This window comes from Oryctolagus cuniculus, chromosome 6 (assembly GCF_964237555.1).
Source record: "Oryctolagus cuniculus chromosome 6, mOryCun1.1, whole genome shotgun sequence".
Taxonomy (NCBI): Eukaryota; Metazoa; Chordata; class Mammalia; order Lagomorpha; family Leporidae; genus Oryctolagus; species Oryctolagus cuniculus.
In genome coordinates this window covers 31,579,357-31,651,445 of record NC_091437.1, presented here as the reverse complement: position 1 = coordinate 31,651,445, position 72,089 = coordinate 31,579,357, and the positions used below count along the sequence as shown (strand labels likewise).

Genomic DNA, 72,089 nt, shown 5'->3' with positions numbered 1-72,089 from the left:
AATACAATGTGATGAAAATAATACAGCAAAATTTAATGACAAAGTCAACTAGAGAAAGAGACAACTTAATAGAAAAAATACACATCACACTGAACTTAAGATTTCCCTTCCATTCTGTCTCAAGTAAACATTTCTTGGAAACTGAAAATTCATGGGAGGATCATCAAACCAGACATGAGAAGTTTCCTGTGTTAACTTCCACATAGACAGAAGGGGGCAGTGTTATCACAGTCTCTTATATCAACTTGAGGCCTTGAAGAAAAGAAAACGAAAGTTGCCTTGAGTAACTAATTGTCAATTTGCTTAGGAGCCTGAGTGAGCCCCTGTTTCAACTACTAGCTTCCTCTCCTTACGAAGTCTGAAACCCCTACAGTTAGCAGCCAAATCCCTCCATGGTCTACCACCCTGCCAAGACTTCTGAGGACTGATCAATCTTTACCATGGCGTCAAGAAACTAATCTCACTGTTATTTATTAATTATCTTTCCTATTACAGAATAGATGGTGAAAGAAATTCACCTGTGCTGACCATATTAAAAATACTCTATATTTAATGTGCTATCACCAGACAGTCCCTTCTACTGTTATAAAAACATATGTGTGCAGTCATATACCAACCACTTACAAGCCTCCATTGACAGAGTTTTAGATACTGAAAAAGACAAACAGTTCCAGTCCTCGAGACAATTGGGCAAAGTCTACATAGGTCTATGTATGGAGAATCTAGTAAGCATCCTCAAAAGAAAGGCTAAAGTGTTTTTGCTTTATTTTATTTACTTATTTTATATTTAAAATCAGAGAGACGGACTGAGAGAGCTCTTCCACTTGCTGGTTCACTACCCAAATGCCCACAACAGCTGAAGCCACGAACCTGGAATTCAATTCTGGTCTCTCACATGGGTGGCAGGGACCCAAGTACTTGAGCCATCACTTGCTTCCTCAATGGATACACAGCAGCAGAATGCTGGGACTGGAGGCAGAGCCAAGACACAAAGTGAGGCACTCCTACATGGGATGTGGACATCTCATGCAACGTCTTTTTTTTTTAAGATTTACTTATTTAAAAAAAAAAAAGAGTTACAGAAAGAGGGGAAGAGACAGAGAGAGATCATCCACCTGTTGGTTCACTCCCCAAGTGGCTACGGTGGCCAGAGCTAAGCCAGGCAGCAACCAAGAACTTCATCCAGGTCTCCCACTTGGGTGGCAGGGCCTCAAGCACTTGGGCCATCCTCTGCTGCTTTTCCCAGGCCATTACCAGGAGGCTAAATTGGAACTGCATCAGTGGGACATGAACCGGTGCTCACATGGGATGCCAGCCTCACAGGTGGCAAATTTACTATCTAGGTCACAACCCCAGCCCTGCCCCCAAGCAATATATTAACTGCTGCAACAAATGCCTATCCCAGGTAGAAGTTATTAAAGGAATATGGGGGAGAACTCATCTGTGTATGTTCAGGGTTTAAAGTGGCAGGGTGTAAGAAGAGTTAGAGGAAATATTATGACTAAACAGGGTTGCAATGTCACCTTGAAGGATAGGAGGAATCTGGAAAAATAGAAAATAAAGGTTCTACATAGAGGTAAAAAATAGAGAGTTTGTCTGGCACCGCGGCTTACTTGGCTAATCCTCCGCCTGCAGAGCCGGCACCCCAGGTTCTACTCCCGGTTGGGTCACTGGATTCTGTCCCGGTTGCTCCTCTTCTAGCCCAGCTCTCTGCTGTGGCCCAGGAAGGCAGTGGAGGATGGCCCAAGTGCTTGGGCCCTGCACCCGCATGGGAGACCAGGAGGAAGCACCTGTCTCCTGGCTTCGGATTGGTGCAGCGCACCAGCCGTAGTGGCCATTTTGGGGGTGAACCAATGGAAGGAAGACCTTTCTCTCTGTCTCTCTCTCTCACTGTCTAACTCTGCCTGTCAAAAAAAAAAAAAAATAGAAAGTTTGACAAGGTATGTATGTAGTCTGTCAGCAGTGTAGGAATTGGGAAAAAGAACAGTGAATGATTAAATGTGGCTGTATCAAAAGTCACCTGTAAAGGAACACTTCAGTAGGCACTGAAGAGTTTGAACATCATTCTATAAACAACAAGTAGTCATTGTTTTTTACTACAGCCACTTCTGCAAGGCAATGCGGAGTCTGCCCATACTCTCCCCATCACTTCTCTCATTTCTGAGAAGGGTCTTGCATCAGTGATTTCCATTCAACAGCCATAGTAAGAGATATGGCTTTGACACTGAAGTTTAAATCATTTCAGTTTTTACAGGTTTTAAAAAACATTTTCTTGGAGCAGGTGTTGTGTCACAATGGGTTAAGCCACCACTTGGGATGCCTGCATCCCATATTAAAGGGCCAGGTTGAGTCTTGCCTCCTCCACTTTCAATCCAACCTCCTTCTAATGTGCTGAAAGATAGTATGTGATGGATCAAATAGTTGCATCCCTGACACTCACATGGGACACCAGAATGGTTTCAGTTTGGCCAGCCCCAGCTATTGATATTTGAGAATTGAACCAGGGGACCAGGAGATAGAAGATTAGAAGATTCTTTGTTTCTTTGTCTCTCTTTCTTTGCCACTCTGCCTTTCAAAAAATAAATTAAAAAAAATAAACATCTTTCAAAGATTTTCCCTCTCTACTTCAACCATGAAATAAAGGGAAATAAAGGGGGAAATTTGCTTTATCACCATTTGTCAAAATGAAGAGATGCATACAATTAATGTATAACCTGGGGTGACAATCAGTGAGCTTCACTCACAGTAGGGAGTAATGATGTTTTATATATGTTGTGCTGTGTGTGTTGTATGTGTGTGCATTCATTCATTCAATGAATATTTGCTGAGTGTGTTCCATGTGGCAGGCGTTGCTGTCAGACATTAGGGATAAAACAACAAACACAAAACAGCCAACTCCTGCCTATCTGGAGTTTACATACTAAGTAATAAATGAGTAAACATATAAAATGTCAAAGATGATAAAGAAAGTGGAGGGGAGTGAAATAAGGGCAGGAGGATATTAATTACTACATTGCAGGGGAGGCAAACAGCAAGGGAGAAAAAGAGACGTGAAAGAGGGAGGGAGAAAGTGTGATTTTAGTAGTTTAAGCTAAAAAGGCTGTTTTCTATTCAGGTGAGTTATAGAACACAGAGAAATTTGCATTCAGCAATCAATAGTGATAGAAATACGTGTAATAGATAGCAAGTATTGAGTCAATATGCAGAGACTGTAGTGCTAAAAATTTCGTTTCTTTTTCACAATAAGCCAACAAACCTTTTCTGTGAAATATCTTTAAATGCAAAGGAAACCAAGCCATCAAACGAAAGGGACAGAGATAGAGATGAGAGAGAGAAACCAAAGGCCCAGATAAGCACCTTGCCTAAGTGGGTCTATGCATACGTTTAGTGCATGAATTTCAATGCAGACAACCTGGCTCCAATGCCTGCACTCTTAATCCAGACACTGGATTGGGGTACAGAGATAAATATGTCATGGACTCTGCCTTGAAATTGTTCATAGTCTAGTAAGAGAGACAGACTTGTAAACAAATAATTCCAGTGCAGTGATAGGAGCTATAATAGAGTCAGGGAGACAGAGAGGAAAGAGTGACTAAGTGCCTGACTGTGGGTGGGTGAGGGGATCTTCAAGCTGCAGACATATTCATTTGTGTTTATGTAATTCATTGCTCTCTCCGGGCCTGGTTACCCACAACCAATCTGCAGTTCTTCCAAAGCCTCTTTCCGGTGGATTTCCCCAGTCTGTCTTCACAGGTTGCGGTTTATCAGCCTGACTCTGCACGCAAGAATTAGTTCTGATACAGGGACCATATAAAAATCTTTAGAACCACTGTGGAGAAGGCAGAAAAATAACAAGATCAAAATTTATCTTAACTCTGCTCTTAAAAGGATAAAGACTATAATATCTGTGGATTAAAATGAGATGACTATACCAGGTTGGGAGATGATAGAGGAGACATTAGTACTCACTTGATAAAACTCAAGGCCTTGTGTATTGTGACATAATGTGGCTAAGTCACTTGGAAAGCAGGACTGTATTTCCTAGCACAATTGCATTATATATTGAATTTCTAACCTCAGTCCACATAAAGACTTTACAAAGTTCATGAATTCCCTAAAATTGTATGCAGAACTCTATGAAGATGTTGTGCATTTTCTAGTGATTTGAAAGAGTTTATCCAATTTAATACTATCAGTGCTGGCACTGTGGTACAGTAGGTTAATCCGCCACCTGTGGTGTGAGCACCCCATATGGCTGCCAGTTCTATTCTCAGCTGCTCCTCTCTGATCTAGCTCTCTGCTGTGGCCTGAGAAAAGAGTGGAAGACAGTCCACGTGCTTGGGCCCCTACACCTGCGAGGGAGACCTAGAAGAAGCTCCTGGCTCCTGGCTTCAGATTGGACCAGCTCCAACTGTTGTGGCCATTTGGGGAGTGAACCAGCAGATGCAAGACCTTTCTCTCTGTCTCTCCCTCTCACTGTCTGTAACTCTACCTCTCAAATAAGTAAATAAATAAAAACAAAAAAAAACTATCAAGAGCTATGTCTTAAGGCCGGCGCCGCGGCTCACTAGGCTAATCCTCGGCCTAGCGGCGCCGGCACACCGGGTTCTAGTCCCGGTCGGGGCGCCGGATTCTGTCCTGGTTGCCCCTCTTCCAGGCCAGCCCTCTGCTGTGGCCAGGGAGTGCAGTGGAGGATGGCCCAGGTGCTTGGGCCCTGCACCCCATGGGAGACCAGGAAAAGCACCTGGCTCTTGGCTCCTGCCATCGGATCAGCGCGGTGCGCCGGCCGCAGCGCGCCGGCCGCGGCGGCCATTGGAGGGTGAACCAACGGCAAAGGAAGACCTTTCTCTCTGTCTCTCTCTCTCACTGTCCACTCTGCCTGTCAAAAAAAAAAAAAAAAAGAGCTATGTCTTAAATAATTTCTGAACCGTTGTTTCAGATTTAAGCATTTTGTAGAGTCTGTTATAGTTCAGAAGATGCAGAAAGTCTAACTGAATTCTCCATGCTACTGTTATTCCTCATCTTTATCAAAGTGTTAGCAAACTAATGGTGTCACTTGGGTCCCCACAGATACAAACGTGACACAACTTCAGTGCTTGCCTTTGATTCTGGTGTACTTGGTTGGACTTTTATCTTGGGTTTTGAACTTCTGTGCATAATTGGCTCTTCAAAGAAGCTGTCCAGTATCAGTTCTCAACCTGTGTGTATGTGTGTGTGTGTGTGTGTGTAGTGCAGGAGTAATGCATGCTTTATCGGGAAAGAAAGTATCACATCACCCACAAGGTATTTTCAAGTTGTACACATCATCCCACCAGACACTTCACCTCGTCTCCTATCCTAAGCCTTGATATTCATAACTCAGTTATTTATCTGTGGGTATTTCCTCTTCATGTATCATTGGACAACTTCAATTTTACTAAATTAGTTAAATTGTTCTCTAGTCTTTGTAGAGATTCAGAGAGCAGAGGAGACTCGTTTACTACTTTACTGCTGCTTCCCAGTAACAAATTTGCCAAAGGTTGAAAGATCCTACCTCCTTCCTGTCAGCTTGGCCTCTCTTTAGTTAACTACCCTTTAAAAGTTGAAGAAAAGCTTAGGGTTAGAAAGGCTACCTGCAGCTGTATAACTAACTCCCCCTGAAAAGGAACTGTTAAAACTAACTCAGATTTTCTTTGTGCCTTCTATTTATAGGCCTGAGAAAAGAAAAGTCTAAGGTGAGGATTTGGTCCCAGTAAGTCTGAGTTACAGGAAATTATTTATTAGTTTTTCAGAAATACAACCAAAGAATAACTTGCAGAGAAGGATCACATCAAAAGAAAAACCCAGAAGAAGTCTAAGATTTGGAAAAATTTACTCTCAACCAAAACATTAGCCTAGCTTTTTCTGTGTCAAAGAATAGCTTTTTCTGTGTCAAAGAAGCCTTGTTAAGACAAGATCAAAAACAATTTAACCCCTCCCCGCCAAAAAAAAAAAAAAAACTATAATGACTATAGCGCATCAGGGCCTCTTGCGTACCCTCACGAAAAACAACTCTGAGTGATTTCTCAGTCTACCGGTATGCACAAGCTAGACTCAGAGGTAAGAGTGCTGCCTACTAAACCAACCACATCCACTTCCGTTGGGCCTGCAGGAGAGGTTACTGAAGCAATGACTTGTACAAATATCACTTCATGAAATCACAGTATGAAGTAGAACAGCTGCTGGCAAAAGTATTCTAAACAGGGCTGTTTGCTGGCTCAGGAAATACTCCCCTCAAACATACAATGCAACTTAGAAACATCTGGATCTTGTAGAATAGCTCTCACAGGTAGAACAAAAAAATTTACTGATTTAACTAAAAACATGGCTCTGAGGCACATAAAGCAATCCAGAAATCAACTATCAAAGAAGAAACTTAATAAACAAGTAAGCAATTAGAACAACCACCTCCTCTTATCCTTGGGACATTAATGATTCAGTCAGGATATTTCCTTTTCACATCTCTCTCTTTGTGTGCTATATCAATAACATCTCAGTCTGAAGAAAAGGGAAACCACAACAGACATTGTGTTATAGCTATAAGAATAAGCGATCTCTCCTCCTCTTCCTTTCTACCCACTCCCTCTCTCTCTCCCTTCCCCACTTATCAGTCCTTTAAGACTTTGAGTTTTCTTGAAAAACATTAACATCACAATTGCTGTTACAGAATTAGGATAAATTTGTTATTTCCCAATCTGTGCTTGTTACATAAAAGAGGGAAATTCTAACAATGAGAAGAAAGTGAAGACCAAAGTACAACCTGAAATTATGTATTTAGTATGCATTTTAACTATTAGGACTTCAAAGAGCCAAAACAGGGCATTATGTCATTGATAGGTAGAAAATTGTTGTAAGTGGTTTGGAATATCCATGGCTAATAGTCTGGAAAAAGTAAGTCTAAGAAATAAATGAGATGTGTCACATCTCTCAAATACACAAGACTGTGTTCTATGAACTATTCTTTTATGCCTATGTGTATACAAAATTAAAGGCCTGGAAAGTCCTAAGGAGTCCTTTGACTATTTTATGAGTTTTTTTTTTTTTTAAATCACCTATATCTTCCCCAAAGACATTGGGAACTCTGCAAAGGAAGAAATCAGTTCTATTTTTCATGCTCACTGAAGCCCATTCTGAAAATCTCTTACAGTGCTCAGCATGGAATAGGTGTTCAATAAAGAGTCATTGAAGGAGTAGAGGAACTAATAGTCCTCATTCCAGTTTTTTTCCTTCATTTTTTCAGCTGAGGAAATTGAGGCCAAGAAGAGAAAAATGGCTTATATCACACATGTAGTGGAAAAAATGCTTTTGAGCTTAGGTGTCTCCTCTCCCAACCACTCTCTGACATGTCACATGACTCTGGACTTCCTTCAGCTCTTGAGTGACAATTGCCAATCTGTGTGAGTTTTGTTATTACTGCATTAAAGTATGGTGTGTCTGAAAACAAAATATCAGAATCTCTTGACTTGATCGTTTTTGATGAGGTATTAAAACTTTTTTTAATTTTTTTTTTTTTTTTTTTGACAGGCAGAGTGGACAGTGAGAGAGAGAGACAGAGAGAAAGGTCTTCCTTTTGTCGTTGGGTCACCCTCCAATGGCCGCCGCGGCTGATCCGAAGCCAGGAGCCAGGTGCTTCTCCTGGTCTCCCATGCAGGTGCAGGGCCCAAGGACTTGGGCCATCCTCCACTGCACTCCCTGGCCACAGCAGAGAGCTGGCCTGGAAGAGGGGCAACCGGGACAGAATCCGGAGCCCCAACCAGGACTAGAACCTGGAGTGCCGGCGCCACAGGCGGAGGATTAGCCTAGTGAGCCGCGGCACTGGCTGATGAGGTATTAAAACTTTAACACACACCTGTTATAGTGTTTTTGATACTTGTGTCAAAGAGAAAATATGGACACAACTGAGAGCTTTGTTCTTGATTAAGCAAAGTGGGTAAAAACTCATTTTAGGGGGAGGTGTTTAGCACAGAGATCACCAGTCCCAAAAAGACAAGTACCATATGTTCTCCCTGATCTGTGATAACTAGTAGAGTACCTAAAATGTAATCTATGAGTGAAATGTTGACACTTCGAGACGTGATGATTCTGAACAGCCCTTGTCTCGACTGCCGAGGGACAGTGTCCTTCTGCTTCTTCTTAATACTATTTGATGAACTCTTTACTTAGTGTAGGGTTAATCTTATCAGCATAAAGTCAACTTCAAATAGGTTTTTTTAAAAATAAGAATGGGAATAAGAGAGGGAGGAGGAAAAAGGGTGGGAGCGAGGATAGGAGGGAGGGTATAGTGGGAAGAATCACTATGCTCCTAAATTTGTATATATGAAATGCATGAAGTTTGTATGCCTTAAATAAAATTTAAAAATAAAAAATAAATACAAAAACAAGCTTTCAAAAAATATGAAGCTTGAGACCCACAGCCCATATCAGAGTGGGTTGACTACCAATACCTCTGACTTCTGATCCATATCTTGTTAATGCGCAACAGGGCATGGGTCAAGTACTTGAGTCCCTGCCACCCACGTGCCATGCGGGAGACCCAGATTGAATTCCAGGTTCTAGCCTTCAACTTGGCTCAGTCTTGTTGTAGTCTTCAGGGAATGAACAAGGAGATAGAAGATTTCTCTCTCTCTCTCTTTCTTCAAGTAACATGAAAAATAAAAATAAATCAAAATATTTTAAATTCCCTTTGCTTTCCTTTAAGAGGTAGAAGAGTTTTGAGAGAAACCTTGCAGCAGTTAAAGACCATATGACTAGAATATTACTAAAGTGCTTGTAAATAAAATAGTCAATGCCTCTGATGATGAATAGGTTTGACCGTTCACATGGATAATGTTTTATTTAAACTCTCAGTCACATTTTCTTAGGCTCTGAACAGGGACCATGGGCCATTCTTTTTTATCCTTTTTGTTTTAAATAAAGGCATACTACAAACATAGTATAATATATTTCATTGCTATACTTTCCCCTGTGTAACCATAGACTTTAGATTTGGTGGAACCCTAATGATTCGCCAAATGAACATCCGTTGGTGACACAACTGATGGATTCTTCTGTTTCTTTCCCGGCTTCAGTTTCTACACAACAAGTAACCTGCCTATGATGGAGTGAAATAGAGACTCTGGAACTCACCTGCTTGAAGTAGGATCTTCATTGCGACACTTACAAACTGAGGCCATTTTGCCCTCCATGGATACACAGTCACTTTTCAGCTTTTTCATTAGCAAAATATGGGTGATAATAGCTCTTGCCCCACGGAGTTCTTATGAGGATTAATTGAACCAGTACATGTAAAATTGTTTGGAATAAAATAAACACTAAGTAAGTGTTAGCTGTTGTTACTTTTTATTACTCGGGCCATTATAAGAAAAACATTTAATGTAATAACTCCACTTGCATATTTATTCCAAAAATATGAACATACTCCTTCTCCTCCTCAAAAAGAAACCCAATAAAAGGTGAATGAGTATCTAGTAATAACAGTGGGCACCATCCTTCCCCCCACTGCAAGTTTCTGTGGTTCAAGTGGTTTTGAGAGCACGCTTGCTGCAGGTGTGGGTATATGACTCATCCGGGTAAATAGACTTGTGCATCTGGTACTCTTGCCTCCATGGTTACTACAGAAATGAGGATAGGGCTTAGGGAGAGGGAGAGGGAGAGGGGGTGGGGGAGGGGGAGGGGGAAGGATGGTGTTTGCTGGACCAGTTTGGAGACAAGACATTATTGGAGCCACTGGATACACACGTCTATAGCTGGCTGTACCCTGGACTTTACGTTCACATAGGCAATGGATTTCTTCTTCTTTTTTAAATTTATTTATTTGACAGATAGAGTTAGTGAGAGAGTGAGAGACAGAGAGAAAGGTCTTCCTTCCGTTGGTTCACTTCCCAAATGGCCGCTATGGCCGGAGCTACACCCATCCGAAGCCAGGAGCCAGGTGCTTCTTCTGGTCTCCCACAGGGGTGCAGGTGCCCAAGCACTTGGGCCATCCTCCACTGCCTTCCCGGGCCACAGCAGAGAGCTGGACTGGAAGAGGAGCAGCCGGGACTAGAACCCGGCACCCCATATGGAATGCTGGGGCTGCAGGCAGAGGATTAGCCAAGTGAGCCATGGCGCCAGCCCCAGTGGATTTCTATAGTGTTCTGTGATCTGCTTTAAAAACTTATACTGAAATCACATGCAGCAAGATATCATAAGAAAGATGTAGCTGATATTTTAAAAGATTGAGTGGGTGTCAGAGAAGCAAAATAATATGGCTTAACATACTGACTTAGCTCTTACTCCTAGATACCAACCCTGACTTTGCTGCTTAGCAGCCACGTGCCTCTGGACAAGTCATTTACCATTCTTTGCCTCTATGTCCTCCCCTGCAGACTGAGGATAGTAAAAAGTAGGCAGCTTTAGGATGTTTTAAGGATTAAATAAGTTAATATATATTAGGCATTTAGAGCAGTGCCTAGTACATGACAGGTGCAAGTTTTAATTACTATTTTATTATTATTCAACTCTGAAATAAATGATGATACAGTATACCAAAGAATAATGAGAGGCTGGTGCTGTGGCACAGTGAGCTAAGCCTCCACCTGTGGTGCCAGCATCCCAAATGGGTGCTGGTTCGTATACCGGCTGTTCTACTTCCTATCAGGCTCTCTGCTATGGCCTGGGAAAGCAATGGAGGAGGCCGCAAGTGCTTGCGCCCCTGCACCCGTGTGGAAAACCTGGAAGAAGCTCCTGGCTCCGGATCAGCCCAGCTCTAGCCGTTGCGGCAATCTGGGGAGTGAACCAGGGGATGGAAGATTTCCCTCTCTCTGCCTCTGCCTCTCTATAACTCTGCCTTTCAAATACAATCAGAGTAGAAAATGTTTTTAAAAAAAGATTAATGGAGCCAGCGCCGCAGCTCACTAGGCTAATCCTCGGCCTCGCGGCGCCGGCACACTGGATTCTAGTCCCGGTCGGGGTGCCGGATTCTGTCCCGGTTGCCCCTCTTCCAGGCCAGCTCTCTGCTGTGGCCAGGGAGTGCAGTGGAGGATGGCCCAAGTGCTTGGGCCCTGCACCCCATGGGAGGCCAGGAGAAGCACCTGGCTCCTGCCATCGGATCAGCTCAGTGCGCCGGCCGCAGCGCGACGGCCGTGGCGGCCATTGGAGGGTGAACCAACGGCAAAGGAAGACCTTTCTCTCTGTCTCTCTCTCTCACTGTCCATTCTGCCTGTCAAAAAAAAAAAAAAAAAAAAAAAAAAGATTAATGGAAATGGGTCTCAGAATATTGCTGAGATTTTTCTATACACAGAAGAAGGAACTGATGAATTAAAAACATCTTATTTTGCAAAGGACTTGAATAGACACTTCTCCAGCGAGACTATATTTCTCTTAACAAGCAGATAAATACGCACTCAATGGCACTAACAGTTAAGGAAAGGAAAAGGAGAAACATAACAAAATAGCACCTCACAAATGATCAGATGATTACTAATAATATCATTAAATAAATGTTGGCCAGGATGTGGAGAAATTGGAATCTTCGTGCAGTTATTGGTAGGTACATAAAATGGTGCAGCTGCCATGGAAAACAACATGGCAGTTTTTCAAAAGAATTAAAAAATGCTTTAGACTGAGAATATATTTAATCAAACTCTTTTAACAAAAACTCAGTAAAAGTAAACAATCAGAACTTTTTAAACAAATCAGAACTTTAAACAATCAGAACTTAAGGAGAGAGAGAAATAAAGATTACTTCAATAGGATACAAAATTAATATCTCTTTGGTCTGTCACTAAAATGGGAAATAAAAACCTGAAATACGTTACCACATGGAATCATTCAATAACATGGAAGAATTTTTTTAAAGATTTATTTATTTTATTTGAAAGTCAGAGTTACACAGAGAGGAGAGGCAGAGAGAGAGAGAGAAAGAGAGAGAGAGAAAAGAGAGGTCTTCCATCCGATGGTTCACTCCCCAAATGGCCGCAATGGCCATAGCTGTGCTGATCCGAAGCCAGGAGCCAGGAGCCTCTTCCGGGTCTCCCACGTGGGTGCAGGGGCCCAAGGACTTGGACCATAGCAGAGAGCCGGACAGGAAGTGGAGCAACTGGGTCTTGAACTGGGATGCCGGCGATTCAGGTCAGGGCATTAACCCACTGCGCCACAGCACCAGCCCCAACATGGAAGAATTTTAACAGAGTCAGAACTAGGAAAGAGAACTAGCTAGGAAGCTGAAAGAGAGTCACCAATTGAACAAAAACTATTAAAAGGAGATACTGTCATTTTAAAACAGATTTTAAAGATTATTTTAAAATATTTATTAACATACATGTATTACAAAAACCTCACTGTTTTATTTATTTACTTTTACTTTAAATTTATTTTTAAGGAATACAAATGTCATAAGTACCACTTTAGGAATAGAGTTATTCTTCCCACCATATCCACCCTCCCATCCACACTCCCACCCCTCCTCCTCCCTCTCCCCTTGCCAGTCCCATTCTCCATTAAGATTCATTTTCAATTAACTTTATATACAGAAGACCAACTCTATACTAAGTAAAAAATCAACAATTTGCACACCATACACACACACACACAACTGTTTGAGAACTAGTTTTACAGTTAACTCTCATAATACAACTCATTGAGGACATAAAAATCTCACTGTTTTAACAGAGGATCAGGTTTTACTTAATAGCTTTTGTATCTAGAAAATTTTCCATAACCTTTCGTGACTTTCTCACGCCTCCTGCAACTTACACCTTTTTAAAAATCGCTTTCCTTCTTAACATTTCTTACCAAGAACACAGTTTTATACTTGTGACCCTTTTTATCTGCTGATTTCCTGATTTATATTGAAATAACACTTTAAAAATCTCTAAATTGGGGCTGGTGCCATGGCGCAGTAGGTTAATCCTCCACCTGCAGCGCCTGCATCCCATATGGGCTCTGGTTCTAGTCCCGACTGCTCCTCTTCCAATCCAGCTCTCTGCTATGGCCTGGGAAAGCAGTAAAAGATGACACAAATACCTGGTCCTCTGCACCCACATGGGAGACCAAAAAGAAGATCCTGGCTCCTAGCTTCAGATGGGAGCAGCTTCGGTTGTTGTGGCCACTTGGGGAGTGAACCAACGGAGGGAAGACCTTTCTCTGTCTTTCCCTCTCACTTTCTGTAATTCTTCCTTTCAAATAAATAAATAAAATCTTTAAAAAATATATCTAAATTAAGACAAAAATTTTTTTAAAAAATTTTTAATTTATTTTTCTCCCCAAAAGAAACCTTTTATTTAAGGAATACAGACTCCATGCATTTCATAAGTACAACCATACCTGCACTCCCACCCACTCTCCCACCCCTCCTCATCCTCCCTCTCCCATTCCTAGTTCCATTCTCCACTAAGATTTTTGGATTAATAACTATACTAAATAAAGAGCTAAAAAATTTGCACGGAAAATAAAATAAAATACAAAACAAAATAAAAAAAATTGTTTCTCAATAGTCAAGACAAGGGCTGTTCAAAGTAACTGCATTCATACACTTCATAATTACAACTTTAGGAACACGGTGATTCTTCCCACCATGTCCACCCTCCCACCCATACTCCCAACACCACTTCCTCCTTCCTCTCTTATTTCCACTCTTATTTTATACTGAGATCTATTTTCAATTGACTTTATACACATATGTTTATCTCTAGTCAACATTTTTAAAATAAAATAACACATCTAAATTTAACCTTAGTTACTGTTAAGTGGTCTTGAATTATTTTTTATATATGGACTGCTTATGAAAACATTTCTGTTTTCATAACATTTACCTTTACCCAATTTACATTTAGCAATTACCCCTAGGTGAGTTAAGATGCTGATTTTATACCATACCTTTATCTGAATTAAGGTCCATCAAAATTTTATGGAATTCAACTCTTTTTATAAAACTCTAGCTGGAAATCAATGACATAAACCAGAGATTGTAAAATCTACCTTAGGACTGATTACCCATCATTATTTTTTTTTATCACTAAACAAGTTTGGCAAGATACAAGGCAATTTTTAAGGCAGCGATCTTTCTAGTGAACATATACTGAAAAGGTGTCACTTAGACTGAACAGAGCCCATGTTCAATGGAAGGGACACAGAGACCCTGGAGACAAGGGAATAAAGGAGACAGGCAGGCAGGACAAGGAAAATAACTTACCTCCCAGGATTATGGATGCCAGAAAGTAGCCATGAAACAGGAACAGAAACCAGTATATCCAGGAAAGGTTAATAAGCCTTTCTTTAACCAGACCAGAGTTTTGTATCCCAATGTTTCAAGTAGGAGACAGAAACAAGAATAACAGTATGACAAATGGCACACTGACAGAAAACAAAATATATCAAGGAATGGCCTTTCTTTAACCAAACCATAGTCTCCCATCCTAACTCTCGTGCTCAAATAGAACGAAGACTGCATTGGTGTCTCATCAGACCTCCAATACTCAGAAGGCGCCACCAAAAAACAGGAGTCGACTTACCAGAGGACCTAAGGCCAATTGGTCAGTGAAGAGGTCGAGCTGAGCCTCCCAGATTGGTGAGTCAGGAAATGGGGCCCTGGAACATCATCAAGGGGTGCCTCCCCTATGGCCAGAGCACCAACCTGGAAGGATCGGAGAGAGGTCTTCCCAGGGGTGGTCTCCGAATCTCACTGGGACCCCCAAAATGTTGTGCCTGAATGACTGCAAACAAAGGAGCACCACATATTGATAAGATATGATGGTCCTTTATTGCTAGCGGTAGAGAGCGGGCTTATGCCCCAAAGAACTCTCAACCCTGAAACTCAAAGCAATAGTGTTTATAAAGGCTAAAACGGCAAGGAGGGGAGGGGTAATATATGGTTGCTAGGATGGGGGGTGGGGAATATATAGTTTCTGGATTGCAAGGAATATGTGGTTACTAAGGTCAAGCTGAGCTAAGGCCTAGGTGGAACAAATATCAGTTATAATCTTGAATAGACAAATTACAATCCTAACATTAATCCAGGCGCAGACTATCTGTTTTAAGGGTGAGCAATCATGCTATGGAGTTTCTATGTTCCTCCAAGTGAGATGCAGTGTTATGTTATTGTCTGGGTTTTAAACCATAGCTTGTTTCAGCCCAGAGTCTCATGGTGGGGGGTGTTTTGTTTTCAAGATGGAGTCTCGGGTGCTCTAAAATGGAGTCCCTACTGTCAAGGTGTCACTTCAATACAGCCTTGGGAAGAAAGGGAAATCTGAAATGTTTTTGAGGATCAAAATGGAATTAAGCATCAAGTGCTACAAGAGTGACGTGATGAGATCATGAGACAGATGACACAGTATAATTAATGTAAAGCAGTGGAATTTATAGATACATGTTGTAGTCTTCATTCACCTATACATTTATTTATAATAAATATTTTCTGGGCACCTCTCATTTGCATCCCATCATTAGATAATACTGTGCTTCCCTCTCACGGCTCATTTCTGGCAAGGTAGGAGAGAGCAGTACTGTATGACTTTTACTTCTGAGTAGATGTGTGACGTCAGACAAGCCCCACAAGTTTCCTGGGACTTGTTTTCCTCATGTGCAAAATGAGGTGCTTGTGGCAGGGAAAACAAAATGGTACTTTTACTTCTTACATTCTGAAAAAAAAAAATCATATGCAAATATGGAACAAGGACACAAGAAGCCACTAGGGGGCAAAAGGAGCACGCCATAAACATTCTAATGATGTAACAAACAGAAAGGAGTCATCTTTTCCTGTAGCATGAAAAAAAAAAAAAAAAAAAAGAACAAGCAAACAGCAAACGCTGGCTGCCATCCCCGATAGGGAAAAGGCGCTAGTGAATAGTTACCTAAACATGCTTCATTCTCTGAGTAAAGGTTTGGTTTAGAGATCATGCTTTTAGGAGGGGTAGTAGTGTGCCAGAAGCAGAACACTGTACGTCATTAGTAACTGAATTGCAACTCTAAATGTGAATAACTGTAAGACAGTGTCTACAGAGCTGCAAAGCACCAATTAAAAAACATTTAAAGATGAAGCAGCCCTTTACTCACATGTCTAACTAATGCATAGAAGTCTTTCACTTTTTGGGGGGTGTAGATGGGGCTTGGGTCCTAACCTACCCTTTTACTTTTCTTTTTAATTCTCTTTCTTTTTACTATATAAAATCATGCTTTGATACATTTATACTGGTCCACAGTGAAATGGTTACTACAGGGAAGCAGCTTATTCAACATTTTCATCTTCTCACTTAGCTACTTTGTGTGTGTGTGTATGTGTGTGTGTGATAAGAGCAGCTAAAATCTGTTAGAAAATTTTCATCTCTCTTTCCCTCTGTGTGTGTGTGTCTCCCCCTCTATATATAATTTTGCCTTTCAAAGAAATACATAAATCTTTTTTAAAAAAAGAGAAAATTTTCAGTATACAACATGATTAACTGTAGCCCTTATGCTGTATTTTAGATTTCTAGATTTATTCATTACAAGTAGTTGCTATTTTGTATCCTTTGATCAACTTATCCGAAACCATCCCATCTCTTGTCTGCTGATCACCACTACAGCCTGTTTCTTTATATTCCGATTTTTTTTATTCTTTTTTAAGATTTATTTTATTTATTTGAAAGAGTTACAGAGGGAAGTAGAGACAGAGAGAGGTCTTCCATACGCTGGTTCACTACCCAGATGGCCACAATGGTTGGAGCTACACCCCAAAGCCAGGAGCCAGGAGCCAGGAGCTTCTTCCAGGTCTCCCATGTGGGTGCAGGTGCCCAAGGACTTGGGCCATCTTCTAATGCTTTCCCAGGCCATAGCAGAGAGCTGGACTGGAAGAGGAGCCAGGATTAGAACTGGCGCCCATATGGGATGCCGGCACTTCAGGCCAGGGCTTTAACCCGCTGCACCACAGTGCCAGCCCCAAAATATTCCAATTATTTTAAGATTCCACATGCAAAAGAAATAATGCAACATTTTTCTTTCTGTGTCTGACTTATTTCATTTAACATAATGCTTTCCACTCCATTCATGTGGTCACAAATGACAAACTTTCCTTCTTCTTTAAGGCTGAATTATACTCCATAGTGTGTATGTGTATTTTGAGTATTCCATGTGTGAATTCTTGGAACCAGGTTACAGTTTTTTTTTTCTTTCAGTTTTGGAATATCTGTTTGTATATAACAAGATATCTTGGGGATGGAACTCAAGTCTAAATACAAAACTCATTTTTATTTCACAGATACCATAACTTTTACATACCCTGAGCATAATTTCTTACAATAGTTTAAATAATTCTGTGCATGAAACAAGACTTCATGATGTGAAATTTTCCATTTTATATTGTTGGTGCTCAAATGTTTTAGATTTTGGAGGATTTCAGGTTTCAGATTATGGATGCTCAATCTATTAAAAAAATTCCTTTATTCAGTAAGCCATTGATAAACAGTTAAGCTGTTTCCATATTTTGGCTATTGTGAATAATGCTGCAAGGAACATGAGAGTTTAGATATCTCTACCAAGTGTCTGTATATATCCTTTGGATATATGTCTAAAATAGAGTTGCCTGAGTAGGACATGCCTCTCTGATGACAAAACATGTTACAAGGATGTTTTCTTCCCATAGGGAAATGGTCGTTTCAAGTAAAACATTTTTGGCAGTCTTCTCATCAGAAATTGAAGTCAAATTTCCTTTTCCTTAAATATAGGCTAGCTTTATTTTTTAAACTATTTATTTATTTGAAACACCAAACGACACAGAAAGATGGAGATCTTCCAGTCCACTGGTTCCCTCCCCAGACGGCCATATCAGCCAGTTCTGGGTCAGGCAGAAGCCAGGAGACAGGAACTCTATCCTGCTCTCTCCACGTGAGTTGCAGTGGTCCCAGTACTTGGGACACCAGCAGGAAGTTGGATTGGAAGTAGAGTAGCCAGGACTGGAACAGACACTGCAATATGGGATGCTGGCAGCTTAACCCATTGTGCCAGAATGCGAGCCCTTTGGGCCAGCTTTAGAGACCTGTTTCCAGCCAACAGAATGCATCAGAAGCCCCCAATGGAAGCTATAGGAACACAGAGGAGCTCTTGCCAACAAACTCTATCCAAATGCAGATTTGTAAGGAACTAGCATAGCACTGTTGCTGTTTTAAGCCACAAAGTTTTCAGGTTTTTGGCTTCGTTGTTTTGTTTTTGTCTTTTTGTGATTTGGGGATGGGGAGAGGGTTACAAAGCAACTGATACATGCAACAGGGGATAACTGTCCTCTCGAATACAGCAGAGTGGTTTATGGACATAAACTGCCAAGGGATTAAATTAATGGGCATCCATTCACCTCTATCCTGAATGAAAATATTCTCAAATTAACCTATCCCTCAGCGTCTACACCCATGTGAACTCACACTCAGGTCATTACCCATGGCAGGAAGGACATCTACTGGCAGACCACTGTCGGCATTTTCCCATGCAGCAGGCCTGCGAATGACAGCTTTGTCCTGCTCTGTGCTCTTCAGTTCCCAGATGGAATGGTGAGCCTGGTCTGGACGCGAACTTAGTAGTGACCTTGGCCAGTGACGCCCTGAGGAACAGGAGCCCCAGGCAGAGGAGGGAGCACAGCTAGGCTGCAGCCCACCCATCAGGGAGGTGGGAGAACAGCACTTTCTCAGTCTTAAAACACCAAGAGGCTGCCACTTCCTGTTGGTTGTATATAGTGACTGGCACAAGGCAGTTTGTAAATTTGCTATGCAAACAAATATACAACACAAACACAGCATAATCCTGTGCTGCTCAGTTGGGATACAGAAGTATAACAGTACCGCTGTTCTAAGAGAGCTTCTGATATAATCAGATGGTTCCCATTACACACTCATTTACCACTTAATCTTTGTTATCTATGATTAAAAGGCACAGAAAAGATAGTGAATCTGGCACTAGCCTGATGAGTAAAACCGAACAAGCCCCTCGTTCTAATCACATTCTGTTCACCACGTTCGTGAAAGAAGGTCCTCCTCCCTAAACAGTTCCCGATGACTAAACACTTGATATGCCCGACACTGGACGACAAGACTGGCAGCCACTTAGTAACCACAAGTACTCAGAGGCAAGGTGAGGAGGGAACTGGCTGCCATGCAGGGCCACGTGGAGGATGCACTCAGGGACAGCAAGAGCCAGCAGGGGCTGTAGTTTGTAGTGTCTGAAGGAAAAGGTGACCACTGCTTCTCCTGGGGGTGGGGGGAGAGCTGCTTTTTTAAATAACTGCAGCAGCAGTGAAACCACTCAGCAGATGGCCAGGCAGGGTGCAGCTCCTCGGGGTGATAGGGAACCAGCTAGCCGGGTGAGACGCCTTTTTGGCTAGGCAGGCAGGGGGCACATGAAGCAAGAGCAGGGGGATTCTTAGCTACACCTAGAGGGCCCTGTGAGGATCTGAAATGTTAAGGCAACGCTTGAAATCTTAGCTCTAACCAGCACATCCTTTCGCTTCTCTTGGTCTCCTCATTCACAAAATCAGAGGATCCTGAACAAATTATCTCAAGGTTCCTGTCAGCTTTAATTCTCAGTATATGAAACCAGTTAAGTGAGGCGTGCCTTGGTCATTTTCTGAGGTATCTGATGTCCTGATATTTTTTGTGAAAATCCGTCTGTTTTTGTTAGTTTTAGAGCTGGCTCACTGCATTCAGGCTTATCTTCTACGGCTCTCTCAAAAATTTTATTGTGAAGTGCAGATATTTAAGTTCCAGGAAATGAGAAGGGCAATGTGCTAGATTTAGTTAAGAAGTCAACTTTGGAATTGAGAGGCAGAGCTTGTAGTGAGGGTTCAGGAAATAAATGATATTTATAAATGTGAAATCAAATAATGTTTTAAATGAAGTTAATATTTCCAAAAAAAATCCTAGCAAGAGTCAAGAAATGTTTTTATACTCTCCTCCAGAGGGAAAATTTACTAGCTCATAGAATAGAAGATTTATTATCTTCATTAAATTAGGACTGTAGGGAAAGAGTAAAAAACATTTTTGACTGCTTAATGCAAAATCAAAAGGCATAAATGTGTTTGTATTGGAATTTCAGATCTAAATATGCAAATTTTAATGAAAGTTATAAGTTTGATTTCATATGACTCTGATTGTTTTAACAAAATAAAATTATCTGAAGAAAGAGAGTGTAATTTGTATTATAATTAGTAGTCTTAATAATAAAATGTCCTATCTAAGTATATTAAAAGTGTTATGTTAGGTTATAGTAACATTTCCTTCCATGAAAGAAAATTGGAAAACTAAATAAACTATTTTTACAATCTAACTTTATTATAAAAAATAAGCATAAATGCAAAAATTAATAAAATATCCTTATTTAAGTACTAGTATTCTTACACACTAAGATTTCCATTTAGTTGGCTTTAACTCATTTATAATATAATGGTCTCTCACTTTGTTTTAGAAACTGATGAAAAACATTCCAACATTTATCCTTCTGCAAATATAGCATTAATTTTGAACCCAATTCAGGGAGTTTACTTTGAGCTGTGTGTTAGACAATACTTCCAAAAGCATGAAGTCAGAAAATTACATTGCCATGTGCTGTATTCCAAAGGTGTAGCTTTCTTTGCAGCAGTGACAAGTTGACATTAACAAGAATATCTGATCAAATTGAAAAACAGATTACTGTCTATTTGAGCATTTTAACAGCAGAAATAACAGTCTATAGTTGAGCGAAAGAATTCAGTAAGATCATGAAATTCTGTTAAGCGTTCAATGGCATCCCCTAACAAAGATATATTCAAATTCTGACACTCTAACATACTGTGATCTCCTTTGAAGACGGGACTTCACAGAAGTAGGCAAGTTAAAATGAGGTAATTAAAATGGGCATAAAAAATCCCCAATGACTGATGTCCTTATAAATGGGAAATTTGGAAACAGACAGATATGCACAGAGGGAAGCCTATTTGAAGACACATAGGGAGAATAATAGCACGTGAAGATGAAGGCAGAGGCTGGGTGATTCAAGACAAGACATTCTGAAGATTTCCAGCAAACCACCAGAAGCCAAGAGGGAGCATGAAGCAGATTACTCTCACAGCCATCACTGCTGGTGAAATGTTCCTTCTGCCAACAGTTTCTGCACAGACTAACGAGGAAAGCTTTGAATGGCCAGCATCAGAGGTGCTGCGGTTCAGGTATTGACAACCTTTGAAACTACTTTCTTCACGGGTCCTCAGTTTCAGTTTTAAATATTTGTAGCAATTTGAGAAAGTGTTGTGGACCAGAGATAGAGTTTAAGAAATGAACTCTAATCTAAATCCTAGTAATAAAACACATAAATATATGCCTGTTATGTGACCTGAGTCAAGTTACTTAAACGTGGTAAGTCACAGTTTAATCACTGGTAACAATGAGAATCATATTAACTCTTAGGTTGAGCCATATGAAATTTCCATTTTTGTAGGTCCAATATCAGCAATACAGTTCAACCTCTCTGAAAATATATGATATAGACATTAAATGACCTATGTAAGTGTGTGACAAGCCCAGAAATTTGACACAGTGTGTTTTATGACAATACTCTTATACTCAAATCTCTCATTAACATTTTCATAGTACCAATAAGAGTCACTAATAAATATTAATATTTATTGATGACATGCTCTTTTTTAAGCCTTTTTTAAGGGCTTTTCTACACAATGCAAGACCTATTTCCCCTGAAATTCTCATAGCCCCATAAGATAATGACTGAGTAAACTTATTCATTCTTTCTATACGCAGGAAATATACTTTCATGGGGCTGGCACTATGGCATGGTGGGTAAAGGCACAGCCTGTGGTGCCGGCTTCCCTTATGGGTGCTGGTTTGAGTCTCAGCTGCTCCACTTCTGATCCAGCTCTCTGCTACGGCCTGGGAAAAGAGTAGAAGATGGCCCAAATCTTTGGGCCCCTGAACCCACGTGGGAGACCTGGAGGAGCCTCCTGGCTCCTGGCTTAGGATCTCCACAGCTCTGGCCATTGCAGACAGTTGGGGAGTGAACCAGCATATGGAAGACCTCTCTCTCTCTGCACCTCTCCTTCTCTCTCTGTGTAACTCTGACTTTCAAATAAATAAATAAATCTTTTTTAAAAAATGCTTTCGCTAATATTTAGGAAAGAATTGAATAAAAACAGTGATTTAAAACAGTATGCTGCTGCACAGAAGCAATATATTAGGATACTCTCCCATAATATCTGCCTACATTGTATCTAGTGACGTGTCTGTGATTACCAAGATGTTCATGTGGAAATCAAATCAAAATGAAAGATATGAATTCTGTATCTTGGGCATATGCACTCCAAAAGGCAAGATACAAAGTTAAAACAGTAATGAGATTTTGAGGTTCAATGACTGTTTACAGTCCTTTTCTCGACTGTTGAGGAATAGTGTTTTTTTTCTTCATAGTATCTGTTGCACTCTTTCCTTACTATATGGGTAATCTTACAAGCATAACGTTAGCAGAAAACAGATCTTTGCAAGAATTAAGAATGGGAATAGGAGAGGGAGGAGGAAGAAAGGTGGGAGTGTGGGTGGGAGGGAGGGAGGGGGGCAAGTATCACTATGTTCCTGAATCTGTATATAGGAAATATATGAAATTTGTATACCTTAAATAAAATTTAAAAAAAAATCTATCTGGGTTAAAAACTGCCCCAAAAGCAATCTCTAGCCATGAAGTTAATATCTTACAATAAAATAGAGTTTATCATGACATTATTTAAAACTGCATGGTTAAACTGTCATGATAAACAGCTGTAACTTGAACTGGTTATAATTGAGAGGGTCCTGGAAAACTCTAACAGAGACATAATGAAAACTGCACTGTCTGCAGGGACTCTGGCCATAATATATTATATTTGCAGGAATTGTAATTTCCCAGCTGCCCTTTTGTTAAGTATAACAAAACTTGATACTTGTGTAATTTTAAGAAATATTATATATTGAAAACATTTCATGGCAATTATTTCATGAGACACTGCCAATTTTTCCATTGCAATTAAACATATTTTCTACAACATAATAATCTCATACACTGTATCCTGATAAATTAAATTCTAGGAGGAGAGAAGAGACAAAGGAAGATAGAGTAGAAAAACAGACACATTTTCTTCAGTTTTTGAAATAACAAGAAACACATCAAGAAAAAATAAATACAGGCCAGTATTGTGACCTAGCATATAAAGATGCCCAATGCAACACCAGCATCCCATATGGGCACCAATTAGAGTCCTGGCTGCTCCACTTCCAGTCCAGTTGCCTGCTAACGTGCCTGGAAAAAAGAGCAGAAGATGACCCAAGTTCTTGAGCCCCTGACACCCATGTGAGACACCTAGATGAAGCTCTTGTCTCCTGGCTTTGCCCTGGCCCAGCCCTGGCTGTTATGCCCAGCTGGTTGTATACCAGAGGATAGGGAACCTCTCTGTGTCTCTCCCTCTCTCTCTGTAACTTTGACTTTCAAATAAATATGTAAATCTTGTTTAAAAAAAAAAGTGCAAGTAGCATTGTTCACAGCTTTTACATAAAGTTGCTCTAAATAATCGGTAGTTCTTAAAACAATAGTGTCTGATACAAAAAAAAAAGTGAGAATAAAATTTATAGTGCAGACAAGCCAAATTTGGAAAATCTTGGATAAAAGATAAAACATATTTTAATAAATTCACAATATCAACACTCATATAATAATACAAAAGCTGCAGGAGAAACATCAGAGTGAATATGTGTAACCGATCTTAGAAACAGTTTATTCAAACCCAATCATTATGATTCTTTAAAAATCCCTTCTTGGTTGCTGATAAAATTGCACTACTTCTGCAGCTGCGCTGATTCAGCAGTGATAATAATTGGAAGCAGTTATCGAGAACTTCTTACTGTGATTTATATGCATTAGTTCATAATCCTCCTAGCAACTACCTACATGAATATTGTCATTATCTGGCTTTTACAGATGAGAAAAGTGAGGCACCAAGAATTTAAGTAAATTACTAGAGCTCTATGGCTAGTAAGGGGCAGAGGCTATAAATCTGGCAGTCTGGCTCCAGTGCCTGAACCCTTAAACAAGTTTGTAACGTCAACTAAATTGCACAACTAACATATGACAAGTTGCAACATACAGTGATCTATCATTTGTCAAATTAAAAGATTACAAAAAATAGTATCAGCTTTAATAAATACACATATGGGAATATAAATGTTATTATCAAACATTTAATTGAAATTTCAATTTATGTAAATACATAGGAGCCTATGTTATATCAAAGAGCATATTAATTTGGCAATTATTGCCTTTTCAACATTCACATTTTCTAACACAATAACAACAGAGCCTAGCGGTTTAGCACAAGGACTAGGGAATGAGGCTGGGTTCAAATCTCTGATCTACTACTTCCTTACCTGATGATGGCTGCAAATTTACTTACCTACTTGGCTGTTTTCTCAAGTGTCAAATAGGAGTTGTTCAGAACCTATCCCTTCCATTGTAGGGGGTAGTAATTGAGTTGGAAGCTGTGTAGTGCTTAGATCAGTGTTTGGACCACAGTAATTACAAGTTACTGTAGGTATTGGCTGTTACATTTTTCAAGTGCTTCACTCACATTTGTGGCAAGAGTGGCTTTGCCCTCATTAGACACCAGTTCACATTCCCTGACATTACTCTTTTCATGATATTCCCTTTTAGCAAGACTACCTGTGTTACAGAACTTCCACTGTTGTGAGAGGAATTTGTATTCCAAATTACAATTTCCACTCACTTTACATTAAATATGCACTTTTTATTTAAGACAGTATGTATGATCTCTACAATGAAAATACACTATCACTTTAAAAGTTACCTTCTAACATTACTACAGTCAAATCTGTCTCTCCAAGCCAACAACTGATTGCTCAAAATAAAAGAATTTAAATGACAGAAGCAAAATTTGAATAAAACCTAATAAAGGAAATTTGATGAGAAAAATCTTATCTTAAGAGATAAAGGATGATTTTGGGGAAACATACTGTCATATTTGGGATGTTGGGTGCATTTGTCAGCTTTTCATTACTACAATGAAATAACTAAGACAAGCTACTTATGAAGGAAAGAGGATTCTTTTCTCTCATAATTTTGGAGGTTCATAGTCCAAGAGCAGGCAAAACGCTATGGATTTTGCTGTCTGGCATGGCAGGTGGGTGGCAATGCTGGAGCATGAACAGAGGAATGATCACACGGCAGGCCAGGAAACAGAGAACAGCTGGGTTGATTCAAGCTTTCATAGGCTGCCCTTCTCCCAAGAGTTACCTTCAAAAGGCACACCCCAATGCCATAAGACCCTCCCACAGGCCCACCTTCCAAACACCATAACTGGATTAAGTTACAACCTTCTTAGTACCATTAATTTATGACTTACTGTGTTTAAGCATCTGCATGAGTTCAAGAGCCAAATCTTACTCAAACTACAGCACTGGGTTTCATAATTAATACACAGGGAGACCAAAAACAGACATTGGGCAATTACATTGGTTTCTAACATAAGTATCAGGTTTCATTGTGGAATGTGACATATACACACAGAGCTGCCAAATCTCTACCTCATTTGGTGTCTGTGGATATAGCTGAAGGTAGGGGGAAATTGCTCATGTTCAAATCATAATACTCTGGCACAATTTCCCATTTCAAAGTTACTGTAAAACAGTAAGGAAAGAAGGCAGTTCTAAAATATCAAAGAACAATTTCACAATCTTCCTAAAAAAGAGGAGTTATATTGTCTGTAAAGTATGTAAAAATGTTAATGTGTATACTTGAATTACTGTAAAAATTAAAAATATCACCCATGATTAGAATGTCCTCTCCTTTTTACTTGCATGTTGAATCACTCATACATTATGTCTCAGGGAAGGGAGGGCCAGCTGTTACAGGCCCCTCCATGTTCCATCATCCATTCCTAGTTTAGGTTTTATTTTCCTAATAAAGCCAGCTCAGTGACTTGAACAGAGATCAACACATCTACCAAGTACTCCAGTTTGCTTTAAAGTAACTTTCTGGGAACTATACCAGGCCAGGGGAGAAACACCAAAATTTTTCCCCAAAAAAGAAAGACCTACATAACTGGGTATGAAAGTAACTGATATATTTTGGCTTATGTTCCAAAGTCAAACAAACAATGTAGGAAATTTGATCATATAACTTAATTTTCTTCTTTGGTTCTTTGACTGGAGCAGGGATTGGATAGGGAAAATATTTTTAATACATTAATTGCTTTCTCAGACAGAAGCAGAATTAAAATAGTATCTATGTTTAACAATTCATTCCTAACCAGACATTTAAAAATATTCATATTCTTCATTTCATTAAAATTTGAGCGTGACATCTCTTTTGTATGGTAAAACAAGACACAGGGTTTTTTCAAGCAGAAAGTCACTAAATAGACCAAGTGATGGGTTATGACATGTTGTTGACGACTATAAACTCAGCTTCACAATACAACCACATAATTTATGAACCAAATGGAGATATTTTTGAGTGAAAGGAAAAAGATAGCAATAAGTATGCTAGAAAAAAAACAGGCATAAATTTGGGCAATGGGACTGACTCCATAAAATCATAATATATGGTGAAGTTGTGCGGATGATACCTACATCAATAAATGCTGAAATGACTTGGCAAAAGGTGGTAAATGGTTGGATAAACATTTTCAGAAATGCTGTAACGGAGTATAACCTCAAATGGTAGTTGTTTCTTGGTCTCTAGAGCATACTGCTGGGTGTTTTGGTTTGGTTGCTATGCCCTTTTGCTGTTACGATTTTTATTTGGAAGGGAGTATGGTTTTATTTTTTGCTTTGTTTTATTTTGGGAAGTATGTGAGTGTTGGGCAGTTTTAACCAGTGAAATTTTATTTTTCTTTGGAAACTGGTCCCAGAACAATGGCCTTTTTTGCTGACCACAGGATTTTGAGCCCAGGCAGGGGTGTGGAACCTGTTTTCTGCTAAAGACCATCTGGATATTTATAAAATGATTTGTGGGTCATACAAAATTATCAACGTAAAATTAACCTGCTATGGATTTATTGAATTTTGAGTCCTACCTGTGGTTGCCTTGACAGGGCCAGATCAAATGATCTAGCAGGGCCTTATATAGCTAACTGGCTGTATGTTCCCCATGCTTCTCCTCTCTCCCATCCTCCAAAGGGTTCATGGTGTAAATTTTAGTACTGTAAACCCCAAAAACAGTTCTAATTATTAGTGAATGGCATGGTATTTGCAGCCCCAGTAGTCAGGATTCTAGCCCTTTGAGAAAGTGACTTCAGTTTCTAAAAAAGTGATGTAACAGCAGCCAAAACAGTATTTTACAAAAGGAATATCTTTATGTCTCCCCTTAGTTCATAACCCTCAATGATTTCACATTTCCTTTAGAATCAACACCCAAATGCCACAAGGCTGTGCATTCCTTGCTCCCGCCTGCCCATCTCAGCCTCTACGTGATGTGGCTCTCCTCGGTTACTGTTTCAGCCACCTTGGTTCATTTAAACCACCAGTTCCCAAACTCAGTTGTTGCCCCCCGAGACACACACATCCAGGGGTGGGGGACATTTGGCAATGACTGGAGACAGTTTTAGCTGTCACAACTGGGGAGTAGGGATGCTACCTGCATTTAGCAACCACAGGATGCTGCTACAGGCACCATAATGCACCAGACAGGCACCAACAACAAAGCATTCTCTGGACTAAAGTATACATAGTGCAGAGGTCCAAATTCCCTGAGTCATACCTTTCCTCACACCACACAGTCCCTCTTCCAGCCCCTGCATATGCTGTTCTACCTGAAATACTCCGATCTTTGTCAACTCTCCTGCTTTTACCTTCTCTTTTCCTCCTGTCCCCTCTAACTCCTTTTTAGTCATCACCCTCTTTCTTTCCCGACTTTTCTATCTGGATACAAACTGCAGCTTTTCAAAGAATAACGGGGCACTCACAAGAAGATTACAAGTTTCCATTCATTAGCATGTATGGGATTTCGCCCTCTCCTACCCACTCGAGGTGGGTGTATACTCTAGCTGGTATTCTCCACAGTCTCTCCAGGAGCCAGCACAGAATGCATGCACACTTTGCCTCACTTACCAAACTAGAGTAACAGGGTAACCATTTCATTAGGTTGTAATTAATACACCTAAACTCCTTAGCACAGTGCTCGAAGCACGGAAAGTCCAAAAAACACGGCCCGTCCATTTCCTCCAGCATTTCCCGCCTTCCCCCAAAGCTTTTACCTACTGAGGTATTCTCCCTCCCGCCCAGCAAGCTGCAATTGCTGCGCCTGCGCCTTCCTGCCTCCGCCGGTAACCCGGCTGCCGGAAGCACTTTCCCTCTTACCTTTGGCCCATCACAGGACCAGTCAATCGGTATTGCGCACGCGCATCTCGGGAATTCCGCCTCCCTCCGCCTGCCTAGTATCCAACCAAAGAAGAGAAAACCGAGCCTGTCAAGGCGCCTGCGCGAGCGAGCGGGCGTGCCCCGGAAGTGGTTCTTCAGCCTTGTGACACGTAGCAACGGGGCCAGTGAAGGCTCTGAAATTGAGTTTTGGGGAGTATTTGAGGCTCCTGGAGTTAGAACTGCCGCTGCTGCCGCCGTCTCCGCGTTTGGTAAGTGCCTCAGACCGTGGCACCGTGTGCGGCGTCTTCCCGCTCCGACGCAGCTCGCTGTGCTGCCGGCTTTCGGCGCCGCGCCCCGGTCCTTTCGCTGGGACCTTCGCTCCCCTTTAGGTCTTTGCTCTGACGCGGTCCCTGCATCTCAGGGCGACCTTGCGGGAGTCTGCATCTCCTCCCCGGCGGCCCGCTGTCCGTTTTGCAAGGCGGCAGCCGTGTTGTTAGCTGTAAAGCGCTGTACCGAGGTGAGGAATAAGCTTTGCTCGTGGCTGATGTAGACTCCGGTGGAACAGCTCTTCCCGTGAGCCCTTCCCTAACCGAAGGCATTTCAGCTCCTTGAAGTAGAGGCGCCTTGGTTTCTTTGGTCCTTCAACCAGGCTGCCCTGCAGTTGCTCCCTCGTAGTACGGAAGAGACGTTTGTTGCCTTCTAGGGGCGTTTGCTGGAGCACAGTGCCAGGAGCGATTTCGGTGGGACCTCGGATGTTCATAGCATTTCCCCTCCTTTTCCTTCCATTGCAGATCGTTTGCCATGTCAGGCTTTGATAACTTGAACACGGATTTCTACCAGACAAGTTACAGCATTGATGACCAGTCGCAGCCGTCTTATGATTATGGAGGAAGTGGAGGACCCTACAGCAAGTAACTTTTCAAGTTTCACAATTTATTTGGCCTGCAGTGCAGTGAAAGCATCTATTCAGTGTTCTGCCTAAAATTGAATGCGTGCACGTGTGTCCCCTTTTGAGAATGTGATTTTGCATACTTTCCCGACTCCCAGCGAAATCTGTGACTCTGGTTTGGGTTTGAAGGAATTGCCTTATTTAGAGTTTGGTATCTTCGGCTGGATCTTACGATGTGATTGAGTGGAACAGTAGTATGTAGATGAACATGGGAGTTTTACATGCCCAGAAGATAGGCTAGTTTGTCCACAGGACCAGTTAAAAATTAAGATCTTTTGATGGTTTGGTAGTCAGCAAGTCCAACATTTGGACTTTATCAGTGCTGGTTGAAAATGCTTAGTGACACTGCTTAATGGGGTGGCTCCTTATTGTGAGTCATTAGGTGATTTTAATATAGCAACTTATCATGTTTATTACTGGTACTGAAACATGATGAATATTATGGTTAGTAGCTTGTAAGTTACCTGTTTCAGGTTGGGAGGGCCTCCAACCCTTTAAGACTTGCCTAAAACAAAAAAGATCTTTTTATCATAGTGAGTTGCAACCAAAATACAGTAGTTGAAGGCTTTCTACCAGTTCCTTCTAGGACACTGTACTTATAGTGTCTTAGAACTTAGAAGAAATTTTGTCAGCCTCTTGTCAGATGAAGGAGTTTCCAAGATTGCTTGGATTGGTTCCTTTAAGAATCTCGTGAAAATTGGGCCTGTTACCTGGGAATACATGCATACATCCACTTAAATGCCCTTAGAAGTGCGCATATAATGTGAGACAAGTCATATGTCATCCTATGTTCATCTGTGGTTCCTGTAATGAAGAATATCCCAGGATAAGGGCGAGGAAAGGTTGTGTACCCCAGTCAGTCTCTGAGCAACGTGCAGTAATAGAATGTGTCTGAGTTTATAAATTTGAATGAAGAGCCCAAGAATTAGAAAAATAGGAAATCAAAATCAGCCTCTGTCTCTGATCTGTCTTGGATAGGCTATCCTTCATGTAACCAACCCCCCGACACCTTAAGTGGTTCGATCAAGTCTAAAGCACGTGAAACAATGAGAGTATGTTAAAATACCTGCTATGTGAAGTCTTCAAATATTCCTGGAAGTGCATGTAAAAAAAGTATTCATGGATTTCATTTTTTTTTTTTTAGGACTTATTTTATTTATTTGAAGGAGTTACAGAGAGAAGTAGAGCAGAGAGAGAGGTCTTCCATCTGCTGGTTCACTCCCCAGATGGCTGCAACGGCCAGAGCTGTGCCGATCTGAAGCCAGGAGCTAGGAGCTTCCTCTGGGTCTCCCACACGGGTGCAAGGGCCCAAAGACTTGGGCCATCTTCTACTGCTTTCCCAGGCCAGAGAGCCAGATCAGAAGAGGAGCAGCCGAGCCTGGACTAGAACCGGCGCCCCCATGGGATACGTGCGCTTCAGGCCAGGGCTTTTACCCACAGCGCTGGCCTCTCTTTTTTTTTTGCACCAAAATAAACTTGTCTTTCTATCGCATTTTTTCACATACTTTTTGAAGTACCCTTTTATCTATGAATTATGTTTTTTAATTTCTGAAATTCTCAATGTGACAATGAAGATTTATCTCTTTCAGTCAATTAGCTTGGCACAGTTGAAAAAAACTATACTGAGAATTCTTTAAAAAAAACTCTTATTTAATGAATGCAAATTTCATAGGTACAACTTGAGGAAAACAGTGATTCTTCCCCCCCATACCCACCCTCCCACCCCCACTTCCGTCCCACTTCCTACTCCCTCTCCCATCCCATTCTTCGTTAAGATTCATTTTTACATAACTTTATGTACAGAAGAGCAACTCTATACTAAAGACTTCAACAGTTTGCACACACACACACACACACACAACTAAGAAATGAACATTCATGTATTCACCTCTTGTATCTTTTTGTATAATATTGTATAATCTTAATTGCTCTGTGTTGATTGTAGGTTTGGCCAGAGCACACAAGGTAAATCCTTGTTTCTAGCAGCAATAGTGCTTTGGAGAGCCTGTCTCTTTAGCCAAATGATCTCCATGATCAGATGCAACAAAACTACTGCATTTACATTGCAACCTGCTAGGTTTATCTGTCTTTTCTTTCGTATCTCGTCCTTGTTTGGATCGCTGAAAGGGGGTAGCCTCGCAATCCATTTGTAAATGGGCTCATTTCAGTTCTTCACCCACCAGTTGAGTCTGTTGCTAACCATTCTCACAGTTCCATTCCAAACAAATCACATGCCAGGAAGCACTGCTTTATGACTGACGAAGTTTCCTCCATGTAACATCACTGCCACTTCAGTCTCCTTCTTAGCTTGCTAAGGAATTACTTGTTTTGCTGGCTTGTTAGCGAAAATCAGCTTATAATTTCTAGCTCTCTGTTGCAGAAAATCTAGGTTGAAATAGTATACTGCTTCAGTTGTCTTCAAGTTTGACTTGACTTAGGCCAGCGCCATGGCTCACTAGGCTAATCCTCCGCCTTGCGGCGCCGACACACAGGGTTCTAGTCCCAGTCGGGGCGCCGGATTCTGTCCCGGTTGTCCCTCTTCCAGGCCAGCTCTCTGCTGTGGCCCGGGAGTGCAGTGGAGGATGGCCCAAGTGCTTGGGCCCTGCACCCCATGGGAGACCAGGATAAGCACCTGGCTCCTGCCTTCGGATCAGTGCGGTGTGCTGGCCGCAGCGTGCTGGCCGCGGCGGCCATTGGAGGGTGAACCAACGGCAAAAGGAAGACCTTTCTCTCTGTCTCTCTGTCTCTCTGTCTCTCTGTCCACTCTGCCTGTCAAAAAAAAAAAAAGTTTGACTTGACTTAGTCCATAATTCTACATTAGTGCATAAAGTGAGCGTTAGTATTTTGCAGTTTCTTCTGTGGGTATGTCACAGGTATCATTTCTATGTCCATATACCGTCTCCCCACCCTCCAAAAAAAATCATATTGAACAAATCCTGCGCAGTGCATTGTGGATATGCTTATAAAATATATAGTACTATTAGTCACATATTTTTAAGAATTAAAAGGTGTTGTGTTCTCATCTTCAACTTAACTGATGATACCTTTATGAAATACTTGAGAACTTTCACAAACTTAACAGTAGCCAACCAGTATATGAAGAAGCTCTGTGGTTATTGATGGTACAGAGTACGTAGGAGAGTACTGATTTGGTAAATGCTCCTCTTCCTGCTGTGGAAGTGTGCTTTAATTTGTAATGATCATATTTACCATACCACTTTTTGGTTTAAAACCAACAGTAGTGTGTCAGGAACAGTTCCTACCAGAAAAGAAAAATAGTAAAAGTCCACATTGTCTTTCTCTCATTGCATCTTTAAAGTGGACCGATAGGACCACCTTTGAAATGGTCAGTTGCTAACAGTGTTTTTCTTCTGTACTTAAGATTTACTGTTCCATATCAGTGGTTCTCCACTTGTGGACTGCAGACCCCAGAGGGCCCTTGAGACCTAGAGGAAGCCTCTAAGGTCAAAAGTTATTTTCAAACAGGACTAAGACTGACTTTGTTTTAAGTTTGATGTTGCAAAAGCACTGGTTGATAAAAATTGCTGCTCCTAGAGACTGAATCAAGGCAGTGATATCAAATAGCTGTAGTAGTTGTTGTATTCTTCATCATCACATGCTTGTTGGAGTGGGTTGTATTTAAGTTTTTTCCTGATCGAACAGTAAGAATTGTGGTTTTACTAAATTCTGACCCTTGAGCATACACATTTCTTTAATATTCTGTGTGACAAAAATGGGAAGGTCATAAACACTTCTATCACATACCAAAGGGTGACGATTTTCTACAGGAAGAGCACTTGAGCAATTTGAGTTGCAAGCTGAACTAGCTGCTCTTTCGTAAAAACCATTTTTGCTTTTAGGAACAATCCCTGGGGCCAGCGTTGTGGTGCAGTGGGTTAAGTCCCTGCTGTGACGCTGGCGTCCATATGAGTATTGGTTCAAGTCTTGCTGCTCCACTTCTTAGCTAGCTCCCTGCTAATGTGCCTGAGAAAGGAGTAGAAGGTGGTCCAAGTGCTTGGGCCCCTGCCACCAACATGGGAGACCATGTAGAGTTCCAGGCTCCTGATTCGGCCTGGTCTACTCCTGGCCATTGTGGCCATTTGAGGAATGAATCAGCAGATGAAAGATCTCTTTCTGTCTCTGTCTCTGTCACTCTGCTTTTCAAACAAATAAATCTTTAAAAAAGCAAAAACAGCTGCCACAGAGACATTGGCTGTTCAGACTTGAGTATTTGGCAGATTTTTTTCTTAAACGTGAATGACCTGAACCTGTCACTCTGAGGCAAACAGCTGAAAATATGTGTTACCAGTGGTCACATTCAAGTTTTCACACAAAATGAGGATTTTGAAAGACTTGAATTCATCACTGTAATTTGCCAACTTTCCAGTAATTAACATTTTTCTGATAGGAGCAGTGGTGATTCTAACAAATGGAATTTTATTTTTTAATTGTAGAATTGTGTTAATATTTGGAAGATAGACCTAACATACTAGTATTTTCTAAATGGCTAATGCATGGTATTATAAAATCATGCACTGATAAATAATTCATTCAAAGAGCAAGGTAGTTCAATATGTTTTAATTTAACAGGTCTAAAAATTATCTTCATGCTGTTTGCAATTCTGTTTTGCAGCTTAAATTTTTAAAACTACTTTTTTAAGATTTATTTTATTTTTTTTTTGAAAGGCAGAGTTAAAGAGAGAGATCTTCCATCCACTGGTTCACTCCCCAAGTAACTACAATGACTGAGACTCAGCTGGCCTGAATCCAGGAGCCAGGAACTTCTTCCAGGTCTCCCATGTGGGTACAGGGGGCCAAGCACCTGGGCCATCCTCCACTGCTTTCCCACGTGCATTAGTAGGGAGCTACATTGGAAGTGGAACAGCCAAGATTTGAACTGGCACCCTTATGAAATGCCAAGTACCTGTGCTGGAGGCCAGAGCTTTAATTTGCTGTGCCACAGCACCAGCCCCATGTACTTTATTTTTGTTTTGTGATGTAGCACAAATAAAACTTCAAGAGAATCAGAGAAGTTTTTCCATCTGTATGTCTGCAACACTAGACTTTCAGAACAGATTGAATGCATAAACAGATACAAGAATGTCTTCTGTTAAACTAGCTATTGATGGAATTTCCAGAAATATAATAAAGTACCACTTTTCTCCATTTTTTTCCCAATTTATTGCCTTTAATGCCACATAACAAGACACCATTATAGAAAATAACAGTGTTCCACTAATGGAAACGTTGTAAGATCCACAGGGTGATGGCAAAAGAACGGCCTGGAAACCAGACAAGGCCACATGGGCATGCTGGAACCCCCACCTCTAGCACATATTAGTGGTACAACCCTGGGCAAGTCACACAGCATCGTTCTAACTCCATGCCTGTCAAACAGGACATTAACTTCACAGAGTTGTTTCAAGGATTAGCATCAATGCAGAAAAGTGGCTCCCTGGGTGTTGAAAACTGTCAACTGTGAGTATTGATGCTGGCGATTACTTCACTCTCCATTTGTGAACTTAGTGCTTTTAAGGCTGCTGCCAAGCCCAAGGAATGAGTTCTACAGGAGCAGTCTTGGTCTGGAGTTCCCTCTTGTTTTTGATATTGTAACATTCTTGGAACATCTGGTAGTTTACCTATAAATGTCTTCTTTAGGTGCATCTGAGCCTATATGCGCTGCCCATTCCAAGACTCAGAACAGTATGCTTGTTCCTCATGTAGACTTGAGTATTTTCTTCCCACCTTCATAAACTGGAACGTGGAATAGTATTAAACAATTTAAAAAAAATATTTATTTTAACAGGTTACAGAGAGGGAGAGGCAGAGAATCTTCCATCCATAGGTTCATACCCTAAATGGCCATAATGGCCAGAGCTGGGCCAGGTCGAAGCCAGGAGCTTCATCCAGGTCTCCCACATGAGTGCAGGGGCCCAGCCGTTTGGGCCATCTTATGTTTTCCCAAGTACATTAGCAGGGAGCTGGACTGGAAGTGGAGCTGCTGGGACTTAAACTGGCACCTATATAGGATGTCAGCACGGCAGGCAGTGGTTTAACCGCTACGCCACAGGGACGAGCTGTTTAAAAGTATTCACTTTATATGCATCCCTGCCCTCTAGTGACTAGAATGATTATTTCTAGTAATGTATTCAACTGCTCCCCTTTTTTGTAAAAAAAAAAAAAAAAAATCCACAATTTAAAAATCTACTTAACCACCAGCAGGAGGAAAATCTCTTTCTCAGGAAATCTGGCAAAACCAACCAGTTACACATGATCTTCTTGATCAGAATATCTAGCAGCAGTCAGAGTTAGCGTCTGAAGACGAATGAATACAGGTGGACCATTTGGAGGCTGCTGTAGGCTCTCGTCTTTATTTTAAAACATTGGTGGTATTGGTGCTAAGCACTTAATATTAACACATTAGGCATGTTTCCCCTTCAGTATTCCCAAACTCTTAAGAATTTGGCATTCATGGGCTTCATCCTTCCTTCCTTCCTTCCTACCTACCTACCTACAAGCATGTGTTTATATAACAGGAAGCACAGGCACATTTTTAAGAGCAAAAATCTGGACTCCTAAAATGAAAACTTTGCATTGCTTATCTATCCCAGAGTACTAATAGAGATTGCCTATCACCCTAAAACACTTGCCTGTTCCATGTTCAGCTGTGAGCAGGGCAGCTTTAAACAAACAGCACACTGATCTCAGACCCAGAGCAGCCCCACGTCTACTTCTCTGTGTCCATTACCTCCCACGTTGACCCCACGTGGTGTGTGTCCCTACCACTTAATAAATCAGGCAGTTTTCACAACCAAGTCCAAGTCTGCACATGAACCCTTCTCCAGTAACAGGAAACCTGAAAGGTGAGTCTCACTGAAGGTTGACAAGAAGTCATCTTCGTGTAAACAGTAACATTTATGAACTCTGACGCCAAAATAACTAAAAACCAGGGCCTAAGAATACTGCCTGTTAAAGAGCAGAAGTTCAGAAATGACCCACCTTGTATTATTGAATGCCAGTTGTCAAGTCTGTGAGAAACTTCTACACAGACAGGGGCACACAAGTGTTAACTAACGCACATCTAGGTTTGAAATTCACAGAGCTGAGCCTTAGATAAATAGCCTTGCCAGTAGTTTTTTAGTTTGCAAGTCTTGGCAGATGATGGAATGGGGCACACACTCTGGCCTGTGGTGCTTGCAGCCAAGCTGGAAAGCGCACATTTGTACACAGGCAACCCCTGGGGAAGAGTGACAGACCTGTTTCGCCAGGCGCTTTTTACTAACTGCAGCTTTTGGGTTTGAACTTTCGCCTTTACACACCTACTTCAGGATCTGGGAGCTTCTGGGACCATGACTTTAACCACTGCACTTCCACTGCAGTGATAGCAATGCACCGCTTCAGTTTCGTCACTTCCGCAGACGCCAAAACACCTTCTCTGACATATAAAGGCACTGGAAAGTGAATTTCCTGGGAAACACAGAGCTGGGCCCTAGCATCTTTGTGCCCAGGAACGCTGAGATAAGTCCAGTGATCAACACCCCATGCACAATCGTCTTCCCAAACTTGGTGTGTTTTGCAAACTCTTCGTTTACATGCAGAGGATTGGTGTCTCCCATAATTCCGAGAAGGCAGCTTCGTCGCTCTGTGTGAAAGCCCCGCTCAGTTGCTACCGGGCTCCCACTCTGAGGTGCACATGCTTGCAGCGCATGCTCAGCACAGGGTGATTCAGGCAGATGCTCCGCTGGAGCTTACCAGAGGCGTGGGCTGCAGATCATGGGGAACATCAACAGCACCCACAAATTGCATCCACTGGGGTTCATGGCTTGCTTCTGCCTTCAGATGGCAGGCACCAAAGAATATTTTGAGAGCGGAAGGTGTCTTCACTTGGTATTGCCATCCAATCCGAGTTCCCTACTGTTACCAGGTGAGGCATGGAGAAATGGAGGCACCTGAGTCCCTCTGAAAGCACTTTTCGCCTTTATAGGATCCTAACAAGGTCAAAGAGCTCCACAATTTGACAAGACTGCTGCTGCATATTCTCAAGATGGCTGAGGAAGTCTTCTCTTCATAGGTTAGGACGTCTATGGGCGAGGCAGCCGTCAGCCTCCCCAGACAGCTCCTTCAGGGCTGAAACAAGCAGCTGCTTGAGCTGTGCGCCATTCAGTCCAACTCCGCATTCTTGAAAGTCAGGCAGTCCTTCATGTAGTGGTACTCAGAGGGGTTTTTGTATACTACTCTTTGATATGTGGCCGCTGGGGCTGGCACCCTTTCCAGTGCTGATCACGTGGTACACCCAGCACACTGTCCTCTGGGCCCGCTCAGTCCTCCTGGCCACCCAGTGCTGCGAGGACGATCGGCTGGAGCCCACAGGCACCTCCAGTAGCTGCTTCCCCTGAACTACACCGCCCCTTCTCCATCTTATTTTTTTGAAAATAGTTTTTTCATAAAAAATGTGTATGCTGAGATGTAATATGTGTTGTTTAAAGGAATTCATTTAAAGATCTGTTTTAATTTCTAATATAAATATTAATAACTAGTAATCCACATAAATAAAACACTTTGGAGTTTTTAATAAATTTAACAGTGTAAAGCAATCCTCAGACCAAAGAGTTTTGTCTATGCTCTTCTTGGTTTTCTATTACAGACATGTTGTCTCTCAGACATTAAAATAGAGTTGAAGCAGATTGTAGAAACCTCCACATGGAGTTTTTGCAGATTTCATAGACTAAGAAGTGAACTTCTGATAACAAGGATCAGCACAATAGTGTCTTGTACTAAGTCAGGAAATGTTGATTATTGTCTTAGTTTAGCTAGCCCTATCAGGGATACATGTGTATTTTTGTTGCTCACTTGTGTGTAAATAGAAGGGAACATCTTTGCATACCAAAAAGACTGAGAAAATACAAATATAGAACAAAATGCCACACCCCTGTAAGGTAGGATCGTCGGAATTTTTTTTTTATTGCAGTTTAACAGGTTCATAGATTACTATTGTATGTCCATATCACAAGGTGTTTACTGATTATTATTTATATTGTTTTCCCCCCAGTTTTATGCTGTTAAAATAATGCTACAGAGAATTCTACGTTGTATAGCCAGAAAAATGAATAGTACTTTTTTAAAGCATGTTTTGGGCTAATATGGTTAGTCTTGGCAGTCACATTGGAATCTCCAGAGGGGTGTGTACATCTGAAAACACACCATTAGTTTGATTTGCTTTTGACAAGATTTTCAATTAATTTAAACATTGGCTTTAATTTTAAAAGCACATTTTTTATATATTTCTAAAGCACAACAGTAAAATTGTAAAAAATAGACTAAAGCGTCTCTAAGGTTTCTCAGCCTTAACTTTCTTAAAAATATATTTTAAAATAATTATTTTATTTATGCATTTTTTACTATAAAATTAGATTAGTCGCACTAGTAGACAGGTCATATTATTCGAGAACATAGTAAAACAGGAATTTAAAGATGAGGCCTCAGTATTCTTCTGTCCCCTCTTGTCATTAAAATAGCCATATTGAGGGCTCTCTCTCTGATATATAGTTGCTGTAATGCATGTCAAATGAGACAGTAGATATACAACTACTTGAAAAAGTTAAAACCCTATTCCAGTGCAGTTGGTACTAGTAATGTTTTGTTATGTATTTCACAAAACATAAGTGTAATTTATTGCAGTCTGCTTTGAAATTGATGGCTCTTAAGGAAGTTTGTACTTGCAAAAATAATATACTCTGAAGATTTGAAGAAGAATGATGATCCAATAGATATCCATATTATAATAGCAAATTACAGGCAAAGTTTGTCATTCTTACCTTACATTCACAGTCTTAGGCATATATTTTATTTCACTGGACTTTTTTTTATTTTATGTACACTCACCAGGGAGAAAAATAGGTGAGATTTTATATTTGATGCTTGTTGAAGTTGACCTAGTATTTAAAAGTTTAGTAGTTAGTGAAGTGCTTAGGTACCGCAAAGTGGGTATCAGCATCATCAGGAAGATTCTCTGTAAAACAGCTGACGTCTCATTGCAAGTGATTATCTTGATTTAGTAATCATTCAGCAACCTTGTATATATATTTAACAAAAAGCTTGAAAAGTTGAGGTCCTAGGAATTGCATGACTGAGATTTTCTGTCACTTGGAATTTAAAGGATACCAACTATTGGGGTATCCCAATGGTTGTTAGCGATTGACCTTCCTTTGATTTACAGACAGTATGCTGGCTACGACTACTCGCAGCAAGGCCGATTTGTCCCTCCAGACATGATGCAGCCACAACAGCCATACACCGGGCAGATTTTCCAGCCAGCGCAGACGTATACCCCATCTACTCCCCAGACATTCTATGGGAACAACTTCGAGGATGAACCACCTTTATTAGAAGGTAGGATTGATTGTCGCCTTGGATAGTGCAGAGTGAATATCCCTTGTCCAAAATGCTTGGCACCAGAAGTGTTTCAGATTTTGGAATACTTGCATAGAGTTTACAAGCTGAGCATTTCTAATCTGAAAATCTGAAGTCTGTGGATCAGCGATGCTCAAAACTTTATAGTATCTAGCTAGTCAGTGAAAGTACATTTTAATTTGGAGAAATTATCCTTTTTTTTAACCCGTTATGTCCCATTATCCTTTATAGACACCTATAAAGACTTAAATTGAACAGTAAATATACTGCTTATGGTAATTTAGAAATAAATTTCATTGACAGATTCACAGAATTGAAAACCTGGGACTTAGAAAAAAATGATGTTGTAGAAGAAACTTTTCTTCTAAGTAACTCATTTTAAAAAAACTGTATGTGAAATCATATTGGGCCAGCAAGGACCAGATTTTTAGTAGATCTTTTAAACTGATAGTAAAGTATGTCAGTATCTGAACATTTACTTTAGATTATTAATTTCTGTCATCAGAAGTGAAAGGAAATAATATGATATTGATTATTCTACATGGAAATAAACTGGTGGAACCTTTGACATCACTGAAAAATAGTCATTTTCAAAAAAGAGTCTAATTCTAATCCTTATAAAATACTAGTTCTGAGCTTTTTTTTTCAGGGAGAGAGATCACCTCTTGGAAAAAAAGGGGGGACCCCCTTTAAAAGGCAAATAAAGTTGTGGAGACTTTTCAGAAAAGTGCACACATGCGAATAGACATAGCTTTGTATACAGTTTCATGGGGCCTTTATATATTCCTGATTCCACCAGTGAAGAATTCTTTACTGTTGACCCCTCTTTTCTAACCAGTCAGTGTTGAATAAGTAATGATGTCTGTTTCATCGTGTCTGTATTCTTTTCCATCACCAATCCAGAAATCAGATAGTTGTGGGAGAAGCACCACAAACTGTACAGTGATATTAATGATATCACATCATATCCAGTATTGATCGATCCTCTTTTGCTGTTAGATCTTTTATTTTGTATCCTGTTCCAACACAAGTTCTGGTATATTAAATTGTATCACGAATATTAACTGACTTCCTTATTTTCTTTTCTTTTAGAGTTGGGAATCAATTTTGACCACATCTGGCAAAAAACACTTACAGTGTTGCATCCATTAAAAGTAGCAGATGGTAGCATCATGAATGAAACAGACTTGGCAGGACCAATGGTTTTTTGCCTTGCCTTTGGAGCAACATTATTACTGGTAAGATTTTTTTTAATTATATTGAAAAACAAAGAGATAGACAGATTATCCACTGGTTTGCTTCCCAAATGCCTTCAGTAGCTGCAGCTGCGATGGGCTGAAACCAGGAACCCAAGTCCAATCCTTTTCTCCCACATGTTTGACAACAAGTACTTGAGCCGTTACTTGCTGCCTTCCCGGGCATGCGTTAGCATGAAGCTGGAGTTGGAAACAGAGCAGAGATTCAAACCCAGGCATGCTGATGTGGGATGTGAGCATCCTAAGCGGTATAAAAACTGCTGTACTAAGCGCCAACCCCACTGGTTGAAGGTTTAGTTTCTAGCTCTCAATTTGAGATTAAAGAACCAAGCATTAAATGTTCCTTCAAAAGCCAGTTTAGAAATTCTGCTTACTAAGTTTTGATGTGTTTTGAATAGTATTGAGTTGTTTGAACTTATGCCTATTACATCAATTCTCTATCAGTAGTAAGAATTGGATAGTGTATTTTATTTTTTTTTTACAGAAGAGTTTTTAATTTATTTATTTATTTATTTACTTGAAAGAGTTACACAAAGAGAGAAGGAGAGGCAGAGAGAGAGGTCTTCCATCCGCTAGTTCACTCCCCAATTGGCCACAATGTGGCTGGAGCTGTGCCAATTCGAAGCCAGGAGCCAGGAGCTTCTTCCGGGTCTCCCACATGGAGGCAGAGGCCTAAGGACTTGGGCCATCTTCTACTGCTTTCCCAGGCCATAGCAGAGAGCTGGATCATAAGTGGAGGTACCCCATATAGCATACCGGTACTGCAGGCAGCAGCTTTACCTGCTACGCCACAGTGCCGACCCCTGGATAGTGTATTTTAAAAATCATTTTTTATTCCAAGAAACAGTCCAGGTATTATGGAAAAACAAAAACAAAATAGATAAATAAATGTGGCTTTAGTTTTTCATTAGACTTCCTTCATATTTCTTGGAGATTGATAAATGATAACTTTTAATATTTTTTTTAAATAATAGCATTTTGCTTATTTTTAATCTCTGGAACTTGTGTGGTGTTTTGCTGCTGAGCTGATGGTTATTTTCCTATGTATATTTTTTTTAAAGATTTATTTAGGCCGGCACTGCGGCTCATTAGGCTAATCCTCCACCTGCGGCACTGGCACTCCGGGTTCTAGTCCCAGTCAGGGCGCCAGATTCTGTCCCAGTCACTCCTCTTCCTGTCCAGCTCTCTGCTGTGGCCCAGGAGTGCAGTGGAGGATGGCCCAAGTCCCTGGGCCCTGCACCCACATGGGAGACCAGGAGAAACACCTGGCTCCTGGCTTCGGATCAGCGTGGTGTGCCTGCCTCAGTGCGCCAGCCACAGTGGCCATTGAGGGGTAAACCAACAGAAAAGGAAGACGTATCTCTCTGTCTCTCTCTCTCACTGTCCACTGTGCCTGTCAAAGATTTATTTATTTGAAAAGTAGAATTACAGAGAGGCACAGAGAAAGAGAGGTCTTGGATCAACTGATTCACTCCCCAAATGGCTGCAACAGCCAGAGGTGAGCTGAAACAAAACCAGGAGCCAGGAGCTTCTCTTGGGTCTCCTACATGGGTGCAGAGCCCTAAGGCCTTGGGCCATCCTCTGCTGCTTTTCCAGGCACATTAACAGGGAGCTGGATCAGAAGTGGAGCAGCCAGGACTTGAACCGGTATCTATATGGGATGCCGGCACTGCAGGCGGCGGCTTTACCTGCCAAGCCACAGGGCTGGCCCTCCTATGTATTATTTTAATGAATTAAAACATTGGAGGACAACAGGTTTTTGTCCCTCCTTTGAAAGAATGTTAAAGCATATTGAAAGCAAAAAGAAATATTATAGTAATATTTATCAGTCTGCATTTCTAATTACAATTTTTGTTTATTTGAGAAGAACAGGGGTAGACAGAACTCCCAACCACTGGTTCACTGCCCAAATACCCGGGAGCCGGGAACTCAGTCCAGGTCTCCCACATTAGTGGCAGGTGCTGGAGCCATCACCTCCAGCCTCCAGGATGCACACTGACAGGAAGACAGGAAGCTGGAACCTGGGGCAGAGCTGGGACTGTTCCCAGGCAGTCTGATAAGGGATGATGGTGTCCCAGGTGTTATTGTAACCACTGTGCCAGGTACGCATTTTGTTTTATGTTGTATCTGAATTATTAAAGATAAATGATGGAATGGATAGAAGATGAGATTTTTTTAATTGGAGGAGCTATGCTTGAATTCAGCATACATACTCAGTTCTTGACCAAACGTTTTGTTTTGTTTTGTTTTGTTTTGTTTTGTTTTGTTTAGAGATTTCTTTTACATATTTGGAAGGCAGAGTTGTATTGAGAGAGGAAGAAATAGGCTGGTTCACTCTCCATATGACCATATTAGCTGGGGCTTGGCCAAGCCAAAACCAAGGGGTTGGAACTTCAGCCTAGTCTCCCATGTGGGTGGCGGGGGCCCAAGTATTCAGGCCATCCTCCACTGCTTTCCCAGGCACGTTAGCAGGGAGCTGGATGGGAAGAAGAGCAGCTGGGACTGGAACCAGTTCTCATATGGATGCCAGTGTTGTAGGCAGTGGCTTAATCCACTGTTGCACAATACTGGCCCCCTTGACCAACTTATTTAACCCTTCAAATAATAATCCTAGTATTACAATCCTCTGCTGCCCAATTAACAGGATTGTGTGGAGATAAAAAAAGAAAGATTATGTGAGACTTTGAAAAGGTAAAAGCATTGCTGAAGTATGAGATTGTGTTATTGCATGCATGAGTGCAGGAATCAATAAACTTCTTCACTCTTAATCTAGTATTTTCAGATAAATATTGATCTAAGAAGAGAAGTCTCAGGGATTTTTCTACTTGTTGATTTATTCCTTCATTCAAAAGGCAAAGTTAATAGAGAGAAGGAGATAGAGAGAAAGAGATCTTCCATCTGCTGGTTCATTCCCCCAAGAAAATTTTTTTGTATTACCTCATCGAAGGACTGAGAAGATCTTCCATTATATTCCTTTTGCCTTTTCTTCTCCCTTCCCTAAGAATTGTGACTTCCTGTTTATCCTGGATTCTTTTCCCCTAAGTCTTCTACCCCCAATGAAAGTGAATGATTAAAATATTTCTGCTGGTAAAAATATGATACCTGCCAATGGGCATTTGGTTTGAATTAAAGGCTTTCAAATGATATGGGCTGTTATCCAAACATTATGAATGACTTTCCATCTTGTCTCTTAGTTGATTTACTTAAAATCAACCAGAGTTCTTTTTAGGAATCTATTTTAGGTTATTTACCATGATTTTGTCTCTTAGTTTTATGCCAGATTTTAAACTCAAGTGCTAAGTGTAAAATAGAGAACAAATGTTTGTGTATAGGGAAGTGATACTTCAAAGAAGGGTGTAGAATCCAGACTGCTCAATCTTTTACTGTCCTTGGGTAAAGAATATTTACCTCTGTAGATTTTCATGCTCATGAGTTAAATGTCTTTGGTATATACCATTTTAGGTGAAATAAGACCAAAAGTAATTGTCCTTTGCCCTTTAACCTTTAATCTTTTCTCTTCCTGTAGGCTGGCAAAATCCAGTTTGGCTATGTGTATGGGATCAGTGCAATTGGATGTCTAGGAATGTTTTGTTTATTGAACTTAATGAGTATGACAGGTGTTTCATTTGGTTGTGTGGCAAGTGTCCTGGGATACTGTCTTCTTCCCATGATCCTGCTTTCCAGCTTTGCAGTTGTATTTTCTTTGCAGTAAGTACTGATCTTTATTTTGGAGTTTGAGTTACCAGTTCTGTATAATAAGATTGATTTCATCATTAGTTTGAGATAAATCACTGGTTAAGCAAACATCAGGTAATGTTTCTTATATGTAGAGACTTTCCTACATGCTTTTGGGTGATAAACAATGGGAATGAAAATAAATTTTAAAATCCTCATACTATCTCTGCCTTTACTGCTCATCAAGAAAGTAACTGGTTTTGTGTTTGTTTTCCTGTGTCATAACAATAATGAATTCAAGATTTCTGGTTGTTAACTTAAATATTACATGGAAGAAGCTCATGTCATTAGTGTTAAAATTATACTTACCACGTTTGGTTTTTTTTTAGATCATATCTGATTTCTTGAAGCTGTTGAGCATATGACAAATGTGTGAATGAGAAATATATAAAGAAGCTCTTTGATAGCTGTTTAACTGAAAACGAAACATATTTTTTTTGCCAGTAGAGGCCTATTACTGGTCTGTTGTGTTCTCAGATGTACTTGTAAGCAGCTTCAAATATTTGTAATTTTTAAAATCATATTTTAGGTTAGGTTAGAAATAAAGGGCTAATAACTGCTGATGCAAATCCTTTGTCAACTGTTCAAACTCCCCTTTGTGGCTAGACCTGGACACTGCCAGTGATCAGGCTTCCTTACACTTAGAAAATTACGCCTAGAAAGTTCAAATGGAGAAGTGCATATACCAACTGCTTGCATCTTAGTAGAAACTTGGCAAGATGATGGCTTTATCATGTTCCTACTTGACATAAGAATGTTTGGGATTTTCATTGCCAAAATTGCTTTACCATTCTCATTTGTTAAAAACTGATACATTTCAGTTTCACCAGAGTTATTGCTTAGTAAACAGTGTTTCTCAACCAGGAACAGATTTGCTTCCTGGGAGACATTTGGCAATATCTGGAGGCAGTTTTGGTGTCATGGCTGTGGGCAGCAGGAATGCTACTGATATTTGTAGGGTAGAGATCAGAGGTGCTGCTGAACATCACAGCCATACGTAGTTAGCCCCATGACAGAGACATCCAAGCTCAGTTGTCAGCAGTGCCAGGGTTGAGAAACCCTGTATTCACAAAGAGCACAATGTCACTGTTAGTGAGCTTTTTATCACAAGAAATCTCAGCATCCCTGAAGTCACTGAGAGGTGCATTTTGACGTGTGAAAACCCTCTTGATTATTTCTGCATATGTCTACATCTGAATTTAAAATACTTTTTTTCCCCCAAAGAGGATTTTGAAGTGTTCTTACACAGCTCTTCTTTCTCCCCCTTTTCTTTGATGGTTTCAGAGGTATGGTAGGAGTCATTCTCACCGCTGGGATTATTGGATGGTGTAGTTTTTCTGCTTCCAAAATTTTTATTTCTGCGTTAGCCATGGAAGGACAGCAGCTTTTAGTGGCATATCCATGTGCTTTGTTATATGGAGTCTTTGCCCTAATTTCCGTCTTTTGAACTGAATTTACCTGGGACATGGACATCAGTGGGCCAAATACACATAAAGGACCTTGAACTCTTAAATTGGACCAGCAAGCTGCTGCCGCGCTACTCTGATGCAGATTTACGTTTACGATTGGAGCCGTGGAAGGAATATGGATCTGTTGTTCATTTTTATAGAACTTCTGAACACTATATTGGATTTTCCTGCAGTGTGACTAGCTTTAAGTGTTTCTGTTTATACAAATAAGAAGTGGTATTTCTTTCCTGTTCCTGCAGCCTTTGAGAAACAACTTTTTTCCTTGCAAATTGTATTATGATGTTTTTGATAGATTTTTATCAAACCAACCACAAAGCTTATAATCTTTCTTAAAAAAACTCAGTCATAGTAAAGAAGACGCAAGACTTCTTGTAGAAATATTTTTCCAAGGAATTAGGAAAGAAAAATTGCCTGTCTTCCCATGTCAGGTGCACTTGAAGCAACAACAACAACAAAAAGATCCATTGTAGACGTGTATGAGTTTACAGTTCAGATGTTTGAGATTCCTGTAAACCAGTTTTGTGGAAGTTTTGCTGAAGATACCAGAAGTTCACAGTCTATCTTATTGGAAACATGAAATGTGAATGCCTGTTTAGATACTAGTGTTAATTAAACCATTATGGCTAGATTGGCTGCATTAATGCTCATACTTCGGTCTCCACCTTGCCTAGAAAAAGAAAATCACTAACCTTTTTGAGAGAAATATTTAAAATTGCAGTTTCAGTATTGCAGTTATCAATGTAAAGTACATTTAATGCTTATTAATTAAAGTTTTCCCGAGTAATTTTAATTGTGTGTTTGAGTTACTTTCACCAAAGCACTGTTCTCTATGTCTCATTTTCTTAATGGGGTTGTGATTTTGACTCCCAGCATTAGCCTGAGGTTTAACATGGAAATCATCTAATAATAGAAAAAAATGGATTAAATGAGAAGCAGTTTACTTTGAGTTTCATTATTTCTTTGTATTAAATTTATTTGTTTTATGTTGCCATGCTGTCTCACCAGTGAATTTGTAGGAAAATGCCATATATCCTGTATGTTGGTCATAAGCTTTTTCTAAAGAAACTGCCTCTGTGGAAAAAGCTCGGAGTTACAAGAAAGGCATGGGGAGGAAAATGCTGTCTTTTTTTTAAAGTGCAGACTCAGACTAAATAAAAAGAAATACCGAACTAATGTAGTAATTGATTCTTTTTTAGAGTAAGTTTTCAAGAATTTTAAAAAGAGTTTGAGATAAATAAAACTTTTTCTTAAAAGAAAATCATACTTTTTCATTACTAGCCTCACATTAATATGTTTTCTTCATTAATCCTTAATCTTCTGGAAAAACACCTTTACTAATAAGTAGTTTTGGGCTGAGTTTCAAACTTACCAAATTGCTTTAGAATATTTAATATAATCTATGTATAGTAACATCACTTTTTTGATTTTATAAATCCACACAGATCCTTCGAAGGCAAACATAATGGATGCTTCCGTTACTATCCACTTCTTTCTAATAAGCAATGTAGATGATGCTTTGAGAATTAAATTCTCTCCTTGTTGGGCAGACTTAAGACTTCATCAGCAAATTCCCCAAATGGATCAAATTACTTTATTTGTAGCCTTCCCTACCCCCAACAAAAATAGTTTAAATTATTGTTGTAGAGATCTTTGGTGTTGGTGATTATCTTTTATTTAGCTCTCAAATTATATGATGTAAATCTTTTATATTCAACTATTGTATCAAAAGAGGCATACAAGGAAATGTCCTTCAGTTCTAGTTTTTGCTTGGTTACATGAGGTGTCATGTATAGCCAAAATTTCCATTGTAAAGCTCTCCAGCTAAAAATTATACACACACACACACACAGTTACATAGTCATTAAAGACTGATCTACCACATCTCAAAAAATACCATGTGGCAATTTTGTTTTCTACCATTGTAATAGATTTCTGTTTTTTCTCTGTTAAGTTAGAATAAGTATCTGCCTTGCTTAACGGACTGTTTAAACACAAGAAACATTCTGAGCATAGCTAAAAGTTCACCCAGTGATTGTTGCTGAATAATGAAAGCCCTGTGGGGTGACACATTGACACGTGCCATATCTCACACCAGATCTTGCACTTACTGAGTTGGAGTAGTGAGTTCATACTCACACCAACATATTATTCAAGAATGTGCACAAGGACATACAGTTGATTTTGCGTATTTATGTAAAGATATATTTTATGGGTCTCCTATAACTGTTTATAACTAGAGTTAAGAGTTGTATAACTAGTATATGAAAACAGGCATTATTTCTGCAGAAACAGTTTCACAGATAATGCAAAGTCTCATAAGTCTTAAAATACTGTCCTGTTACTGGCATCCAGTCCAAATGAATTTTTAAAAATCTATCTAATGACGTGATTTTGGGTAGAATTTAAGTAGTATAATGTCTGAAATTTAAACTTAATATTATGCATTGTTCAAATTATTCCAACCTTATTTAGGATCAATTGTTTCTAAAATTCAATTACGCAATTATATTTGTGGTACTTACTACCTACAAAAAAAAAAAAAAAGGTTTCTATTCTGAAAATATGGTCTCTGTTTCTCTTAGAAGTGGAAGAATTTAGAACTTTGGGTTAAAAGAAAAATGTAGCATTTAGTATCTTATCCTTAGAGGTTAGTGTGACTCAATCATGGAGAATTATAGGAAACAAGACCATATTTAGAGATCAACCTGCTGTCATACAGTGCCAATCTAATGTAATGACTCAGCCAAGTTGCCTACCTTGTCTTGTGTGTGTGTGTGAGAGATTGTATGTGTTTTTGATAGAACAAATGTTTAGCCCTCCATGAGATAGTATCAAAACTTTTCAAAATAATACAGCAGCTCTGTGGCAGATATGTGGTGCCGTATGTTAAGCTGCATCTTTGGCTGCCCATATTCTGTGTCTGAATGCTGATTCAAGTCATGGCTCCTCTGCTTCTGATCTAGCTCCGGCTGAGGCACCTGGAAACCACTTGAGTTCCTGTCACCCACCTGAGAAACCCAGATGGAGTTCCAGACTCCTGGCTTCAGTATGGCCCAGCCAGGGCTGTTCAAGTTGCTTGGGGAGTGAGCCAGTGAACACACAATCTCTCTCTGACTTTCCTCTTTCTCTGCAAGTCTGCCTTTTAAATACATACACTCAGATCTCAAGGTAGAGTTCATAGCTTGAAGCATGCTTACCAAAGGGTAGCGCTGGGCCTGCCTCAAAGTGCTAGCCGGAATAAGCCTCCTACTCTAAGAATGCCCCAAGTTAAATCTGTCTTCACAAACCCTCCACTGACACTTTGTGTGAGTGCATGTCAAATTCCAGCTGCTAGTTCCTGATGATCTCTATTCTTATAAATTCCAGTATTCAAGTAGAAGTACAAATGATTTCTTGAGCCATTTATCTGTGATTGATGATATGCTTGTTTCAAAATGCGAACTTTAGGAATGGAACAGACAAAATCCTAAGTACCATTTCAAAGATGCTACAGCAGATGAGTAAACAAGAAAAACTTTTTTCTTGTTAGTGTGTGTGTAGGAGTTGCAGGAGGGAATAGCGCTAGCAGATTGTCAAGGGTTACCGGAAACGCCTCAAGGAGAAATAGGCTTATGTGCTTTAAAGAATAGAAAAGAAGGACCCCTCAGGCATCTAGTATTTGCTTTCACAAAGTATAAATAAATTTGGTCCAGCCCCACTCTTAAGCTCTGCACCACCAATAAAGAAAAAATAGTTTTTTAAAAAATTCTATGATTTTATATTATTCATTTGAATTGTGGTACATTACCACTATTTAGATTTTAGTATATTACTTGGTTCCTTAATTAGATATGCATTTTATAACCAGGCAGTAAGCAGAAATGAAATATTAAATATTTAAATTATTGATTTTCAGAGTTTGACAGAGTACATAATCAGAAGTTTGTTACATTATTAATCAGAGTGGTGACTATACAGAATGAAATCTGGTAGTATGCAGTTCTGATTTTGCATCAAAGATAGAAATATTTCTAATGCCCTGTGCACAAAGTTCCTGTTTTTAATGAAGAACATTATCTGCCAATGGAGCACAATGTCCTGTGTTTGTGCAAATAAATTAAAATGATTACATACTCAAATGAGGACTAATTAAATCCAGAGCTGTTCTCATTTAAAAGCACGAAATTTTCTTGAGCACATTAGGTTCTAAAATATATTACATTTTTTTGTGAGCTTAACTAATTATGCTTACCTTGTGTATATAAATTTGGTTTATTTCACTGAATCTGTCGATAGTTTGCAGTGTAATTATGCATTTAGATGTTTTCAATCATTATTCAGCACTTGTGGTATACACACATGAAGAATAAAGGAAAAACAAGAAAATAAATGAAGTAATCAGTAAGAACATTTACAGTGCTTGTAAATTATCCTTTTTACTTAAGTGGCTTGTTCTGATTCTCCCAAAGCTAGACAAGATAGTATAATTTTTCCCAATTAAAATATAATTCAAAAGAGTGTCTTTATAAAATATAATGATGTGTTTGCCTACGGTTTTCAGGTTCATGGTCTTTTATAGAAAACATTTAATGACTGCATAGAATCTCCATACGCCCAGTGGTCCTTAAAACACGTTTATTTTCTGTTTTCATCTCCAAAACGTAAACATTATTTCCTTCTCTAGTTGTGCTGTCATAATTGTAAAGTTTAATACTGTCATACTGCAGTAGAAAGGAATACATTCTTGATAAGCTGTTGCATCATGGATGACTCAAAAATACTGTGTTAAGTAAAAAAAAAAAATACAGAAATGCACATGTCATATGATTCCCTTTATATGAATTTTCAGAAAAGGCACAGAAAGCAGATTGGCAGTTGCAGAGGTGGCACTGAGGACTGACTGCAAATGAGCAGGAGGGGACTCACTGAGTAGTGATGGTTGTACAACTGTGTGTTTACTAAAACACGAAAGTGTAGAGTTAAAATGGGCGGCTTTTATGATAGATAAAATGTCAGTAAACTAAAAAAAAAAAATGAGAATTGGAAATTGCAGGTAGAGCAACTGCCAGAACATTTGCATTTTTAGAGTTCAAGAGAAGGTTTTAGGATGCTCTGGAAAAATGCAATCCCCAAAAAGTGAAATTGCCCTCCAGATTTCTCTCCCCACATAGCTCTTCTTCAAGTAGATTGGTGTAGATTTTATCAGAACATACACACATGTACAGTCTTCCCCTCCCTCCTTCACTCAGTGGTTTGCATCTATGTAGGAACCAGACTCTACAGTATGGGATGCAGTTTTCCCAAGTAGACAGTTAACTGCTATGCCAAGCATCTGCACTCACCCTTCCCCTACTTTTTTTTGTTAACATAGCAGTCAATCTATTAGGGGCATTAATGTGCTAAGCACTAAGATTTGCTTCATCATTTTTATTGGCTGAATTTCATTCTGTGAACAGAATTTAATTAACCAGCCTCCTACTGTTGGACAATCATCCTGCTGGGACAGAGATCCCATTGGGATTGCTGTACTTGTTTTCTGAATTATATATAGCACTAAGACTGCATTGGTATTGGCATCTTTCATTACTAGAGTGTCACATTTGCTTTTAATAGTGTTCAGGATGATTGTTATTATAAACAGGTTTTAGATTCTGAAAATTTCAATAGTTTTCCTAATTCTTCTGTTAATGTGAGTATAGTTTTCTGTTATTTTTCGAAATACGCAAATCATATCTGTGTCCAAGGCCTTGCTCTTTGGTTCTCAGTTATCCCAGCATTTTTATACTACTCTCAAGCAATGGAATGTGAGTGCTGCCAAATTTATTAGGTTACCCCTACCCCTCATGTCATTTCCACACTAGAAGGGAGGGCTTCATTCAGAGGGAGCTGCCTTTTTACTTGCATACTTATAAGAGTCATCCTGATAATGTCATCTTTAGGTCATTGTCTTTACATAGCTTTTTAAATAATTCTGAAATATGGTAGGACTATATTCAGATTTCTGGGGTATCTCCAAACTGATTTCCATAGTGGCTTTACCAGTTGCATTCCCACCAATAGTGGATTAGGTTTCCTTTTTCCCCACATCCTCGCCAGCATTTGTTGTCTGTGGATTTCTGTATGAAAGGCATTCTAACCAGGGTTAGGTGAAACCTCGCTGTGGTTTTGATTTGCATTTCCCTGATGCTAGTGATGCTGAACATTTTTTCATGTGTCTGTTGGCCATTTGGATTTCCTCTTTTGAAAAATGTCTATTCATTTCCTTTGCCTATTTTTAATCGGGTGTTTGTTTTGTTGTTGATGAGTTTCTTGATATCTTTGTAGATTCTGGTTTTAAATCCTTTATCAGTCGCATAATTTGCAAATAATTTCTCCCATTCTGTTGGTTGCTCTTCACTTTCTTGTTTCTTTTGCTGTGTGGGAACTTCTCAATTTGGTGTAATCTCATTTGTTAATTTTGGTTTTGACCACCTGTGCCTTTGGGGGTCTTTTGCAAGAAGTCTTCACCTGTGCCAATGTCTTTCAGGGTTTCTCCAATGTTCTTTAATAATTTGATGATGTCAGATAGTAGATTTAGATCTTTAATCCATGTTGAGTGGATTTTTGTGTAAGGTGTCAGGTAGGGGTCTTGCTTTATACTTCCACATGTAGAAATCCAGTCTTCCCAGCACCATATGTTGCAGAGACTTCCCTTGCTCCAGGGATTGGTTTTAGTTCCTTGATCAAATATAAATTGGTTGTAAATGTTTGGATTAATTTCTGGGTGTTTGTATTCTGTTCCAATGGTCTATCCATCTGTTTTTGTACTAGTACCAGGCTGTTTGATTACCAGACTGCCCTGTAGTGTGTCTTAAAATCTAGTGTTGTGGTGCCTATGGCTTTGTTTTTGTTGTATAAGATTGCTTTAGCTATTCGAGGTCTCTTGTGCCTCTGTATGAATTTCAGCATCATTTTTTCTAGATCTGAGAAGAATGTCTTTGGTGTATTGATTGGTATCACATTGAATCTGTAAATTGCTTTTGGAAAAATGGAAATATGAAATATGCCCATTTTTAATGTTTCCCATATGTACACCCATTGAATTTAGTCATTTTGCATCATTACTAACATATAACTGAGTTTTTAAATTGTTAACAATTGCTTGTGATTGTGTAGCAGGATTAAATGTATAGCATGAACTGACGATGGCTTTGTTCACATTAGGCAAATTTGTTCGTATTTAAACTACCAAGGGTTAAACTTTACAACAGGAATAATATTAATATCTACAACCTAAATCAGTCATATGCAGAAATCATGATTTATTAAATTGCATTGAACTGTAAGTTGAATTTCTTAAATTACTAAAAGTGGCCTTCTGCCTTGTTCTTTTCTGTTTTTTTGAAACATTTTTTGAAATGCTTTGAAGGCATTTGTTTTAGCATTCTATTTATAATGTTTCATGGCCTGTGAACAGGTTTGCTTTTTAATGTGCTTTTTAAAACACTGTTTTTATGTGAGTGGTCACATTGAGCACCATCCCAAAGCTTCAGTGCCTGTTGAAATACTCATGTCCCAAGAACAGACTGAACTCATGCTTGAATTTTACCTTCTCTTTAGGTCATAGTTTGTTCTGGCTTTGGTCTAGATCCTAGTCTTCCTGGTGGAATAACTGAAGTTTTGGCTTTGTCTATTAAAAATTCAAACATTTCCAGAGTTTGAATAAAAGATTAAACTGCATCTCCAATGAAGTAGAGGATATTTAAACGTGATTATATTTGACCATCTACTTTGAAACAAAGTTAGACTTTAATATTTGATGTAAGAGTCTTTTTTATTCGTATCACAAAAATAACAGAGAATCTTATGAACAAACTGTGGAACCTCTGTCTTAACCAGGAGTCAGCTAGAGGCAGACTATCACCTGAGTTACGTGTATGCAAGTCAACGCTGGATTGAAGACATCTTGGGGAAGGGGGTATGGATCTGGACTTCTCAGGGGAGTCAGCCTAGGAGAGATTGGTAGACAGTGTACTAAGATATGCTAAGGAATTTGTTTTGATATTTATACTATGCAATACAAACAAGACATAAAAAATTTTAGTATGTTAAAATAAAGTTATTTAGTTGATATAAAAGCAGTAAGTATTAAAATTAGATATGTTTAAACCAATTTTCAAAGCCATTAAAATCTAAAGCAATTTCTAAATATCCACATAGTTCAAGCCAGTTCTTGCTGGTATTGACATGCTGAAATCCATTTCAGACCTGATATTGAGAAATTTTTCTTAACCATTGATTTAAATCTCAGGTGTTGTACTTAAGGATTGTCTTCTTGTTCTGTCTTTACTGTAGATGAGATCAGGTCACAAGCCTCAAAGACTAAAGCAAGGAGATGGTCGTCCCTGGCCAAGATCTAGAAGAAAATAATATTCACTGCCATTCTAACAGCATTCATTTCATCAGCCCTTGGGCTGAGAAAGGTCAAACTGCTGCTACTGCTTGAAAAATCATTTCTTCCACGATGGAGATAATGATATTCATGATACATCTTACTAATTAGAATAGTATACATGTGTGTATATATATTCTATTCTAATATATATACACACACATACATATATAATTGTATATATATACATACATACACACACACACACACATACACATGTTGGTGCAGAAGTTAAGTGACTTTGGAACACCTGCCTCCCATATTGGAGTACCTGAAATCAAGTCCCTTCTCCACCTCCCACTTCAAGCTAACGTTCCTGGCAGGCAGCAGGTGGTGGCTCAAGTACTAAGACCATGCCAACCACGTGGGAGACCCAGATGGAGTTCCTGACTCCTGGCTTTGGCATGGTGCAACCCTGGCTGCTACTGACATTTGTGTAGTAAACCAGCAAATAGAAGGTTTCTCTCTCTCTCTCCATCTCTCTCTCTCTCTCTCTCTCTCTCTCTCTCTCTCCATCTCTCCATCTCTTTATGTGTGTGTGTATGTGTGTGTTCTACCTCTCAAATACGTAAAAATGAATAAACATCTTCAAGGGCTATATGGAAAGTAGATAGTTTATCAGCATTTTGAGAAGGAGCACCAAAGCTAATGCCCAGAGTTTGGCTTATTGCCTACCCTGTGTCTTGATCCTTTAGGTGTTTCACCCTTGTATTTTATTTATGTCTAGTTGATGCTAATACAAATGATAGGTATTTATAGCATTTATTTTGTATCTCAAAGTTTTATGTTGCTTATTCTCAGTTCTTTTACAAAGTAATAAATGAACCAAATATGTCATCTCTATGTTAGAGAGAAAAAGAGAGAGAGAGAGAGAGATAGCAAGGTGTAGGCAGAGGAATAAGGCCCTAGCTTGAGATTCTCCTCATTCAGTGGCTGGGGAAATATTTCCCCTGCAGAGTCCGTGAGCTTTTCCTGTATTTGCAAATCCAAGTACTCACTGTCAGCTCTTGGCCTTCTCCCTGAGGAGTTGGATATTGTGGGCTTTAATGTTTTGTCCCAAAGCTTGTTGTCTTTTTCTGATTGCCTTTGGACTTTTCTCTAAATCCCTTCCAAATTCTTCCCATCTTTATTTAATTCTGTGCTTCATATTAGGCTTTGTGTTTCACATATCTAATGACTGGTGTATACAGGTGACCTCAGACTCTTTAGGTGGCCAGAAGTGACACACTTGTTTATACTTTCCAGTCTAAAGTGGGAAATACATATCTTAACATTAACCCTGCTCATAATTTGATAAGATCTTGATGAAGCTGCTTGTGAGGCTTAGTTTTCTCTGTAAAGTGAAAGAGTTGTATTAGATACTTTAAAACATTTCAGTTCTGAAAGTCTTTAACTCTGGAGATGGTAATGATCTCAGTCAGAATATATATTGGCTTGGTAAAGTGATTTCTGTATACTAAATTTCTCTGGCTATATAAAGTGTATGTAATATATTTACTTTGTGAAAAAAACTCAAATGCAACAAAAACCTTAAAAATAATAAATACATGTCTGTGTGTACACACACATTCATTATACATACATATTTGTTACCCAAATACAAATATCAAGTGAAGAATATTCTTTTATTAAGTAAAAAAGCTCCTTTCTTTCTTTAAGATTTATTCATTTATTTGAAAATCAGTGTTAGAGAGAGAGAGATACTCCATTCCCCAGTTCACTCCCCAAATGGCTGCAACTGCCAGGGCTGAGCCAGGCAGAAGCCAGGAGTTTCTTCTGGGTCTCCCATGTGAGTGCAGGAGCCCAAACACTTGGGTCATCTGCTGCTTCCCCAGGCACATTAGCAGGGAGCTGGATCAGAAGTGGAGCAGCCAGGTCTTGAACTGCCACCCAACAGTTGGGATGGGACAGGATGCTAGCTTCTCAGATGCAGCTGTACCTGCTACACCACAACACTGGCCCTGAAAATGCTCTTTTCTAAACTTCTTGAACTGACTGGAGAAAGTTTCAAATTTACCTTATAAAGAATTTTTTGTCAGGAAGTGGCTTATAAATATTTTCTCCCATTATTTCTGATGTTTCTTCATTCTGTTGATTGTTTCCTTTGCTGTGCATAAGTCTCTGAGTTTGATATAATCTCATTTGTCTATTTTTGCTTTTGTTGCCTGTGCTTTTGAAGTCTCATTCAAGAAAACATTGCTTTGCATGAATGTCTTGAAATGTTTTCCTTGTGTTTTCTTCTACCAGTTTCAAAGTTTCAGGTCTTATAGTTAGGTCTTTGATATGATACATCTTTTTTTTTTTTTTTTAAGGGAAAGAGTTTATTGGGGGAAACTCAACAGACTGGAGGGAAGGGTCAAAGAAGAAAAAGAAGGAGAAGGAGAGCGTAAGAGAGAGAGAGACAGAGATCAGGAGACAGATAAAGAGAGAGAGCCATGTGTTCAGGAACAGGTCCTTTTAAAAATTTGCCAGGGTGTGGGCAGGGAAGTAGGAGCACAAATCCCATTAGGATGGGTGTGGGGCTGATACAATATGATATATCTTGAGTTGATCTTTCATATGGTAAGAGGTAAAGATCTAATTTCATTTTGCTACATATGTATATCCATTTTGCTGCCATCATTTATTGAAAAGACTATCCTTTCCCCAATGTATGTTCTTGCCACCTTTGTCAAAAATCATTTGACTGCATGTATGTGGATTAATATCTTGTTTCTCTTTCTGTTCCACTGATCTATGCATTGGTTTTTATAGCAGTACTTTGCTCTTTTAATTACTATAGCTTTGTATGCTTTGGAATCAGGTATTGTGATGCCTCCAGCTTTATTTATTTTTTGTTATTATTTTGTTCAGGGTCACCTTGGTGATTCTAGTTCTTCAGTTTTGACTTTTTTATTTATTTATTTTTTGAAAGGCAGAGTGGACAGTGAGAGAGAGAGACAGAGAGAAAGGTCTTCCTTTTCCATTGGTTCACCCCACAATGGCCGCTGCGGCTGGTGCACTGTGGCTGGCGTACCGTGCTGATCCGAAGCCAGGAGCCAGGTGTTTCTCCTGGTCTCCCATGGGGTGCAGGGCCCAAGGACCTGGGCCATCCTCCACTGCACTCCCGGGCCACAGCAGAGAGCTGGACAGGAAGAGGAGCGACTGGGACAGAATCCGGCGCCCTGACCGGGACTAGAACCTGGGGTGCCAGTGCCGCAGGTGGAGGATTAGCCTATTGAGCCATGGCGCCGGCCTAGTTTGACTTTTAAATATTTTGTTCTTGTCTAATTGCACCAAAAAATATGACTGTTAAATATGCGCATCATCCGTAGGTCAGAATTTGATATTCTATTGGAGTAAATTTTCCCCTTTTGATTCATCAGTGCCGCTTCCAATCTTATAAAATAAACTAATTCATTCTAGGGTACTGAAGAATTTCATCACCGTCCTCCTTTCTGGGTGTAACCAGACTCTTCTCAAAAAGTCTAATAGTCCTTTTCTTAGTTCAATAGCCAAAAGTCTCTAACAAAACTTACACTATACTACGTATATGTGTGTGTGTGTATACATTTGTTATACAAATATTTTTACTATATATGTCTAACCTTAACATAGAATTGCTCAGCATATTTTTTACTTTTATATAAATGGTATACTGCATTATTCTTATGTAAATTGTTTTGTTTGCTCCTAAGTCTGCTCAAATGACTCAGCTATGTGAATACTTGGTGGAACTGTTAACTGGTTTGTAATATTCCACAAATATACCACAATGCATTAGTCCACTTTCTTGCTCATGTGTCTGACTTTTATAAACAGTGGTCCTTGAACAATGTATCTTCTTCCTGCAAGTATGTACATGAATTTCCTAGGATACCTCCATGTGGTCAAAATGCTGTATCTTTCTGTTGGGGATTTGCGTCTTTTTGTTGTATCTCAGAGCCACAAAAGAGTTTTTTAAAGTTTTGCTTTCCACATTTAAGTTTTTAATTTTTTTAAAAATTTATTTGACAGAGTTAGACAGTGAGAGAGAGAGACAGAGAGAAAGGTCTTCCCTCCATTGGTTCACCCACCAAATGGCCACTATGGCTGGTGCTGTGCCAATCCAAAGCTAGGAGCCAGGTGCTTCCTCCTGGTCTCCCATGCGGGTGCAGGGGCCCAAGTACTTCCCAGGCCACAGCAGAGAGCTGGACTGGAAGAGGAGCAACTGGGACTAGAACCCGGCACCCACATGGGATGCTGGCGCCTCAAGGCGGAGGATTAACCAAGTGAGCCACAGCACCGGCCCAAGTTTTTAATTCTATTAATAGATAGAGCAGGGGTCCAAATGTTTTTTGTAAGCAGTTGTTCCATCACCATTTATTTATTAGTCTATGCAGGAGAAAAACTTTTAAACTAACTATAAAGTACTAATCTGGATTACTTAGAGTAATGCAGATTTACATAAAGTACTTATCTGGAGGGAAACAGAAAACCTTCTTAAAATTTTTCTACACATTTCTTCCTCTTCTAGCTTCTGTATATCTGCTGTCACCTTCGTGAGTTCTGTTTCATGAACAGAAAAGACATTTTACTCATTTGACTTAAGGAAGCATACCTTGGGACAATGTGATTTCCTGTTCCTAAGCCAGAGGTCAGCAAACTCTGTAAATGGCTAGATAATACAGGTTTTAGGCTTTTCAGGTCAAAAGGCAAAATCACAAATATTATATATAAATATACAGTATGTTATATCAATAAAATATATATTCTGTATAATGAGAAAGCAAATGTCTACAAAATTTTTATTGTAAAAATCAGAAGTATAATATTGAGTATAATTTTAGTTTATTTATTTGAGAGGTAGAACAAGAAGATAAACTGAGGTCAAAGCAATAGAAAGGGAAGAACATCCAACTGCTGGTTTAGTCTTTGTGCACGCCCCTCAGAGCTGAGCCAGGTCAAAGCCAGGGGTCAGGCACTGAATCCCGGACTCCCACATGATTGGCAGGAGTCCAGTTACTGGAGCCGTCACTGTTGCTTCTGCATTGGTAGCTGTCGCTCCCCCTCTTCGTGGAGGAACGACACTAAGCCCTGCCTAGGCTTCATATCCGAGTCACGGCACCATTATGTCGCTCCCCCTCTTCGTGGAGGAACGACACAGGACCCTGCGTTGTTCTTTCGTCTGCTCGGCCCTCCCCGGGTTTGCTGCTGGTTCTTCCCGGGTTGGCTACCGTCCCTTCCACCTCCGTGGAAGGGCGGTTCCCCCTGCCACTTTTCCCCACTTCCGCGGGGGAGCGGCACACAGCCGGCCGGCTCTCTCGGGGGCTGCACAGGTGTTCCCCTTAGATGTTCCTGGTGCATGTTGTCTCTCTCCTCCTTTATAGTCCTCTTCTGCCAATCCCAACTCGGCTGCCCACACGCCGAGTATGTTGCTCTCCTCCAATCAGGAGCAGGATCAGCTCCTGGAGGTCATCACTCAAGTTGGCAAGAGGCAGCTGCATAGAAGCTGTTTTCTTCTCTCCCAGCGCCATATTGTGGGAGAGCAGATGCATAGAATAAGTCTTAATTCCAGTAACTCAGTCCAGTCCGGGTTGCTCCCCACAGTAGCAAGCTGAAGTCAGGAGCCAGAGCTGGGAATTGAACCCAGGTACTGCAGTCTTACCCAATAGGCCAAGTGCCCTCTCCCTGAATAGAATATCTGATAATGCAGGTGACTAATATAGCTAATACAGTTCTTCCTGGATCTAGTTTAAAGCCTCCCAACAACCTGATGAGGTAGATATTATGTCCTATATTTCAGTCCTAAGTGAAATGAAGTTCACTCAAGGTTACCCTGCTAGTAAGTGTTGGAGCCTGACTGCAGAGCCTATACTCTGGGCCCTCATATATCTTTCAGAAGGGAAGTGATGTGATTTCCTGTTTAAGAAAGTGAAGCTCAAAAGGCTTGGACGAGGCGGTGCAGTTTGCTGTAGGGCTGTGTCTCTGTGATTCCACAGCCTGCTCTTTCCCTTCCACTCAGCTCCTGTAGGACTCACAGTGGTCTCCAAAGTGTGGTTAACACTGCAGTGAGCAAACAGGTCCCCTGCTACGCGCTTTTTTTTTTTTTAAGTTTTTTTCTTTTAAGATCTCTTTTATTTGAAAGGGAGAGAGATCTTCCATATGCTGGTTCATTCCCCAAATGGCTACAACAGCTGGAGCTAGGCTGATCTGAAGCCAGGAGCCAGGAGATTCTTCCAGCCTCGCACATGGATACAGGAGCCCAAGGACTTAGGCCATTTTCTACTGCTTTCCCATGCCATTGCAGAGAGCTGGATAGGAAATGGAACATCTGGGTCTCGAACTGGTGCACATATGGGATGCTGGCACTGCAGGTAGAGGTTTAATCTACTATGCCACAGCCAGCCCCTATACTTCTTTTTAAATTGAAATATTTTAATATATAAATCTGTATAATTTTTTTATTTTCAGTTGTAAAAGTTATCAATGGTCATCATGAGAAAAAATCAAAGTCTTGAAGGGTATTTGATGAAAAGTAAAAGTGAAATCTTTAACTCATTTTTCTTCTTTTCTGTTTGTTGCTCAGATTTTTTTTTTTTAACAGATAGTGTGGGGAGCAACTCGGACTAGACTGTTACTGGAATTAAGACTTGTTCTATGCATCTGCTCTCCCACAATATAGCGCTGGGAGAGGAGAAAACAGCTTCTACGCAGCTGCCTCTCGCCAACTTGAGTGATGACCTCCAGGAGCTGATCCTGCTCCTGATTGGAGGAGAGCAGCATACTCGGCGTGTGGGTAGCAGAGTTGGGATTAGTGGAAGAGGACTATAAAGGAGGAGAGAGACAACATGCACCAGGAACATCTATCTGAAGGAACACCTGAGCAGCCCCCGAGAGAGCCGGCCGGCGGTGTGCCGCTCCCCCGCGGAAGTGGGGAATGTGGCAGGGGGAACCGCCCTTCCACGGAGGTGGAAGGGTCGGTAGCCAACCCAGGAAGAACCAGCAGCAAACCCGGGGAGGGCCAAGCAGACAAAAGAACAGCGCAGGGTCCTGTGTCGTTCCTCCACGAAGAGGGGGAGTGACATAATGGTGCCGTGACTCAGATATGAAGCCTAGGCAGGGTTCAGTGTCGCTCCTCCACGAAGAGGGGGAGCAACAAGATAGAGTTAGGCAGTGAGAGAGAGAGAGAGAAAGGTCTTCCTTCCGTTGGTTCACCCCGCAAATGGTCGCTACAGCCGGTGCTGCACCGATGTGAAGCCAGGAGCCAGGTGCTTCTTCCTGGTCTCCCATGCGGGTGCAGGGGCCCAAGGACCTGGGGCATCTTCCACTGCCTTCCCGGGCCACAGCAGAGAGCTGGACTGGAAGAGGAGCAACTGGGACTAGAACCCGGCACCCATATGGGATGCCAGCGCCACAGGCGGAGGATTAACCAAGTGAGCCACAGCGCCGGCCCACTCTGTGCTGTGTTACGAGGTCTACGCAGAACAGAATAAAGCAGTGCCTGCCTAGGAGCAGAGTTAAGATCCCAAGAATTAGAGGTCTTCATGTTGACCAAATACACTGGGAATCTTAAAAGCTGCTAATGACACTTTGGATGGACAGCTTTTAGTTTCCTGACATCGAATCAGTGTTCAACAAATGTTTACTGAGTGGCTACTGTCTTGCGGATACCATGAGGCAGTGCAGATAAAATCACCTATATCTGCTTCCAGGGAGTTCACAACCTGGTGCAGTCCTAACAGTTGAAGCAGGCTTGAGAGAGTAGAGAGCAAGTGTAGGTAAACGTGTTCAGGGCAGGGCCTGTGTCGTAACTGGCACCTTACATCCTTCATTAAGAGATGCAGATTGATCACTGACTGATGTCAGTTCCCAATTGAATGGTGCATTGGATTAGTTGACACACTGGATGAAGTTCAACATTAGGATTTTTTTAAAAAGAAGGTTTTTTTTTTTTTTATTTTGAAAGGCAGAGTTATAGAGAGAGGGAGAGACAGAGTTCTTCCATCTTCTGGTTCACTCCCCAGATGGCCATAATGGCTGGAGGTAGGACATTCTGAAACCAGGAGCCAGGAGCTTCTGCTAGGTCTCCCACACAGGTGTGGGGGCCCAGGCCATTAGCAGGGAACTGGATTGAAAGAGGAGCAGCTGGGACTCAAAGAACTGGCACCCATGTGGGATGCCAGTGCTGCAGTTGTATGTTTAATCTACCATGCCACAATGGCAGCCCCCAAGATTTTTGTCTTAAAACTGTCAAAAGTAATATGTTTGTGTACCTGGCTTCGAATATGCATTTAAAGTGCACTGCACAGTGAAGTCAGCATCAACAATTCAAATGTACTTGTCACACATCTGGTGTCTGGTGCCTGGTGCCTGCCCGCAGATGCCGTATGCACATCTTAACAAACCAGTGCATCAGGTGTTATTATTGTGATTTTAACTGGTTTTAAAGGTGCAAAGTACTTGCCCCATAGTTACACAGCTGCCAATGGATGTAGTCATGGTGTGACTCAGAAAGCAATTTTGAAAACTGGAAAAATGGCAACACTTGATTAGAAATGCTTCCTTATAATTGAGCTTGGATCCAAATGGCAAACTAGGAAAGAATAAACAATATGCCTAGTGCTGACTGATAAATGTATTAAATTTTTGGAGTGTTTTTTTGTTTTGTTTTGCTTTGCTTTCTTTTTTGGCAATAAATCAGAAGTAGTGCTATGTGTGAGGATTGACTTTGTGAACTTTGGCTCAGTTCAGAAATTAACTGAAGATCTCTGCCCCTAAACTCTATGTAACATGAGAACAGTGCCTCCCAGGTGCTACCCACTTCGGTTATTGGGCCCCTGGAAGATCCCTTCTGCACCACAGCCTGCCCTCAGAGGGAAGAGCTCAGCAGCCCTGCCAAGTGCTTGGAAGAAGGGACAGCAAACACCAGCAGAAAGTTTCTCCCGCTGTCTCTGCCCTTAGCCCATGATATGGCTTTAAACAAAGTAGTTTTCTACTTCCTGTAAAATGGTGATGCAGATGGTTTCTCTGTTCACCAAATGGAGGATCCGAAGGGACAGTTGATGTGAAATGTCTTTCCAGGGTCCACAGGGTCTACACATGCAGGCCAGTGGCCTGTGAAGAATGAACACAGGTTGGTTGGGGTAAAGCCAGAGCCCAAGCCACAGACTCTGCAGCAGGGGGGATCCAGCCTGGTCTCTAAGCTGCAGCAGGTGGGTTTTGTCTCATTCACACTAAGACAGAGAGCAGGCTATTCCTTTATTCAAAAGTCCCATGCAGACTCCATATCTCACATTCCTATTTGTCTGGAAGAGAGATGGTGGTTAAATATCCAGGCTTTGTAATGTGGCCAATCAGAGCTCCCCGACAGCTTCTCCTGGGAATCCCGAGGAAACTCCCCTTTTTCAGTCTCCTGATCTGGGGACAGGGGTGACTGCAGCTCCTGGCTGGTGAGGATCAGTGGGCTAACTCGGCAACCACATGCCAGGGGCGTATAAGGGGTCTTGCAAACTAAAAGCATGCAAAGAGTGGTAGATGGCGTGTGGTTCAGGGACAGGAGTAGCCTCAGCCACAGTTGTAGCAGCAATATCATGAAAGGACTGGGCAATTTTTTCTTTCTTACACCTGTGAATGTATTTACTGTGGATCGCTTTTGCATGTGTTGTACCTGAGCGCTAGATTAATAGTCTCACATACCATTTTCAATTGCTTTTGCTAAGTGAAGGATATTACTTTTTTAAAAGTTCTCTGAATACAAATACTCCACGTTCCTTTTTCCTTTTTCTTTTCTTTTTTTTTTTTTTTTTTGCCAGATATATATTTCCTTCTGTCTACATTTAAGTCACTATTATCTCAACCTAGGAGCATCTATGCCACTAAAATACTAGGAATCCTGCCCATGAATTTCATTCTGTGGGACAGACTCATCAAGTCACTTACTCAGCCAGCGCTGTTGTGTATCAGCTTAAGCCCCGGCCTGCAAGACCAGCATCTCATATGGGCGTTGGTTTGAGTTCTGACTGTTCTACTTCCTGTCCAGCTCCATGCTGATGAGCCTGGGAAAAGCAGCGGAAGATGTCCTAAGTACTTAGACCCCTACATCTACAAGGGAGACTGGGAGGAAGCTCCTGCCTCCTAGCTTCGGCCAGACCCAGCCTGGTTGTTGGTGGCCATTTGGAGAGTGAACCAATAGATGGAAGGCCTTTCTCTCTGTCTCTCACTCCCTGTGTGTAACTCTGCCTTTCAAATAAATGTTTAAAAATAAAAATCACTGCCAGCATTTCATTGTAGAGACTTTAAAATACATACTTTATGTTTGCATATTAGTTAGCATGTCCTTAATGGGATGTATCTGGCTCAAATAAAACACGTGCCTAGTTTCACAAGTTCATGTGCACATCTGAGAATAGGTCTGATGAGATCCAGTGAGAATTTTGTTTCCCGAAGGCTGATCCAGTCGAAGAACAACATGAAGGGAAGAACTCCTAATGCATAATGTGAAAGGGTAATGACAAGCCTATGTTTATCGTCATTGTGCTTGGGCAGTATCTCACTTCCACTTGAGCTTCAGGGCTATAAATAGTTCTAATTTGTTTACTTTATACACTTACTGGATTAATTGCAGTAGAACAAGCCAAATAATATTATTGTAGCAGTTGGCTCAACTTGACACAAATACAATAATTAAAATGATTGCTTTTTAATTTCTCCCCTTTTCAGTAGTTTAATGAGCTGAATCTACAGTGTTACTAGCCTTTAAGAATTTGATTTGAGACTCACTGGGCCGTGGTGTCCATGTGTTTTCGTTGTTTACCCTGGATCTCAGTGTTGTTCACCATTGGGAGTTTCCCTCAGAAAGGAAACACCTGGGGCCTGCTTCCATGTGATATCTACTGAGTCAAAGGGTATTGTTCCCATCTGCATCATCTTGGACTAACCACGTGTTTCCATTTACCTATCCAAGCTGATGCTGGTATCACATACTCTCCCCACCCCCAACACACTCACCATCCAGAGAGAAACTGTTTCCTGTCCGTCAGTAAGTCACACACGTGGAGTTCAGTACATCCTCCACCATTAGCCACTCCAGCAATTGTGCTCAGCTGTTCCCTCACCCAGCAGGTCTCACTTCTAAATGTCTGATTACATCTGGAGAGAGAGTTTCGTTAATGCACAAGCCTCAGAGAAGCACGCAAGTGAAAAATGGTTCCTGCCAGAGGTACAGCCCTTTCATGCTACAAAGCTGGCCCGAGCCACTCCAGGGTTCCCATTATGTTTCGTCAAGGTTTGCCAATTCACTTTTCCCAGTCCTCTGGGGTCACTGGTCTGGACGGCACTCCCCTGGTTCCTCCTCCTCCTGATTCCCAGCAAAGCTGTTACAAATGTACTGTACTTGCTTTTTTTATTTTCCCTTAGCGGCTGAGTTGCTTTGTAAGAGTTTGATGCTCTGGTTTAAACAACCTCTCTACAAAGTAAAAACAAAAGCAAAAGCAGGGAGAAAGTGCTCTCCGGTAGACTAGCATGAGAGCAAGCGTCCAGGTGCCAACTTTTTAATTGAAGTTGCCTGGATTTTTGTTGCTTTTGACAATTTTTTGAACAGAGCATGGCCGAAAGATGGAAACAATTTATTCCCTCTGCATACCTCACGAGGATTTTCCACTTCATACCTGGCTTTAACAACTCTCTTATATAGTCCACATTTAAAATATCAAGGACTTTCAGTAAAGAGTTTACCTGGCAATTGGAAAAGCTTATCAGCTGTAAGTTTTAAAGTATCTCCAACAATTTCTGAGTGAAGGAATGTTCCTCAGAAGTCAGCTATGGGCTCTCTGTCTTTACTTCCTGTCCTGCAAGGCAGTTCATTGCTCTTAGAGATTCTACTCTCAGCTGCGTGGTGCAGATAGCTGAAATGTGTACTCAAACACCGATGTCTCAGCCATGCTCAGATTTCCATCATCAGCCTGCTGGACATGGCTTCCAAATGTCCCAGAGTCAGCTCAAACTCAACCTCTGCCCACTGGAACTCGTCTCTCCTCCTGCTTCTTCGGCTCTGACAGGCTTGTTGCTTTTGCTCAAGCTTCCTCTCTCTCTGTCTCTATCTGTCTCTGTCTGTCTCTCTCACTCTCTCACTCTCTCCTCCCAGAAAGCAGAGTGTTTCTTTGACCCCACCCCCCCCAGCTTCTTACATGTCTGGGCTAGATGGGCCTATTATATTCTTTCATGTCTCTCCTGTGCCTCCTTCCCCTACTCTCCTTTGTGCACCCAGGTTGTGCAAATGTTCATTCAACCAGTGCTTGTTAGTTGTCTCTGCCATCCCAGGAACTCTACTGGCCACCCTGGGGGTTTGGTGCTGGCAAAGAAACACAGTCTCTTCCTGCTCTCACAGTTGTCATCCCAGTTGGCCCAATCACAACGCTCTCCTAAGTGACATCTCAGGAGCTGTGTTGCTCCTGCTCCACACCATCAGGCCACTCATTACCCCTCCCGAACACAAGTTTGATAATATTTTCTAAATATCGCATACTTAACTATTAGTAATTCTGATATATATTATAAGCCAAAACCTTAAGTCTTCTTTAAAGAGTGTGTCACAAAAAGTCATAATCTTAGGGCCACCCTGTTGCATTGTGAACCGTGGCTATGTGTCACACGTTCTCTTTTGATGAAGATCTGCCAGCTTTGTGTCCTCCAAACACGATGGCAAGCCAACTCCCGTGGAAATGAAGGGCAGTAGCCCAGCATCTCCTCCTGCCAGAAGCAAGACTGTCTGGAGAAGATCAGAGTGCTCAAGATACCAGATCCATGAATCAGCTTTGCAGAACAAGTGAGCACCAGTTAGTGCCAAAGCCACTGGCTGTGCCCACAGTGTCAGCTGGACATGGGAAAATATGTCTGGAGTATTTGTAGATAAAACAGTGCTGGTTGACTGATCTCAGGCCTTAGGACATCAGCGGATGCTCCCTGATGAAGTGGCATCCATTTCTTTACATTTGAAATATGCCTTCTTTGATGTTACTACAGAAATAATGCACGCATATTGCACATTTATTCAAATAAGACAAAAGTGTATAAAGTAGAAACAAAGTCTGGCAGGATCCCCACCTCGCGGAATTCTAAGAGTACCAGGAATTAACACATGTCAGGAGAGCATGTTGGATTGGAACTTTTTTCTAAGATTTATCTATGTATTTATTTGAAAGTGAGATTTACAGAGATGGAAAAAGAAAGATATCTTCCATCCACTGGTTCACTTCCTAAATGGCCTCAATGCCCAGGCCCAGGCCAAGTCAAAGTCAGGAGTCAGGAATTTCATCTGGGTCTCCCATGTGACTGGCAGGGAGCTTTTTCCAGGCCATTAGTAGGTAATTGGATTAGAAGTGGAGCAGCCGGGATACAAACCAGCCCCTGTATTGAAATTTTCATTAAAACTTTCTGCCTCCTTTGTCATATGAACATCTCCTTTCCTCAACATGTCCCATAACAAAGTGGAAATGAACAGGCAAGACAGGTGACTCCCTTTACACCAAATTTCTGTCCTCTGTGACATTTCAAAAAATAGGCGAAGAAGTGGGAGCCAGGGAGGGGGCCTGGACCCCTTGGTGACTGGGGTACAGCATTTCCCAGGCTCAGGGTGACAGATTCTTGAACTCAGTATCCTCAAATTTCTCAGACCTGTCCTACTAGCAAGGGTGTTCTTTCACCACTAGGTGGGTCTGTAACCTATCTGATTTTGTTCCCACTTGCCGGCTGAAGAACAGCCAAGTTGAAGGTTGGATTCCTGGCCTCCTCACACACTGCCAGGTTGTTTGTATCTTTGCTTTCACTGACTCGTCCGTGTCCAGGGAGAAGTTGATCATGAAGTCTCTATGCACAGTCTCACCAAGGCTGCCTGAGTAGGTGAGAGGGTCATCTGCCCCCACGAGACGAGGTTCAGGGTGTTTTGGAACTGTGGAGACATGGAGGGCTTCTGGAGACTCCTTCCTGGTGGTGGCAGAAATGGAGATGCCCCTCCTCTATGTCACTCATTCATTCAACAGTGACTGTGTGTGGCGCCTGTTGCTATGTTCGGGGGAACTTGCTGCATCCAGAAGATAGAGACCTCCTATCTAGTCCCCAGCTTAACAGTCTCATGAGAAAGCAACAAACAAGCCTCAAAGATACTGGATGTCTTTCATCCAACACCCATCCGCCTTCTCTTGGATCTCACTTTTGCTCCAGGGAACACGTCTCCTCCTCCCTCAGTCCTTGGGGATTGGGTGTGTGAACCCACGTCTGACTCCCTGATGGGGAGGAGACTCCATCGAGGCCTGAGCATTGCCGTCTCTACTTACACTGGTTGATTCAGGGAAGAAAATTTGGCCTGAGCCAAAGGGACGCAACCTGGGAAATGTTTCTAGAACTATGGAGAAACTAGCTTTCTCTTCTTTTTGTGTGCCGGTCTTGAATCTGGGAGCACTTAAACCTGTTGCCAGGCATCTTGCCATCACGTGCAGTTAGAATAAAGCTGCTGTGAAGGAAAGCGGAGTTAAGAGATGGAAACAGACGGACTCTAATGATGCAATTTGAGTCCCTGAAGCAGCACACGCCAAAGCTAGATCTACTCCTGCAGTGTCGTCAGATTGCCATTTTGCCTGCTCTTATTTGAATCTGCTTTTCTGTCACTTGAACCAGATAGAATAATTGTGTTTTTTCACATAAAAATAAACATTTTTATTCTATTTTCTCACAGGCCTTGAAATACTCTCATCACAGTGCAGCACAATAAATGGTGATATCACAGAGGTTATGCAAGATGTTATTGCAACAAATAAGAGAAATATGTAACCCAGAGAAGGGGATGACCTCCTTAAGAAGTTCATTTATTTAAAAACTAAATCTTGAGTACCGTGTTAGTTTACTAGGGTTACAGTAACAAAGTACCACAGACTTTGGCCTGAACTACAGGACTTGTTTTCTGGTTGTTTATTTTCTTACAGTTCTGGAGACTGGAAGTCTGAGCTCAAGTGTCAACAGAGCCAATGTATTCTGAGGCCTCTCCTCGGTGGCTGTCTTATCCCTGCGTCTTCACGTGGTCTCCCTACCCCGACCCCGTCCATACCTGTGTGCACAGTTCCTCTTCCTATTGACACAGTGTGTTAGTGCAGGCAGTAGACACAAGAGAGCTTTCAGAGGTCCCTTCTGGGCAGTGTGGTATTTGAGAGGCCCTTTGAACAGTGGGGAGATTTGGGGTAGACAAAGAGCCAAAATAGAAGCAGGGGGCAGAGAGTTCACAGTGCCACTTTGACCCAAATCACCCACGTGAGCTGAATAAGTCCCTGTTTCTTACCCCTTTTTACTTCCTTTCCTTTTTATGATTAAAGACTTTGTTAAATGTATGGGTTTTTTTTTGGGGGGGGGGTAACTTTTAAATAATGTTTTCTTGTTTTGCTTAATCTTATTCTTCATAATATTCATTTCATTTCTGTCACTGTCAAAAACTGCAAGAGGCTTGAGATGTTTGCATACTTGCAAACTAACAAGTGAATCTGCTGGAGCTGCCTGGTGCTGACAGGTGAAAGGAGACTCCCGGAGGAGAAGTGAAGGAGTTCACTCCTCCCAGCTTCCTGTTTTCATTCTTTTCTTTTTGCATCGCAAAGAGAACCGGATGATATTCACATATGAAGTGTCACAGGAGAAAAACCTCATGCTAGGGAACCCAGACCTTTTGTTCTAAGCAGTAACCATGCTGGGCCTTTGCTCCTATCTATCTTTCAAAACCCTTCCCTTGAAATGTGATCTGCAAAAGACCATCAGGAACGAAGGATCCACGAGTGCCTTCCTCATAGGATGTGCAGAGAGCCAAGAGGCCCATGGAGAATTATGTTCTAGTAGCCATAAGCAGTTTTGGCCAAACAGATTGCCTGCTGCTTTTGTGACAAATAAGTCCCATGCCATCCGTACATGGAAGGAATGTTACATTAAATCTTAGATTTAGACTCTGGGTTGAGTTCCTTTCATCCTTCTCTGGTTTGGGCTTCAAGTTTGTCCATTCTCTAATCCCCTCCCCTTCTGCCTTATCAGCAAATATGCAATGCTCTAAACTTGAAATCACATCTTTCTTCAAATTCCTTTAAAATACTTATAGTAATTGACTTTACCAGGTATCAGCACATCTTCATCCATGCACCAAAGAGTGACTTTCTTACATTTTTTAACTATTGTTAAAAAAAAAAAAAAAAGAAGAAGAAACCATCAACGGAGCCTGAATATAGTCCTGAACTCTAAAATATTTACCATCCAGGCCTTCACAGAAAAGACCTGCCAACCCCTGTTCCACAATGATTGAGCAATGTTCTCTTCCTCTTCCCACATTCCTTAACTATTAAGTTAACATCACAAAAGGTTTAGAGTTGGCTCAAAAGTAGCTATTGATGGAGACAAAAAATTGATTTCTTATTATAATGTACCATCCATTGTTTTTTATTTCCTTCCTAATAAATACAGCTTTACTTTCATCTTCACACTCTTGCTTCAGTCTTACCCTTCTGCCCCTTGGTCAAATGTAGAATCCATAGAGATAAATGTTTCCAATACAGTGCTAACTGCTGCATGTAAACCTTCTCATTTAATCCTCACTGCATCCACTTGAGGTAATTACTGGTCTCTCTATGGTACAAATTAAAAAAAAAAAAAACCCCGTGTTGAATAACTTCAGGCAGCTTCTAAGTGGCAAATTTTACTGCTTCCTTCAAACAATAGTGTGGAGCCTCCCTGGGGCAGGTGATCTATTGTAATGGAAGCCCCTGGTCACTCTAAGGGGGAAGCATGGGAGCTGAGGAGATGAGAAGCAAGGGTTCAAAAGGGCTGTTTCCTGATCACCCTGTACACAAGGACTTGATTCACCACCGGCTCCTTGTGAGCACCTCCTTGGGCACGTCAAAAAAAAAAATCACTTTATTTCATTTTTAACAATGAAAGGTGAAAAGACTTCCAAAGAAATAGAGTGCTCAAGAATCTTGCCTAGTTGGCCCAGCGCTGCGGCTCACTAGGCTAATCCTCCGCCTTGTGGCGCCGGTTCTAGTCCCGATCGGGGCACCGGATTCTGACCCGGTTGCCTCTCTTCCAGGCCAGCTCTCTGCTGTGGCAAGGGAGTGCAGTGGAGGATGGCCCAAGTCCTTGGGCCCTGCACCCCATGGGAGATCAGGAGAAGTACCTGGCTCCTGCCATCAGATCAGCGCGGTACGCTGGCCACAGCACGCTGGCCGCGGCGGCCATTGGAGGGTGAACCAAAGGAAAAGGAAGACCTTTCTCTCTGTCTCTCACTGTCCACTCTGCTTGTCAAAAAAAAAAAAATTAAAAATTAAAAAAAAAAAAGAATCTTGCCTAGTTGAGTTAGCATTTGAGTCAAAATTAGGCTGCACAATGTCTGCTCTGCCATTTGGAGCAGTGTCTTCCCAGGGACCAGCCTGCACCTCCATATACAGGAAGTTCAATAGTGTAAAGTGGGTAAGCAAATGTTTATAAGCACCTGCTTGGGTGGGGGAGCAGCTAAGCTTTTGGATGCCAGCAATACAGAGCATAATTCTG

At 40.9% G+C, this 72,089-nt stretch overlaps 1 protein-coding gene and 1 pseudogene across 1 annotated transcript; one reads left to right on the top strand and one right to left on the bottom strand.

The window, feature by feature from the left end:
- The first annotated feature begins 28,426 nt into the window (after positions 1-28,426).
- Positions 28,427-47,322, top strand: YIPF5 (Yip1 domain family member 5). Its single transcript, XM_002710278.5, has 6 exons — positions 28,427-28,603; positions 29,126-29,245; positions 39,500-39,672; positions 40,786-40,931; positions 44,476-44,657; positions 45,969-47,322. Exons 2-6 carry the CDS (start codon positions 29,136-29,138, stop codon positions 46,129-46,131), a joined length of 774 nt encoding a protein of 257 aa, XP_002710324.1. The 5' UTR covers positions 28,427-28,603; positions 29,126-29,135; the 3' UTR covers positions 46,132-47,322.
- Positions 37,164-39,092, bottom strand: LOC127490633 (ribonuclease P protein subunit p14-like; annotated as a pseudogene).
- Positions 47,323-72,089: the final 24,767 nt, after the last annotated feature.

Excerpts from the sequence above, each read along its gene's own strand:
- YIPF5 (XM_002710278.5), top strand. The coding sequence starts at position 29,136 with ATGTCAGGCTTTGATAACTTGAACACGGATTTCTACCAGACAAGTTAC. Across the intron at positions 40,932-44,475 it reads TTGGAGCAACATTATTACTG|GCTGGCAAAATCCAGTTTGG; the intron begins GTAAGATTTTTT and ends CTCTTCCTGTAG. Across the intron at positions 44,658-45,968 it reads GCAGTTGTATTTTCTTTGCA|AGGTATGGTAGGAGTCATTC; the intron begins GTAAGTACTGAT and ends TGATGGTTTCAG.